The following is a 72089-nucleotide window of genomic DNA, read 5'->3' on the forward strand; positions in this document are numbered from 1 at the left end:
GGTGTTTTCTTTGTTTTTGGAAAGTTTTCTGTTGAGGGAAACTTATTATTTCCCGTTTTCTGTCCCTTTTCTTTCAGATTGCCATAAGCTTTCACATTATATTTTCATTATTTATCGAATTTTGAGGCACCTTTTACAGTTGTATGGTCGTGGCAAAGTGCTGATAATATTTGGAGGATTGATTCTGTTTAAGACGTGTACTGATTATAAGAAGCAAACGATGACATTTGTAACTCAGAACAAATGGGGTTTTTGTTCCAAATATCAAAGTAGGATTTTATCTTGATGGTTGTAACTCCAAATAAAGGATTTGGTACAAATTTGCAGCAATCATTACAATCTAAACATCGATTTGTCCTGTTGGTTTGTTACTCCACATTAATATAATCCAGACGTTAAATGAATACTTTTTTGTAGTCACATAATAACTACTTAATTTTAAAGGCAAAGTTATGTTTTGCTGTCACTTCTCTATGCTAATGTATGCTGTCACAATGATCTCACTGAAACGACAATTAAATATGTTTTTACCACACGGCAATAATGATAAAATTTAGATTTTATATTTGTAACATATCTGTAACAATGGCCATTGTTTTCTAAAAACTATTTAAATAGTTAAATGCTTCTGGGTTTTTTTCCGCGTTAGTGTTAAAGATTAACATCTTTTTTAACTTAATTGTCAATCAATTGAATGACTAACGACCCAACAAAAATAGCAATATGATTGAATCATGTTATTAATTTGGGAATATGAAATAATTACTACTATTGTTATGTCAACACACAATACCCACCGGTCAGATCCAAATATTCGATGGACGGATTCTCAATATATGTGCTGAAATATTGCAGGAACACACACGTTAGCCTATAGAAAAAATTGGATGTATAACTTGACTGTCCATAACTTGCAAATCATCCCTCATTGGGTGCATTGTTTGACGTCATATTGCGATATCGTTGGCTTTGAAGAGCAATACAAATTATATTTCTTTGTTTTTACATTTCAATGACCCTAGTAAAAGATCTTTCATCATTGGTTTTGAAGCAATAACATGCCATTAAACGCAGTTAAAAAACAAAATAGAAAAACCAAAAGTGCTTCAGTATTCTATCAGGTACAATCGTACGGTGATGGGCAGCTTTGGGTATCGGATTGAAATTAAGAAAATGGTAGTTGTTTTTATCTGGCGTGTTAAAGTGCCGTATGTCCTCAGTCGTGTAAATTGTTTCCGTTGTTACGGAGAACGTCCTTAAACCCCTACAGGAATGACGTTGAGACAGGATTCGCATTAACGTCGTAATTCCAAGTGTCGCTGTCAATTTCAATGACAGATATTGTTCTAATCACGTGCGTCTATTTAAGCCATTTCTCTCACGGTTATCAGAACAATAACAAGAATTGTACTTGTTCATCTCAGAAATTTAAAACAGCAACATTAAGTTGTGATTGTTTTACGTAATTTTGAAGATTTACTCGATCTCGTTTTGATGGTGTGCTATGAAAATGTTAGTGACTTCATATTTCGTTGCCTATTTACGTCTATTTTTTGTATGTGTGTTTTCATTTTTCGTTCTTTTCTCTTCTTTTTGTTGCTTTTTGTGTGTGTTTTTAAGGCTTCCACAACAACTGTGGCTTATTCATACAAAAACTAATGACAAAAGACACTGAAATGTCATACCATACCGTCGTCTAAAGCGAACCATTGATGAGTGTATCCAGTAGACCTGCCTGGGGCAAGAGATTACATTTAAAACAATATCGATGTAAACCATTTCAATATAATATAAACAATTTATTAAATTTTTTATTGAGTTTGATGAAATCTCAAACCTGTAATAGGTCAGTTTTGTTATCGACCTTTATTGTCTCGGGAGATATATTGAATTAAATTTTCAGCAAAGATATTCCACACAAGTTGTCTCACTTAGGGAGATCTACAAATGTGTAATTAAAAGTAGTCCGTATACATTTTGTTCAAATTTGCTTTTTATGACAAGCATTTTTAAATCACTTAGTGTTTTTTCTAGTTAGTTTGCTTAAATCCTAACTAAAAAATTACTCAAATCCGTCTTGCAAACAATTTTTTTCTTAAATGAAGTTACTATTTTTTATGAATATGATTTTTAAACATTTGTCTGGGCTTGGTTTTTCTTCGCGGTTTCTGTGATTCGATCGACTGTCAAAATTATTATAATCTACACAAGACCAAGTCCTCACTTTTATCTTGCTGTTTTTTTTATTCAATCAAATATAATGAGATCAAGCCGGTAGAGTCGGGCTGGCAAGAAACGCTGCTTTAATCTGATCTAGAATACAGGAAGGCGAAATTATAAAGAAACTGTTGAACCAACCCTTCGCTCTCCGGTCAAGTACATGTAAGCATTCTTGCCTACCGGGTGGGCTTATATGCGGTAAACATGACATATAAATATAGGGAGAGTGATAGGATCAATTAAAATAAAATTGTCTAAAATAAATTATTTCATATTTAATCTTGTCCCTTTTTAAAAACTGTAAACGCATGTCTCTCTCTTTAAAAAGTCAATGTCTTTAAACCTTGACAAGAGGTGGTATTGTAATACCATATAATTTATAAACAGTCTTCAGTCAATCATATATTGTGGTTTCCTAATGATCAATTCAGAAGTTTGACAGGTAAAACCTGGTGCATATAAGTAAACTTATTACAGATATATCACAAATGTACCTGGATCTGTTCGAATTGATACGTTGAATGGTTAGCTTTGCACAGAAACAGACCTGCTGTTGCTGATTCTTGAACTGTTTAAAATTTAATTGTGAGAAAATCTCCCGAACGGAATATGCATCATGTGATGAAGAAATCAGATGCTCTGTGTTCGTTCATACTTTATCCATAAATCACATCACTTTACCGCGGGAGGTTTGATAGGTCCTACTGCAATACACATTACAAGCTAACAGGGCTTTCCCGTGCACTATGAATACTACGATACGGCGGGACCGCACACGGAGACTCCATATTGTCTGCCGAGTATTATCAAATTAATGCACACTGAAAGCTATATTTTTCATATTCGGAGGGAAATACATGTAGCACTTAGATAAAATGCAACATCAAATTAATATAAATGTTTGTTATCGGCTTTTTAGGAAAGAACGAAATAGGGTAGCAATTAATATATTTTTCTGCTTAAAGATTAGTGTGATAGTGAATTAAAACTTTTTACTTCATAAAACTGTAAGACTTTCTTGGTGGGACAATGGCATCAGCTTGTGACATCTCGAATAGCTAGACCGGGCCACAATTATGTACACGACGACATATACAAAGAATGTTGTTTATTTGCCGTGGTGGAGGTTCCAACTTCTTGGGTGGTCCTCTCTCTGTGGCAAACCAGTTGCTAAGCAACAAATGTCGGGCTGCTGTTATTTGAGCAGTCCCATTTAAATTCAGCCAATCGGCGTGAAGATATGGGTGATCTTATCGTGTCAATCATGACCTGGAGGCGGAGCCGCAATGCAAATACTGAACTGTTACAGCCAGAACATTAGGAAAAGACGAGAGATCGGATGAGTGGTTCATGTGTTGGGATACGATTTATACTTGAATCTATGTCGAATTCAGAATGGAGATGTGGACTAATTAAGCATTTTGAATGTAACATGTTAAACATGTATAATGGTGTTACGGATCCTGTTGGAAATTGTTATATTTGTACGTTTAACCACGTGGGATAGAGCGTTAGACCTCGACTGTACTCCAATGTGATCTATTTTGCCCCATCGTTACAGGGAGCCACGATGACGGTTCGGAGAAAGGGAAACAACAAAGAACTTGAGGATGAATTGTTTACAAGGACTAGTTGGGTAAATGCTGAAGAGGCTTATAGACAAGTTAAAAAGGTAAGATTTGATGAAGAATTGTTGTAAACATTGAATCGCTCCGCGCTCCCCATGCAAATTTCGGGGCCTCTCTATATATATACATCAACTACGAGGTAAATATTCAGGGGTCACCCTTCTAGAGCCCAATACTGCCTCTGTACCCCCAACGGAGGCAAATCTGGTCTAAGATGTTTACAAAGTGTTTTGATATTTTTGAAAGAAACCTCCCAAGTCCCAAAAAGATCAACAATACATTGAATATTTAACCTGGCCCCAATCCCGTGTGTCGGCTGACACGCCAAATCTGAGCATTGTGTCGAACCATTCACCCGAGGGATGATTGATGATATTTCACTGAATATCAACAAGTGCACGTTTGCAAAGACATTTCATTGATAAAACTTGCCCAGTTTTGTCCCTAAGAATTACAGACACGTTCCTCATCTGTCGCCCCGGGAAAAACAATCCATTTACATACAACCGGTACGCCAGTACATGTATATATATATATAATAAACTTAGTGTTCTTTATACATATTCTTGTTGTTTTGATCACGAAGTAAATATTAAGTCGTTTTTTGTTTTATTTAACAGGGAAAAGCAGACGGCAACAAAAGTGCTTTGTGGCTACGATGTCACTTACAGAATTACTTGTTTGCCATCGGCAGTTTCATTGACTTACATTGTGGAAAAGTTCTTTTCGTGGGATTATTGCTACTCTCATTGTGTTGTGTTGGCTTGAAAACGGCTAAAGTAGAAACTAACATCGAGGAGTTATGGGTCGAAGGTAAGCCTTTAAATATACATTTCTGAATTTTCTTATTTATCGGGTAACAAAACCCTCCCTATGTTTTGAAGTGCCATTTGATCATCAGGCGTCCGCCATCTTGTGACCCAGAAACGAAATATTGGCGGTGTGTGGTCCCGGGTTTATTTTTGGAAGCAATGTTCAGTGGCTCATTATTTCACCAAATACTGCTTCCCCGATGGTATGTTTCGTTGAAACTTCGTTTAAATAAAATATTGTCGACAAATGAAAGTCGAATTTAGCGCCCTTTGTACTCTGAGGTTTAGTCAGCCTTAATCTGATCGATAAACTAAATATTTAGATGGTAGGCGAGTCTATATATTATAGCGTCGACTACCGGTCGAGTTCTAGTTTGAGGTAGAAACTGGCGGTTTGGTTTTAACAGACTTTTATGACATGTATACGGTGTTCTGAAGTGGAAGGTTTGACTGCAAAACAACAAAATTCTCCCTCGAGCCGAGAAACCAGTATATATGTATAACTGTTCTTCGCTACGGTTAACGAGATTACGTGTTCCGATATGCAAGCGAATTCAGGTCGAGGGGAGAAAGGCTATGTAGTGTGTCGAATGAATGGGATTGCTAGGTTTGAAATGTTAGATAATTAAATTTTACAACGTTTATTTCTAAAGGAACTGTATGAAACACGAGTATATAGCTAAAAAGGAAAGTATTAATGTAAAGAATTGAGGATCAAATATGGCTGCCCCATTACCTGACCGTCGGCTTCTTGAAAGCATTTGTACCAGTCACAATTGAATTTATAACAGACCACTGAGTGGGGAAGTTGGAGATATGGGAAGAAAACCAGTATTTGGTGGGGAAAAAGAGTTAAGTACAATTCATTGTAGATGAAAATATGTACATGGACGTACATATTTAAATACATTGTTATTTAATTTATTTAGGAATTGCAATTACAAAGTTTATAAACAATGTAATACATTATAACAGTATGTATATGATGATTTAATAGTTTCACAAATATATATAAGAAACATGTATGTTAAGTAGATACATGCACAATAATTTATAAGATCTGACACTTTTAAAAATTGTTTTAATTAAATTCAAATTCTTAAAACATCTGTCTATTTTTACATATTTTTTTCTTCTTCTACCTTGCCAGAAGAAGATTTTTTCACATAAACACATGGCCAGCACAATTGTGAATAAATTTAGAATTACATGCAAAATTAATTCAACTTTGCACCAAACCCTCAGGTGAAACCAACATTTGATAAATATTTAATTGCACAGCTGACTATGTTAAAAGGCTGTACAGTGTTATGCATTAGATAGTCTCTAGATTACTAATATTGATTTGGTAAAGATAGCATAGATTATAAAAAATATAATTGGCATGTTGAATTTCACCTTGGTAAATGAAAGAGAATTTTGCTCATATACTGTGAAAAAAAATCCAGTTCCTTTATAATGTGTTTTGTGTGTTTTAATTTTAAGGAAGGAATAATTACTGATATAGAGCTGTAAGAATTTGAAATGAGATCTTATGCAGACTGGTTGCACTGAATGTACTAGCATTTGACATATCATTTTAAGCTTCTGGTGTTATGTTCGCCGTTGGATGTTTTTTTCTCAATCCACCTTCATGAAAGGTTGAGTTGTGTGAACCCCTTTGTGTGAAAATCATTCTTTTTACTCAAGAAAACTCAGGTACTAAAAGGTGTATGATACAGCAGATGCTGAGGACTGTTTTAACTACTGGATAGTGAACTCACCTTATTCGCACACCTTTATATGCAGAACTGATTCATAGGATTCCTAGGATGGTCGTAAAAACGGGAAAAGGCTGGGGAAATGTTTTGTGTAGAACTTGGAGATAGGTTATCCAAGATAAAATACCCATATGCTCCCAGTTTCTTGAATGTAAAGTTTATAACATATACACCATCTGGTATTTTTGTTAAAATATTTATTTTGTTTTTATTATGCCTGGAGATGCAGTAACCCTATAAAATAGGAGTTAGATGTTGTGGAACCTGTAAGGTAACCAAAGTGCAAGAGTAAATACATCGTTTTACTCAAGCCGTGTGTATCGGGTTGTAAATTTATTCAAAGTGTTTTAGATTCAAATTCAAACATTTACTGACACAAATATGTATTTTAAAACTAGGTTATTGCACATATAAATTGAGAATAAGTCGAGAATGAAGTAAACAAAACTTTTGATTGTATATTTAAGTGCTGAACAGTTGAAAAAATATTCAGATTAGAGGTTTAGAATAGAATGAAATAGCTAAAGGAAAAGATGAACCTTTAATGTGCAAATTTTATTTTTGAAATTTTGACATTTGATTGACCTGAAATAGTTTTTACCTGATTTTTTTTTTTTTTTTCAATTTTAATGAATCTTGAGACTCATGAATAGATAGTTTAACTTAATACTTTGTGATCTTGAAAACAGCATAGACTTGAAAAATTTTGACCACTGCGGGCAGGTTCTTGATGATATTAAAACAATAATATTAAAACAATTCTCCATCAATATAGTAATGAAACAGACAACCAGCCTCAGAAATTCTGGTCAACGTCTATATATCTCTGATTATGATTGTAAATGAGAGGCACAGTTGACAGGGTCACTATCAGTTGAAGGACCGAGATAAAATGTGGTTATATGCAAACTGTCATTAAAGAAAAGTTCAACATGCCAGTGATCAGAATAATGATCTAAACAAGTTGTATTTATAATCAAGTGTATTTATACAGGTACAATGGCAATTTGATATAGTGTGGTCTTTTTAAGCAGGGAGGGTAAAATCTGTTAGTAAGTCTAAGGAGGTCTTTTTGTACAGGTAGGAAAAGAATTTAACAGCAAGGGTGGTCTTTTTATGCAGGTTTCACAACTACAATAAAAAAAGTAATAGCATTTTGTCATGAACAACTTGTCAACCAAAGTACAATCTCTGTATGTACCTACAAACTTTTTTTGAAAAGGTTATTATGCATAATTGAACAGAACTGACTGTGGACATGTGTGTGATAGACGCTGATCAGTGTATTGTCAAAGTCAGAGCTATGACTGAACACTGGCTCCAGCTATATCGCTGTATTGATAAAGCAATCGCTACAGGTCATGGTATTCAACAATGACAGCTTTTGTAAAGGGACCACACATGCTGGGAACTTCTAGACGGGCTTGGAGTTTTACATATTTTTAATGGCTAGAGTTACTAATGAATGAAGGAGTTTGAAACTTAATCAGATTGACAATTATCACTTTAAAAAAACCCTTAGGACAGTCTTTTTCAGCTTTTTATGACTATACTTTTTCAAATTTCAAAAGAAGTTATAACAAAGATGTTTAGAATATAAATGTTACATATTTATTTAGCTCTGTTAATTCCTCTTTTATTTTCTGTTAAAGTAAACATGTAGATTTTAATCTAGCCGATTCTTTATCTTTTATACCTGATCTTCAGCATGATTTGCTTCTAATCGTTTAAAGAAGAATATGCAGAAGACAAGGATTGTCTTGTTTTGCCTATCTTATCCGTATTAAACATTTCAACTGAAGTTAAATTGGAAAAAAAAACGTCATTGTTTTACAAAATCCAGTCTACAGTGTTGATTTTTGGGCTATGCAATATTAGTACAAGGAGCACATCCTCCCAAAATTTTCTTTCCTAAATTTCGCATTTAAAACTGTTCTCTTTGAAAACAGATGCATCCAGGTTCAATTTTGTTGAGGCAGTAAAATAACTGTGATTTTCACAGCATATAAATTTCTTGTGTAGAAGTTGTGTGGAAGGATTGCAGTGGGTTTTATTGTCAGTATAATGGAGCTGGTCTCGGCTGTAGTGTTAATGTACACAGGGGAGAGAGAAGAAGTGGCTCGGGCCTTTTTTATGTCAAGCCTTCTTATGTTGGAATGTGGAGAATGAATAGAGTCGGTCTTCTACCTTCGATATGAGGTGTCCTAGGGTTTTTGTATAAGTTTATATCCTTACACTACCAAGGATGGGATCTGTATGGTTCACTGGTCATGTATTGAAATCAGGGGGGGTTCGGTCATTATGTACCCAGGTCAGCAGCTGACCACTATCCAGCTATCAGGTAGATCCAGATGGAGGTTTTAAGTTCAGAAACTATGAATAAGACTATACTTATAAGGAAAAGTATAAAAAATTGCTTTAGTGATATATGTACTCGTCCTTCCTCCTATATCTTCACCCTACCCTTGTTGATAATGTGTGGTACTAGTTTTTATGATCATGTTTTCTTCAGAAGGAATTTTTCGTTATTGTAGAGCACATAGGGGGTAAACAAGTCACTGAAAGTTGATTACTTACTCGGTTTTCTAGTTCAGTTATAAAATGGAGTGTTTTGTGACATGGGTAAAACACATTAGAGTATGCTATGAATGAGTTTCCATTGTATAAGTTTTATCCAAATATACAAAATATCTAATAATCAAGACACATTGTGTATTTATCCCATGAAAAAAGACAAAGGGCCGACAAACAATTTCTGAAGCTGTGAGGGGATGGGTTTATTGCCAGACAATAGAAAAGTATTTGTTATTCTACAAAAAAGTGAAAGATATACAAATATGGGTGGGGTTATTGACAGACGTTGACATATATTGCCAGAAAAAATATGGTATGTATCTAAAGAAGTACATAAAGATGACGTCAAATTGCTTTTTATGCAAAATATTTCATGATTGATACCAATGAATTAAATACTTTGTGAATGTTGTTTAGAATATCTTAGTTATCTTGATAGATTTCAAATTTTTAGAAAAAGTAGCATACTTTTAGCTACTTAGAAATTCATACCATTTTTGGCTGAAAAAATAGGTTATGGTTTGTACTGTATTGAAAATTCATTGGATGAGACTTAACCTAACAAGTTACATCTAAAGATAAGTATATTACAGTAAAATCTGTATTCATTCTGGAATAAAATCTGGTGGAAAGCTTACCTGAACAGTACAGGTAAAATACAAAACAATTATTATTTACCTGGATTAAGCCCACCTCTTTACTCTGAGGCTGGTCAGTATGTCGGATGGTGTTGTTGTTGTTTACCTTGTTCTTATTTGGGAATGTGACATTATTCACTTAGATTGACCAAGATTTACATGGCGGGTGGTGTCGATGAAGCAGAAATCTCTCACTCTTCTGGAACACCTGGTCTGATTTTAATGTACTTTTTCCAGAGTTTTCATATAAATTTTTTTGTTCAGATTTTATCCTTGTTTTAGTGAATTTGAGTTTGAATGAAGATTCTGTTGACATGTCAGTATTTTCTTTATTGTATTTGAGTAAGAAGTAATTTGTTGGTTCTAAATCATTTTAACATAGTTTAACACATTAAACAATTTAGAGTTCATATTGTTTTTATTATTTTAATGAAAATGAGCCATATATCAAAATTTCTCCAGTTATTCTTTACATTGTTAAACAAATCTACAGTATTTAAGTCTAAATTTTTATAAAATTTCATGGTTTCAGTGGTATGTGTGCCTTTTATTCCAAGACAGTTTCTACTGTAATAAGACATAATTATATGCCATATTACGGCCTCAAATATGAATTCATTGTATAATTTATGTAACCTAAACATAAGTAAAGAAATATGATTTACGGATTTCTTTTATGCATCTCATAGTTTTTGTGTCATCATCCATTTTATTTTTAAAAGAAACACACAAACATGTATAAATTAGGATACACCAGGCAATAACAATTAATGAATATTCTATATTTACCTACAAAAGCATTTAGCATGTTTATCTTATTGACTCTACCTCACTGATATGTACCTACAATATATATTAGCATTATGAGAGAGACTTGCTATTTAGTGATAATTTACTGCCGTAACACTTGCTGAGACTGGCTGTGGTTATGTACACACAGTGATGTATTCCTCATCTCTATGTAAAATGCAGTCTTCACCGTAAACATATGCACCTCGTTAGTGCTTTTATTTCCATTTTAATAAATACCTAGGATTTAAAGCTCAAAGCTATGTAGCTAGTTTTTAACTGCTAACTTTTTGCATAAACCATCAAGATATAAGGCTTCTGTACTTAAAAAATAGGTTTCTATGCTGAGGAAATGAGTTTTTAGTTTGTTTGGAGTGTGTTTAGACGATGGGGCCTGTTTCTCCTGCTTAATGAATTCAAATGCATAACATCATGCACCTTGAGTTAAAACTTGGGATATGAAACCACACACAAACAGGCACATATGGCTAGACCTCTGAGACAGAGAGCACATTTCATGGATAAGGTTACCATCATCATTCAAGTAAACACGCCTCTGAACTTTTGGTACAAGATACGTTACCATCATCACATCAAAGTATATGATAAGTTTACCGTTGTCATGCCAATAAGCAAACCTCGGAGGTACAAGATAATGTCTCCATGTTCTGAAGATCATAGCATCTGAAGTCTTAGATATGTATACCATTGTCTTACTTAAAAATACCCTAAAAATGCATACCATAAATTGTTACCAAATGCACATCTAGGAACAGAATATACCATGCAAATATTAATGTCTTAATTCTTAACACACATGGCACATCTGAGAGGAAAGGTTATCATCATTCTTACAACTCGCCTCAAAAGAGATGGCTATTTTGTGTACCCTAATTTAGTATTGATAAACATACAAAGTTGTAATGCATGTACAAGGATAAATGGATGATTCAATATATTTGTATAATTACTTCTGAACCATGGGGACAGATACATTGTCATGGGTCTAGTAGATGACTTTCCACCCTTTCCAACATTTTGACAATGTTACAAACACAGAAACAGTAAAAAGCCATTTTTCTAAGGGAAAATAATTCCAAGTAAAAAAACTGGCATTGCTTCAGACAAGAAGTGGAATGCTATGTTTTTGAAACTACCTAGATATAGCAATTTGCAAGAAAATCTTCCACTTTGAGTCCAGAATTAATTAGCAACTTGTTGTGTTACTACTTGTTGTCTATTCAAGCTGATGAACTAAACATTGTGAGCACTTCAGTTTCCCCTCAGGTATATATATTGATAAGTAAATATGGTGTTAATGCTTATAAGTATGAAATACAAAAAGATCATAATGGAATCTGAAATAAATGATCAGTGTGTTGATTAAAAATCCTAAGTAGTCATAAAACCTACACAAAATGATACACAATACAGTATAGAATGACAGGAGATGAATTACTTGTCTCAGGTGAGTAGGACAATAGCTTATTTACATTAATGTGCTGTAGGTTGGGTGTCCTTACTCTACACACGTATGATGAATGGACATGGCCTTCTCAGTAAGCTTCATGTAGGTCCAATCTACTTGAGGTAAAACAGCTGCATGGTCAGGAAAATTCACCTACGTCAACCAACTGGAGATGTCCATTGTCTTTGACATTCACTGTAGTCTAATGGGTTGACCTGGTGACAGTGTTGGTCAAGCATGGTGGAGCTGGCCTATAATCCAGCACTGGATATAAGTCAGGCCTAGACACATTCCTGTCTGGTCAGTTATGCACACTAGTCAAAAGATTTAGTGATTAATTAGAGTTGTCTCCCTTGCGAGTCAGCAAACTGCAACTATTTTGATTCTCTTTGAATATTGATTTGAACTAGGATAATAAATATGGGTATCAGGCATTCTAACTCACCTCTAAGCTTAGACAATATCAAGCTACTATCATCCTGTGTCACATTTAAATGATATATATAAGTCAATATATATTAACTCTTCTTTGATGTAACATTATCAAAGAATCTTTATAATTGCTTTGATTTTTAAAGACTCAAATACATTGTATTCTGATATAAATTCACATAAAAAGTCACATAATTTACTAGATAATGCTGTTAAAATCCTACCTTATGGTCATGTCTCTCTCAATTTGTCTTTAGTTTGCCTTCCCTGTCTCAATTAATTTAAGTAGTAGGGGTTGAAACATCAGGAGGAGACAAGGTGCTTTAGTCAATGGATAAATGATTCAGACAAGTATTTCAGAGGGCTGGGTTATTAATAATATTGTCCAAATTATAATATTGCTATAGAACATCAGCACCACACACACATCTCTCGATATTTATAATGAGATGTTTACATAGCGCCAGGATTATTGGGTCGTTTAAATGCCACTTCCCCTCTTGTATAGGTCTATCTTGGTTATGTTTTAGTGTTTCGGAAGGTCCCACAGTGTTATGTAGGGAGGATAGATTTAATGTTGAAACCTTTCAGTATAAAGTTGATGTGTATCTGTATGGGGGTTGACATCCACACACCTCAGACCACCTAGATTGCAGCCCTAACATTAAGGCTGGCTTAGGTAAAATGCTTTGTACCATGTTATAGAGTTTTTGATGAGAAAGATTATGACTCGAATGTCAGAAATTTGTTTTAGTTGATGTATGGCTGTACTTGCTCACTGTCAAGCCACAAGTTTCATGAAAGATAGTGCCCTAGTATATTTATTTCATTTGCCTGTGTGTTTTATAGTGGTGAATGGGAGATTCTCCCTCCAACATCAACAATGAAAAGGTTGGAAGTTTTAAACTCATTATACAGCAAACTTTCACACAAGGTTAAAAATAGGATGACTTTGCCATTTCTTTCTCAGATAAGTGTTTTACAAGGTAATGGAAATAGAAGATAGAAAAATATATGTTGTTTACAAACAATGTTTCAAGAAATGTAATGCATATGCTGTGATTTATCTTCCTTCTCAACTAAGGCACAAATCGGGCTGGATGAATTGAACACAACCTGTTAGTGAGAAAAATTAATGTATTTTATTATTAGGAAAAATAATCTGTACAATTTTGGATTTGACGGAATTTAGAAAATCTGTGGTTAAAGATATTACCATATTTTGTGTACTTCCGAATTGATACATTCAGTGTGCTGAATTAATGTACTTTATTAATACAATAATTACAACAAAGATTTTTATATTAATGTTTTCAGGTATTTGTGAAACTGTCTTTATTGATAAATATTAAATTCATGGCTTCAATTTGAAATCCATCCATTTTTTCTTTGATGAGAAATTCACACTGTGACTATACTCTGCTGTCTAATTAAGAAGTTAGAATTGAAATGGTAAAAAACACCAAAATGTCGTTAATGCTAGTTCAAATTAAATATTGTTTGAAATATTATTTCATTGTGTGAAACAGGTATGATATTTAATGTTTTTAAAAGGTGAAACAAGTGTAATTTTGCATAAATATATGTTCAGGAAGATAACAAAACTCATTACAGCTGGAATTTTGATGATAAAAATCATTGCATTAAGAAAGGATGATGTTAAATAACAAGAGATCTACATCAGAAAATAAATTAAACGTCAAACGATGAAGGGCACACTGAATTTGTATAGATAGACATAAAAATCCACCCATTATAAGACTTTTCGAAAAGAGAATAAATACAACCATACAGTTATTGCTTCTAAGTATTACAGTAGACTTAATTGAAGAGAAACTTGGATTTAATGATAGAAGATGGTATTTGATGGTATCCTATAGGGTGAACATACCAATATTACTTATCAAGGTGGGTGTGCAAAACTTGGTGGCTTTTGGCAAAGTGCCACTCTGTGCCACCTGTCACCTAAACACCTATTCAAGATTCTTCAAGTATCAGAATGCATTGCATGATATTAGGAGTGAGCAAATCTTTCCCTAATTTAAGTTTTTCTTATCAGGTCTTGTCAATCAAATGTATTACAAATGTTTTATGTGGTCTGGTATTGCTACAAGAGCGGTTAAACCTCATCTTAATTTCTATAATTTCTTTATCATTTTTCGATCAGACATTTCAGTCAAATGTCTTTTTTCTGATTTTTCACTGCCTCTGTCAGTTAGTAGATTGATTATGGACACTGTTGGCTTGGTAATGTATAAAAACTAAAAACAGTGATTATGGAATCAGGCTTCGCCAACACTACTTCTGATTTTATCAAATTTAGTGGAAATACTGCAGGTAGTAGTATACTATCGATGTAGTGAGAACGATTTCATACAGTAGAGAATTCCAAGCCCACTGGATTCTGGACTTCGGAATTTTGAAAGCACAGTAGCTTTTAATATTGGGAAAACTTGGAAAAACTGAGGTAGTCAGGCAGGGAACCAAAACAGATTTACAGGTTTCAAGTCAGTCAGATAAATTTAGGGTTTTTAAGGTTCTCTGGAATGTACAACTATGTAAAACTGATTTTGATTTTGGTTTTTAGAAAACAATGACCTTGGTGAAGGTGACTTAATATGTCAATAAAATGTGATGTTTATTAAGGACTTTGTGTCAGTACTAAGCCGATGTTACATTACAGAACAATCACACTTCTGTTATCTGTATCAAGAGCTTTGTTTTTCTGCAAAAATATTTTGCTACAGAATCACATTGTTGCCTCTTAGGTTTTGCTTGGTTTTGACTGGCTGTATGGATCTGCTGATCAAGGTTTTGGCAAGCTCCATCAGATCACTAAGAGGTTGAAGGACGTTGAGGAATGTTTATTCAAGCGTTCACCCAGTTTTATGTTAGAGGAAATGACCAGACTATGACAAACTACCATTTGTGAAATGTATAATTGCAAATTTTTGTACCATTAATGTCTTTTCATTGCATGTCACTACGATTATGATGACAACCTTAAAACTTTCTCATTGTCTTCATAAACGTCAATTTTAGAGTCCATCAAAATTTTAATATATATAATTTCCAAAGTTTGACCATTCTTGAAGAATAGATATCCAAGAATAGTATGAAATGAAGATAATTGATGAAACACATTTTGGTGTAATTGATTTGAAAATAATTCTTTTATGTCAGAAATACTATTAAAAACCATAGTACTTAATACTTTTACATGGTTAGGCATAAATTGTAGCATATTACATGTCAGGATGCTTTGATATAACCTGAATTCCACAGGAAGGGTTTCATTGTTTGGCAAAGCATATTCCACATGTATCATAAAATGGTATCAGGTAATGAGTTTTGTAAATGGAATCACCTTTTCCTAGTTGTGAGTGGTTTATAGCCTCCGAATCAGCATGTGGAAGATAAGGACTTGGTAGAGGATAGATCCCTTCAGTCCTATCAAGTACGACCCAGGAACTAAACTTGGGCCAAGGCTTGGGGTTGTTCATATCTCTCAGCTTTCAAACTGACTTTTTTATGACTTTTGCATTGAAGCAGGTAACAGAAATCTCAACCAGTACAAGATATTTCAGGGTTTGACTGTTAAATTTTACACATTAGGAGTTACTCTTTACATGTTTTCAAAACTTTTTTTAGAGGATGGAGATAATTAGATTTTACACATTAGGAGTTACTCTTTACATGTTTTCAAAACTTTTTTTAGAGGATGGAGATAATTCAATTTTACACATTAGTACGTAGTTAGTCTTTACAACTTTTCAAAACTGTTTTTTGAGGATGGAGATAATTAGATTTTACACATTAGGAGTTAGTCTTTACATGTTTTCAAAACTGTTTTTAGAGGATGAAGATCACTATATTTTACAAATTAGGAGTTACTATTTATATGTTTCCAAAACTAATTTTAGAGGATGAAAATTATCAAAAGAGAGGTTTTGTGATCAGTTGAGTTGATTTGCATGTATATCTTTTCCATAACAGAAGTTTTTATGCCGAGTAAGGCAGCTTATTTCTGTAGCAGAAGTTTCATACCAAATGTGATAGACCAGTTCATTTATTATACTGATACTGAAACTTCATTAGAAACCTTCTTTTTGAAGTACATGTAAAAGAAATGTCTTGTTACTTTTTTCCTGTAATAAGCCCAGGGGCCCTACACATTGCATGGTAGACTTATTACGGGGCATTGAAACAGTTTGTCATTAAATCTGCAGAGTATGTGAATAAAGAAAAATGAATAGAAATAAAACACCTCTGTTTTACATGGATGAGATTATTATCAGGCACAGACTTATTGTAGGTATTCGCTCGGTGGAGTCAATCCAGTCAATTCTGTAAACTTTATTCTCCAACTATGTCCATCATTATTTGTTTCTATGGTGTGTTTGTATCTGTGAAGTTATTGTGTGTGGTTTTTTTTTATTTGTATTCTAAACATATGCTGGAATTATAAAACTTTTTGAAATTCTTCTTAATGACTAAAAAATGACACTTGAACTACTTCCTTTTGTCCTTTCCTTGGTTATGGATATTCTGCGGCTAAAGTCTCTTTATGAATCAATTTAAACTAAGGTGTTGTGTTGGACCCTGTTGTGAGGTCAAGTGGCGGGTGGTCAGGTGGATTAGCTAGAAGACAACCATTACTGGGTGTGGTGGTGAATGTGCTCTGTACCATTATGTGGTTTGGCCACAATTAAACTTGGTCCTGTATATGCCACCCTCCACATCTCTTACTACTGGACAGGTGACATAAAAGTGCTCTCTCATTCATCCGTTGTAGGACTTTACAATAGCTGTTGAGCCAAACTCTGTTCATTTCACAGAGGTGTTAGCAGGGGTCTCTGTAATTCATGTTCATTGATGCACAGGCTGACTGAGAAGTTAGGTCAACGAATACTAAGAAAACTATAATTTTTACCTTTTTCACCTTCATGGAAAAGAAATTGTCATATTTTTGTAGTTTCTGATACTGAAACTTTGTTGATAGTCATCATGTATGAGTTTTGTTGTCCAATGCCATAGGTAATGGGTACTTGACATTTTAAGTTAATGAATTGTTTCATGAATGAAAGTTTAACCACACAACAAGCAATCTCTCCGTTTAAAAAAATTGCATGTCTACAGAACATTTATTTGAAAATTTGTGACAGAACTTTTAAACTTGTCGAAACATTTACATTGATGGAGGCTGCCACTTCTCCGGAAAATGGTTCCTCTTGTCACTGAGATCTCATGTGAAGAAGGAATGAAATTAGTCCCTGTGCTAAACTTGTTTTTAAACCGTTTAAAAGAATCAGTCTGAATGGTGTTGTAGAGTTTGTACTGGAGGAAACGGGAAGTTGTAGGTGGTGATTCCACTAACGACTTTCACCCTTGACCCTGTATTGTTATCTAAAAACTACATTGGGTGTAGGTGCGGGTTGCGATGCCAGTCATTGACATAGGCCATAGGTGTATGGATATTGGACTCTGAAGTTGTGTTGTTACTACTTTAGCACTCTGTACATTTTTTATGGATTCAGTAGAAAGTAAACTGATACAAATTTCTGAGAACAAAGTTATGTTAATATCTGTAAGTTATAAAGATATCCTTCATTTCTGTCAGAGATTATTAGCTGTAACTATAATTAAAAAAAAAACAATATGGAAAAATTCAAAAATTGTTGAATTGGAAAACTGAGAAGAATCATCCAAAAATGTTCATTAGGCATTGTGATAATTAACAGATATTACATATATGACCTCATTATTTGTACAGAAAAAATTCTCCAAATATCACTTTGTTTTGGAGAGAAGAAATACACTGACAGGAAAAGTAAGACAGTCAAGTAAACAAGGTTGATCGGTTTTGGGTTTGATGGACAGGCCTAGGACATGGCTTTGCCTTAGTACACAAAAAGCATGGCCAGTGGTGTTCCCCACACAAGGTACTATGATAGTGTAGAGAAACAGGTCGACCAACTCACTGTACCTAGCATGTGGATTGTATAGTGTGCCTGGAAGCTAGGCAAAGAGAGAGGGCCACACACAGAGATGTGGTTTATTTGCTATTCCGATCATGTGGACCAATGAGAAAGGACTCCCCCACCTGTGACGTGCTAGTTTGAGGTCTTGCTAGAGGCAGCGGAGGTTTATATACACTACACAAACTAAAGTATAACATCCAGTAGCTAAATCTTGTTGCCTCTTTCAGTATGGTGTTACAAAATGTAACTAGGACAAAAGTAAACAATTTGATTTGTAGGTCTAACTTACTTTACTCTCACTGGTCTTGTAGTTGTCTGCCATTAGGTTTTGACAAAAAACTGTGGAGTTTAATGTGTGACGGAGCAGAATTGATTCATTCAAGCTCCAGATGTTTTATTAGCTTAATGTATTAGAAGAAATGGTGTGGTACAAAGTACAGTAGCCACCATATCCCACACTACACTAGTGTTACAACATTTAATACGCCTTGGTGGTGTTCTACCTCCAAGAGGGCAGCGAAGGTCCCACTCCACAAAGCTTCATTACCCTTGTGATACAAACATTACCATTCCCAACATCAGCTGCATTACTGAAAAATTTACATCCATGATACACTGTTTGGTAGTGATATTGATATCTACAAGTATGTGAGTTTTCAACATAGTTTATGGGTATGAAAAAAATCATTTAGTTTTTGAGTTAGTTGAGATAAGCTGATGGAATATCAACAAAGACTGGTTTATATACATATATATGTAATAGAGATTTGAAGTTTTAAAAAAAGATTTTATTAAGCTGTTTATTTTTATCATTTATTTAACGGAAAAAAATATTAAAGAACTAGGAATTTAAACAGCTTCAATTTGTATTAAATCCAAGGAGGTCTATGTGCTTTAATTGAAATTTCCTTACGATGGAGGTGACGTTTTTAGGGTGAATCACCGGCTCAATAAGCATTATGTTTGAGATGTCAGTGTTATTTAGTATCAAGGTGTATGAAAGGATGGCGATGCCACCTAGAATGTCTGGTGTTATTTATGAAATGGGAATTGCTTTCGGTCATGACCAAGCTTCATAGTAGCTCAGCAATGACATGCTGTTTTCTTTGAGACGGTTTTGTACACCTTGTATAAATAGAGACATACAGAAAATAGGTCTTCTGTGACAATTTCCTGTCAAGGCTGAACAATATCTTTATGGCTAATTGAAAAAAGAAGTTGATGTGCTTAAAGACACATTTTTGTAATCATTTTAATTTTCTGTCATAGATTGACAGAAAAAGAACTTTGGTTTTATAAGTATGGAGAAAAGTTGGTTTACATGTCCTGTGAATCATATATGTGAGGACTTTCTAGTCAGGCCCTTTATTACAGTCTATGATGTTTACAAATTATTTCTTATTTGACAAAAATAATAGTGATTCTATTGATGTGGAATTCAACGTGAAGACTGTCTTGATACAAAAATTAGTACATTAAATCATAAAATTCAAACACTTTTTATGTAATTGTTTTAATTGTTTGATGTGGCATTTTGTTAGATTTCACTAGAGTTTTGATATGTTGGTATAACGGGATTTTGTTATTTTTTCTTACAGAGGGAGGTCGTTTGGAGGAAGAGTTGGATTATACACGAAATACTGTAAATACAGGAAGTGGAATTACTAGTGAACTTATTATACAGACTCCTAAAGTAAAGGGTAGTAATTTATTAGACGTGCAATCGATGCAGCTTCATTTAGAAACATTACGAAAAGTTACACAGATTGAAGTGGATATGTTTGAACAGTAAGTATTAAAAGAGTGAGATGAAAAATTACTTGATTTCAGAAATAAAATATATTTTATAACAGTAAATATGGACTCAAATCTCAAATTTTGTTTTATACAAAAGTGTAAAGATAGGTTTCACATCAAACATAGATATATTTTTCTTCCAATAGGGTTTTTTATTTGTCACAAAACTTTCTTTGTTTTTCAGATCATGGAATTTTAAAGATTTGTGTTTTGTAGCTGATTTTCCAGAATTTGAGGACTTGTATTTAAATGGAGTAAGTATCTAAATTCTCAGTTTTTTTCTAGTCATTTTACTCAATTAAAATATGTAATACAACAAAGAGAAATTTAAGAAAATATCAAATTTCTTTTAAAGAAATGTTTTTATTGTTTTAAATGAGATTTTTTTTTTGTTAAATTTCAGATTTTAAGCAATATAGAACCATGTATTATTATGACCCCATTAGACTGTTTTTGGGATGGTTCCAAACTTTTGGGACCTGAACGAGATTTCCATCCAGAGTTGTGAGTATTAGTTTTATCTTGTATACATTTACAACAAATCAAGGAGATTAATTTGTGCAGTTTGTTAATTAGTCATGACAGATTCAACAACATCATTGCCATAACATAACGCTATGAAGGAAATTTCGATAATAGATTTCCAGGTCTGATTTAGATATTGCCTAATGATTTCATGGCATCAATCTAGGTATAATCAAGGTTTAGCAACTGTACTGTCATTCTCTTTAGGTAAAACTGGAATATGTTTCTTAATTTGAACCTCACTGTATTGTTTAAAATTTGGTTAAAAGCAGAGTTAATTTTCTTTCCAAAGAATAATTTTTTATGATATGATGATTTTCAGATAATTTTATATGAAATATATGAAGGCTATGAAAGTGCCATGTAGTTTTTCATTTGGAAAGTAGGTTAAAAAGAAAACAAAATGGGAAGAAAGCATCATTTCTCTTTTTATTTAAGAAAATATAAAAACTGAATTTTGTCTGGAGAGATAAGAGATGTAGTAACATAAGCTTATCTTGGCCTCCGTAATTGAGGTTATTTGACTGACAATAACTACCCCGGGGAATTTAAAGCTTATCAGTTAAACTAGAAAGTCAAAAACTGTACTTGCATGCTCCAAGGCCTGGAGGAGTAATCATCTGCTCTTGTCCAGTTAGTGCCTGGCGGACACCTGCTCACCATTCTAATGGTCAGTTTGTGGGTGGTCAGTATAGCTGGGTTGACAGATTTCTACCAGATTGTATATATAAATGATAACAGAAGTGGTGTAAAGTTCATTTAATGCTTGCCTTCCCTCCAAGTGCTCCATGCAAAATAGATAAAACCTGCCCTAGCTTGCCTGCAAATCTGAAGCGCTATACCAAGGACCACCATTCAAGATTTTTTTCTTTGGCGAGGCTTGAAGGATAAGAAGTTTTGATCCATATAATATCAGGCGGCCATTATAGTTAGGGAGTGTTACAGTTAGAATTTATAGGCAGCCAGGAGTCCTTGACAAAGAGGGTGTAAATGAATGAGTGACTGCAATTCAAAGCAGGTTCACAGTGTGCTAGGGAGTAGACGGCCATATCCTCTAACATACCAGACGTAGCATGGAGCTGTGTTTCTCATACCATTTCAATAGGGTTGGGGGCAAACTTCTAATGAAACTAGTGTGTAATTCCTCTTCATTAACTGAGCTCATTGTTTGGGCATAGCTTCACTAAAAACTGGTTTGAGGAGATGGAACGGTAGGAGATTATACCTCTGTCTTATAAATGACACTTCAATAGTGCAAAGTCAGAAACTATGTATATCTTCAAAGGCAGAAACATTGGTACTTGGTTATATGTGTTATGAGGTTGCATTTCTGTTTTTGTAAACTTTCATAACCAAAACCAAAAATATTTAATACAGATGTCTAAAACAATTAGGTTGATCTGCATTGTTATTGCTTCATATGAATTTGTTCATTAGTTCAGAAGATTGAATTAATATTACATTAGTCTGATTTTAAGTTGAAATGAAATACTGGTTAAGCAATTAATATCAAGCACCTGCAAGAAACTTTGGAATACAAAAAACAGAACTTGTTAGCTCTCAGACTATAGAAAAGTAAATGTAAGAAAAATAAAGATAAGCATACGGTAATGTTTAATTTCACTGATAAAAGAAGTTTGTTCTCTATAGCAGTAAGGTAGGTGTCTTCACAGGATAAAACCATTACACAGAGAGATACCAACTTAATGTTTACATAGCTGGGAGTTTCAACTGGAAATGTGAAGAATGAGAGCTCTAGGATAAGGGTAAATTGTGTAGATGTGGGTGGTCTAGCGGAGGTCAGGTCTTCTTATGTATGCTAATGGAAGGCAATTTTTTCTGTCTCCCCTTTCCTGAGCAGTGGGGGTTTGTTCTCTGTTAGTGTTGGAGATGGGTATCTGTATGTGGATTCCTCTCATTTCATTGGCTATTCCTGATCTACCAGATTCAAAACAGTTGTAACTGTTTAGATACCAAGATCTTCCACCTATCTGATACCAGTTGACAAATCATCTATTAATCTCAAAATTTATAGGTGAATTTTTTTATCATGGATGTGATATCTTTTACTTTATATATAGACTGATACTCAGAGGTAGGCAAAACCCCTTCAGATTTATCAGTATTTCAAGCCATGTGCAATGCTTTTCCCAAACTTGTGTTTATAGAATGTGAGTTTCCTGTTTACTTCACTAGTTTATAGTTATCCCTTTAAAATGTTCATTACTTCAGATCTGTTTGAAGTGTATTTTTTTGGCAGAAATCAATTAAATTTTTCAATTTCAATATAATTTCATTCAAATTGTTATAAACAAGAGGAACCTGTTGTAAGCCTTCTTTTACTAAATAACTTGTTCAACTCGTAATTAAAAAATCCCACAAAAGTCCATCATGATTTGTTATGAGAAGTAATTTTAGAAAAAATTGTATCGAAACTTAAGATAAAATGAAGGCAGAATCCTGTTATAAGTGTTTTTGTCTATGAACTTTTAGCCCAGTTTAAAATTTGTATCTTGGTTGCTAGCCTTTGTCATAGTAATCTCATCATTATCAAACATCAAAGTAGAAATACCAACCAGTGTTATTTCTGTGTCCTTCAATAAGCCCGCCCTGTGTATTTAGAAAGAGGAACTGCATTGATCCTCTGGGCTTATTGCAAGATATAGTACTTCTATAAACAGTCCTACGTTAAATGGTATTGAAATCCATAACTGCAACATATACACTGTAAAGTAATTAATTTTTGTGGGCTGTTTATTTTCATTCAGTTTGTGGGTACTCAAATTACACAACTCCATATGTCCATGATATACAGATAAAAGATACCATAGATAATGAAATCAAATACTAACTAAAATGTATATTTTTGGAAAACTACAAAATTGCAGTATGCATGTGTTTTAAATGATAATGAAGGATTAGATAATTGCTGTTTTGAAAGAGGACATAGCTTCCATATTACAGTAATTCTACCATACTAATTGCCAATTTACTTTTGCTTTTTTCCAGAGGTGTTCCATTGATGAAATGGACAAACTTGAACCCAGAACAGTTTATAAGTATGATTGGAAGTCCAATTCCAGATGTTTATATAAATGCTATTGAAGAAGTTATGAAAAGAGTAAGTATTTCTAAGTCTGTACTACAAAAACTTGATTAGAAAATACTTCTGTAGTTTTGATAGGTTATGTTCCATTTAACAATGATTATGAGGTGAATGAAAGTTATGAAGTGTTTCTACTTTTAAGAGTTAAATTTATGAAGAGTTAAATGATTTTGTACAAGGAAATATTGTAAATTATGTTTATTAGGCTGCAGGATAAACCCAGCAAACAGACTAAGGCTTATCAAGAAAAGTTTAGATCTTACATATTCAAATTATACATAACTAATTATACTCATTATGTTTTACAGGCTGGAGTGACTACAGCTTACCAAGAAAAGCCATGTTTAGATCCTACAGATCCAAATTGTCCTTCACTGGCACCAAACAAACATTCAAAGGAGGTAAGTACTCAAAACATTTATTTCTTTATATCTTCTTCTGGAGGAATTTTCATCTCTGTAAAAAAAATGTTTAGGTTAAGTTTGATATGATAGACTGTTGTTAAAGCTAGCTTAACCACACAGCCTAACACTTGTTAAGTTCATTCAGGATGCTTACCTGGAACTGTTTGTATCTGTATCAGTGGATGGGTCTCCTTTTAGTCCTCTGTGTAAGTAAGGGCAGATGAAAATCACAACAAAGGATCTTTATCTCCTGCCTGGAAGGACAAGTGGTCACAATGTATTAGCTTGGAATGATGGAAAGTGGCTATGGTATATAGAAACATCTACATCTTTTCAAATGGATATAAATCCCTAAACCATGAAATCTTTCTATATAAACAAAACATAGACCTCTATCTGCCAGCCATCTAAAGTAAATAAAAAACATGAAAAGATTGTAGTACTACAAATTTTTTATTTGTTTTTTTCTTAATCTAAAATTGTTTATGTAGATAAACATAACTTTTTTCACGGACACGAGGAGGACATTTTATTCGATAAGTAAATGACTTCGAATGAATGTTTAAGTAGTGCGTCACTAAGTTAAGGGAGATAATTTGATTCTGTGATGAAGTTTGAGAGGCTTGGTATTAACCTCATAAACCCAGTAGGCTTGAAGTCTGGTCCATGTTAAAAAACACACAAAACATCTTTAGATATATCAAGCTTAATGTCTTTCTTATGGGATAAAATTCATATTTCAGGAGCTTTACTTTTTTTAAGTTTTTAAACCCAAAATGGCATTTTAATAATCATTGAATCTTTTTTTTTCCTGCTGGTCCTTTTCACAATGTTGTTTAATTCAGGGCATGTTTTTTAAAAGTAAAACATACAGAGATTCTGTGCGAGTGTTTTTTAGTGTGTGGTTTTGATAGGTAGTTTGAATGAGTATGTATTACAACGTATCTAGGTCAGAGTGTTTTGTGAGAGAGTGGGGAAGGGGAGGAGGTATAACACTGCAGAGATCTAGAGGAATGGTGTAGTAGGAAAGGAATGCATGGGGAATCGCAGGGGCCATAAAATGTGTAAGGAAAAAACCTTCAAGCCAACAAACATAAATCTTGGATCTAAATAGGACAGGCACTGGTGGCCCATGTTAATTGGTCTGTACTGATGCTAGCACCTCCAAAGCTCTATCCCTCGCTTACTGATGAAGATAAGGACAACAGTTATAGGAAAGGGGTAACACAACATTCAGGGAAATCCTGAGGAGGAATCAGTCACTCTCTTAAAGAATGGAAAAGGGATGCATTTTAGAGGGTGTGGTCAACTTACCCAAAGAACTTAAATAATTTCTTTTTGATTTTCATAAAATATCCAAAGAAATGATCTAGAAAGTGGACTGATCTGTGCTGATGAGGTTGTGTCCATCCATGACACTTACTCCTAATTTCTCTGAATGAAATGTGAATGGCCTCCCTGATGTTGTTCAGTGAGATTGCTACCACTTACCACAAAATAACCCTGACTATTCATTGGGTGATAAACCCAGGAAAACAGACATTCTATCAAAGATTAAGTGTGAAAAATGCTGTGGTAAAAGTTTCTGGAGATGTAAAATGTATATTTTCAGATTGAAAATTATACATAATCTAAAATACAAATCAATTATTTAGGAAAAGAGGACTAAGAATTATTAGAAGAGAATGCGATTCTTATGCTCTAATCTGTGTATTTTTTTAGTTATGCACTAACTTCTGGAGATTATTGCAGAACAATTATATGATAAAATCAATTGAGTCCTTACGTATAGTTAAAAGTTTGATTTATATGTTAAGGATTTACATCACAGCACAATTTGAATAGAATCTCAACAGTTTTTAGAACTAGTTCTTTAACATCAGACTACCAGACCAGCTTTGTCTGAGTAAACCACACAAGACGCTACACTTAATATGATAATCATAATTTCTTCATGATTATAATCTTTAAATTTTTTTTTCTCAAGAGCATTTAAAGCTCCACCGAGCTTTATCACTGGTCAATCCCTTCACTGTATGGGAGGCCTTTCGTAGCTCACAGCTTTGGTGCATATCCCATTACCAAATTGTCCACTTAAATCTTGAGAATTTCAACGGTTTACATTGTCAGTCTAATTGTAGACTTTAAAAACTGAGCATTTTTTCCTTTAATAGATAGAGAGATTAAGATGTTTGAAAAAATCTTTGACCAATTATATTGTTGTTGGGTTAACAATAGACGGAGCTGGTATAGAGATTTACACACCAGTATTTCAGTATTTGGTTCATTCTGTGATCTTACTCTTTTTTGAAATTGGATCTTGTTCCTAAGATACAAAATTTTAAATATTCTTCAATCAAAGTTAGAGTGTTTTATGTCCTTTTTGTCGTTGAAATTCTAGCTTTTCTGTCATTGCGGGGAAAAAAAGACAAATTGTCAATGTCCTTCAAAAAAGATACTTCTGTATGTTCTTCAGGAATACATATACAATATCTTTAAATCAAACATGAATACATCTTGAAGGAAAGAAACTTAGTTGATTTTTTTTTGTAAAACGGTATAGTGTTTCACAGTAGAATAGAGACTGGATGGTATTTGACTTTAAGTGTAATATTATCTTATATCAAACACACTAAGGTTAAAACATGCCCTTAAGATGACAAAACAAAAATTTACTGTAATTTATACATCTACAGTAAATTGTAGGAGATTTAATTATGTTGAAATAATTAGCAAGTCGGTGGTTTGATGTGGATTTTTCTCTGCAAAATATTACCGATGAATATGATTACAAATGTCATGGTCTCAGTATAAATAAGGTATGTGTCTGACATACCAGGAAAGAATGTCAGAACCAAATAAAAGATGAATTAATAAAAATATCCATATTATCATTCAATTTCATTGGCAATGAAAACAATAATTTAACCTATTCTTACTTGCAGTTGCCTGACATTGGTGGTACACTTACGGGTGGTTGCTATGGTTTTGCCACTAAATACATGCATTGGCAAGAAGATTTGATTGTGGGCGGCATTACCAGAAACAAAACTGGCCATATTGTCAGGTGAATAAAGCCAGAATCTGTTACTGTCTATATGTAATTTTCAAATTCTTTATAAAAAGCTTTGGAAATGTAGTCTGGTTAGAAGCATATGCATTCAAAAGTATTTTCAGACATTATATCGTAATTCTGTATGTGTATATCTTATGGGTTTTAAATTACAGAGATTATTTCTGTCTGGTATTAATTTAAAAACGTTTTTAAAGAAATAAATACATTAAAAAAAAAACGTTTTGATATTTTCTAAATATCATGCATTAGATATTTATAATGGTTTATATGTTGAATGTGATGATTGTTGATAAAGCATTCTTTGTTTATTTCATTTTAGCTTTAAAGCCAATGAATTATACTTTATTCGTGAATGAGAAAATGGGCAAAATTGTAAACCCATTTAGTATGCTTTGCAAATTCCATTTATAAAAAGAAGAAAGAAAAGTTTATTCTGAAAAGCTCTTTTTTCATTTAACTCCCACTTGAATTTTTTTCTTCTCTCACAAATCGGGAAAAATATTAATAAAAAAACTTTTGATTAAGCTTGTTGGGTGGTGGTTTGGACCCTAAAACCCCAGAGAACAACTATGAAAGAAATTCTGTGTGCTTTGTGTTACTATATCAAACATTACCGCCCAGTCAAGGTAAGAAAACCTATACTGATGACTACCTTTTGTGTTTATTCTCAGAGCGGAGGCTTTGCAGTCTATTGTACAGCTTATGGACGACCAGCAACTCTTTGATTTCTTCAAGGTCACCAGTAAAACCATTAGCATTGACTGGACACCGGACAAGGCTAAGGCTATCCTGGAAGCATGGCAGAGGAAATTCGCACAGGTGTGATACCTACTGCTACTTAACAATATATCTACATAATTTTCAGTATTCTTTGGCAAGGTCCAATGCTAGAAAATAATTTCTTTCATCAAACAACAAAACTATTAATTTAGTCAAAAAGAACAATTTTACAACAGTGTTTTTTTCTGTCTGCAAAATTACATGGAAAAAGAGCATGTCCTTGGATGGAAAATCTTTATGGTAAAACAACAAAAGAAATAACAAATGTGTCTGGTTTTTAGCTTTTTATGTGGAAGATTGGTTACAAACCTTATGTTTGCTAAATAGAATTTAGGGATTTGAAAATCTCTTTCTATAGCGCGAGTGGATTACCGGTATATATATTTATCTCTATATTTAGTATCAGGATCATAACATTCTTTCATTCTCGAGATAGCTGTGTGGAGTGCAACAAATACGTACTGACAGTCATTATTAGAAAAAAGTGAACTGAAAAGTGGAATTTAAACTTGAGTTGATATTGGTTTTCAGTACTGTAGAATCTCTGTTATATCACGATTTCAGTTGAGTAGGCCTCCCACCCAGATTGCATTGTAATTGGGACTCTGTGTGGTAAATGTTTTCAAAATTTTACCTGAGATAATTCTTGGGTAGAATTGAAATTCTTTCCTAAAAGCAGATATATGATTAAAGATCATCACTTGAAAATTCTATCATGAAAGAAAAACTGAAAGAAATATCACTTTACAAAATTTAAAAGTCTACATGTTGCTAATGAGATAATTAGTCTGTTATGATTGAAGGGTGTCTACCGTAAATCCAAGTCATGAAGTACACTGGATATACACACGATCACACATTATCAGGTTGAGTCGTGGTGCCCTTCGTAAGCCTCTCTTTCAATCTTCTACGGCTTTGTGTCCGGTTCTGTGTCATTTATTATTCATTGAATAAAATTTCAATTTGAAAGAAATAATTAGATCGGGGTTGCTGATACTAGGTTTATGAGAAAGAGCTGTCTTGTTCCACCTCATCCAGACTTTAAAAGCCTGACCCATTTACAGAGTTGAGACTGTGTGTTGAGAACAGCAATATTGACATAAAAATTACATAATGAATAAATCTGAGGGGTACATAGACACGAGGGCGGCATTTCATAATGAAGTAACACTCATTATGGATACTTAACAGTGCACTGCTAACCTTGTAGGAAAAAATGTTATTGTAAGGATCTTATTTGTAGAATTTTATTCTATATGATAATATAAAATATATTCCAATGATTGTGTTGTAAGATAAAGTTAAATGCTTTCCTTGTTTTTTTCATGTATTTCATGTAATCTCTGCCATCAGGTTCACCTTTTTTTTCTTTTCAAGCTGTAGAAATGTGAACTACTAAAATGATAATCAGTTAATATCCTTTTGTTTTTTTCACCTGTGTTTAATAGGTTGTCAATGGAATGGGCAATTCCACTTCACCAGACCAGATGTTAGGATTTTCTACTACCTCACTGATGGATATTATGAAGGAGTTCTCCAACGTTAGCATTGTCCGAGTGGTATTCGGATACGTCCTCATGGTATGTTATTACCAAAACTGTTTAGAAATTCTTGATTAATTTTAAAATCAGTTACTGTATTTGCAAATCTGAAAATTCACATTGATATTTTAGGTTTTGTTTCAAATGGTTTTATGATTTTTTGAATTTAGATAAATATGGTCTCATTGTAAACACTTTGGTGAAGGTTATTGAAAAATCTAATCTGGTCCCATTCTTTCCTTTCCAGGTGTTTTATTCCTGTGTTTCCTTACTGCGATGGAATAATGGAGTTCAGTCTCAGAGTGGTATTGGAGTTGCTGGTGTCCTTCTTGTGGCATTATCTGTAGCTGCAGGTCTTGGGATTTGTTCTGTATTAGGGATACCCTTCAATGCTTCTACTACACAGGTAAGGATACCCTAGTTTTTACCTGTATTTACCTGTAGTGTACATATAATACCCTAGTCCTGTAACTGTTTTCAACATTCTTTAGTTTTTGGATTTGTTACTAACAATTCTTTTTTCAAGTTGATTGCATGTGTATGGCACACTTGTGATTTTCAGAATACCACACTTGTCAGATATCAATCTTATAGAAAGTTCCTTTCTGACATCTGATATGACCAACAGACTCCAATTCTTGATTCAAAAGTAATAAAAGTTTTGAAACTTAAGCAGTATTATCTACAATATTAAGAGAATTGAATTTATTTATAAAACATGCTAATGTGGCATTGGATCAAATGTATGCAATTTTTATACTTTGTTGCAAGGTCTTGTGTCTAAAAATGTCAGTATCTATGTTACATCTTTTAGTCTATTAAACTTCTGAGAACAAATGCTGTCAGTAACATGAATACCTGATTTGTTTATGTCATAAACAATGTACTTGTTTGGAGGATCAACAGCAAAGTTTTGATCGACAGCTAAAGTTTGAGTGCTTCATAAACTCGCACACAGACTATAGAGGAGATAAAATTAGCTGAAGTATCATCCTAATATCTTTAGACCCAAATTTCTTATACTGGAACCTATAAGCCATTATAGGAATTCCAAGGGCTGCACTTTGGTGGAATATGCCACCTACACAGTTGCCTGTAACAGAGGGGAATTTTGGCACTTGTTTGTTGTAGTTGTGTGTAGACGCTGTAGTTATCCCGATGTGGCTGTGATTTGGGATAATTTGGTAGATAGGGAAATGAGAACATTATCGGTAGAACTTGCTAACTTCATCAGCATCAGCTTCACTTCACCAACATTATCATTATAATCATCATTACAGTTAATAAACAGTGAAGGCAAAGTCACATGGTGATCGTATGGGGCCAACAGGGTGGCATATATACTAGCCCGCCAACACTTCCTGAACAATTGATAGTATTTTACAGGAATGTGCCCTTTTGTTTTAATACTATCAAAGCCATTGTAAAGCATCTTATGTTATTTACTAAATATAGAAAATGGTTGAAGTTTGTTGAGCAGAAAATTGGAAATTTAAACCATTTTCTGCTTTTCGATTTTTTTGGTAGAGTGCTTTTAGTAGTAATAATGCTGTTCTAGTTTTGCAATTTTCTGAAGAGTCACATAAAGTTGTTGTAACTTTTATGAAAGGGTACAGAAACATCTAGTTTGTAGAAGTATGCATATTTTCAAAATTTGATTATGTTTGGACATTGTGCCTTAACAATGTCATGTGCAAAAAAAAAAAAAACATACACATTGAAAAAATTTTTGGGTTATCAGCAGATTTAATTAATCCAGACGACAAACGACTTAAGTAAACAATATGTAATATAAGCCTTGTATGTACTTGGTGTTTCACCTGCAAAGCAGTGCAATCAGGCTGTAGTTGTGAATTTTTGCTAGCCATGCTTGAAGTTGTAGTCATGCAAAGGTATACAGAGGGGCACTTGTCTGGTATTCTACCTGGCCTAGGGTCGTCAGGTATGGGTGGGCGGGGTGATTTGGTGTGAAAAGAGCATGTTTGCAAAAGAAACATCACAGTACTTTGAATAAGAAAATTTGGAATTAATGTTGATATCTTATTCACTTTTTCTATATTTTTATTCAAAATAATGGTAACAGAATGTCATAAGTTGAGATATGATTGGAATTACAATGGGGTGTAATCGGAAAGTGTTACAGTATAGTGATATCTAGAGAGAAGTACCACCTAAAACAGTTCCTATATACTAGGTCTACAAACAGTAATGAACCTATCATCGTTAATTGACAGGACTCGTAAGATGTATACTTGTATCAGGTATTAGTTCATTTCTCGCCAACAACAAAAATGACAGTACTTTAGGGAGAATATGAGTAAGTAGATCACAAGCTCATCAACACACTCCTTGGTTCATCTCTTGTCCGTTAATCAACCCTAGTAAGCACCTTGGCCCGTAAAGAAATCTGGGATGTTTGTGTAACAATACTGTGTGCACTTTGTCAGCGACGGTAATCAAAGATGATTTATACATGACTCTGTTGACAAGTGGGAATCTCATACATACATATATATATATGGTGTACAGGTGTATAGGGGAGGGGGGAAAATGATAAATTTGTACATTCCTACAGGTATATAGAGATCTAGATTTGGTTGAAGGGAGATCTAGGGAGGATAAACTCGTACTTGATATATTCAGGTGTTTTGTAAGTGGTTGGGTAATTATAGGGCTTTGCTAATTGTAATAAGCTTTCTGATGATTTATGTCTTATATGGAATGTCTTAATTGAATCATCTTGGTGAAAAGGTATAAAACATTGTTGTTTATTAATCTGTAATAACGTCTGTCGGATTACTGTTGAGGTAATACATTATCTTTATAAGTGGATTTTCTCTTCAGGTTCCGTGTTTTTCATCAGATATTGTGTTAATCTATTTTTAATGAAAAGAGGAGGTTTTATTACATTACTTTTTCTTACTTGCATGGGTTTATCTGATAATGTTTTAATTTCCTCTAATTAACTACAGTTTTACCCTGTTAATTATTATTATATCAAGATTGTAATGTATTCTGTGGAAACACAGTAACTTCTGTTATAATTAATGATATTGTTATATGTGTAGTAAGCTGTCTGTTAAGTGATTCAATTTGTATGTCTTACCTTTATGTAAGAAATAGATAAAATCAACAAAGAAAAAGCATGACACGTCAAACACTAAAATACATCAAGACAGCTAATGCCTATGCCATATATTTCCTCTAATTAGATCTGATGAGCACAGACATGTGAAGACAAGGAGATGTTTTCGACTACCCATGTCTATATCCTGTTTAGAGTTTTAGAATCAAGGTTAGGCGTTTAGATCACTGATCCAGGGATGCCCTAACTGTGTACAGATTTATCCCACTTTGAAAATTTACTGTGTGGTGTGTACTAATGCATCCTCATCTTTGTGAGAGAATTACCATGCTAAGTGAGAGTTAGGTTGATGAAGAAATAAAGATATGTCCACAATTATGAGGCCAGCCACTGGACCTCCCTTGAAACAGTCCAGTGCAGAATACGTTTGATGGTAAATATTATGGGGAAGCATGGTGGTAGTTGTAGAAAACCAAGACCAGCTAGGTTTTTCATCTGTATTGTAGCAGATGTTCAACGGATTTGACCTACCGAGAAGATAAAGAGAGGCATGGACAGAATTCAAGCCCAGAGATGTAGTCCAAACGTGTTTTCCACATTATCTGTGGTAAAAAAAAGGCAAAAAAATACACAGATGTTTTTTGCATACAGAGCTCCAGCATTGGAAATATCATTTGAAGATTTGTTGTGTGTGTTGCCTTGGGGAAAGGTCATCCATTTGTAGTGATAATGGCTTGTGCAATAAGTATATAGATAGTTGAATAACAGAAAGTTCATTTTTTTCCCCTTTTAATTACAGATTATTCCATTCTTGGCACTTGGACTTGGTGTTGATGATATGTTTCTCATTGCACATACATATTATGAAAATGGCAACAAAAAAACCATACCCTTTTCAGTAAGTGTTTTACCATACTTGAAACAATTACAAACATTACAGAAGTTATTTAATTTTTTTTTCTGCAAAAAATATATCTTTAAAAATATGTAATGTGACTTGTGTACTGTGGAATATTTTTCAATGTAAATGAGACCTTGAATTGAAATTCATCATAAATAAAGATACCCATCAAAGTTTCTCTTTATATGATAACTTTAAATTTCTATCTTTCCAGTGAAGGTATTGATTTTATTATTTGTTTCAGGACCAGACAGCTGAATGTCTAAAGAGGACTGGTGTATCAGTACTTCTGACCTCTGTCAACAATATGCTGGCTTTCTTCTCTGCTGCCATCATCCCCATTCCTGCTTTAAGGGCATTCTCACTTCAGGTAAATACTTTCAAAAAGTTTTGTTTAATCTCCACATAAATTTCAGTAATAATGTTAAAAGTTTAGGATAACCAAATTGGGAAATAAAAATGATAAGTCTGATATGATTTTCTTCGAAAATGTGAAAATGAGTTAATATCGTTTGTTGGAAATCATTACATTGGAAATCCTCCCGTAATATGGAAAATGATGCCATCAATTTTCTGTGTAATTGGATGAAAGTGCATGAGTATTTTTAGGAAGCAATTCAGGTGAGCTAATTTCCTACAAAAAGGTTTGATCACTTTGGCTGTCAGTCTTGTTGAGTGGCCAGTAGAAAAGTGACAAGACAATTACCTGTGGAATCTTTACAATACAAGGAGTCATTGTTCTAGTGCCGAGCTAGGTGTGGGGTGTGATCGGATTAGCAAGGAATAATATCACATAACTGTTACAATAAAATGTGACCCTGTATAAAAAAATATGGTGAATGTTACGAGTAGCATTGTATTATGTTGCCACACACAGTGCTGATGGTGACATGGTTTATGAGGTACAATTCTGGTAGGCAGATCAACGGAGCAGTGGCATAAACCTGCACGATGTATGCTTATACAATCAGGTCAGGGCATGCAAAAGTATTTGGGGGAGAGGAGGAGAGGATTACTATCTCAAGGTTACATTTAACAATGACACTGATTTAAATTTCTGTACTGGAACACAGTTTGGAATAGATGTAAGACTAGAGAAAGTTTGTGTATCGGCCAGCTGGAGTAATAGTTTCTTCCCTGGTGCATACATTGATGCATGGCACACGCACCAAGGTACACATGCACATGCATTAGATGTACAACACAGACAGCTTTCGGTGGAAATGAATGGTAATGGCTGTGGATGTGCAATGTGTAGTATTTAGTGTAACAGGGTCATTGGTTCTATTAACACGCTGCAGACTGAAGGGAAAGAGGGATCCTCCCCCATATGCATTGGGAGAGGGTTAAGTACAGTGTACAGGGCCTCTCCCACATACCCTCCCACACGTTCTGTGTTAGCTATGTACTTGTGTGGTAACATTGACAAGAACAAGTAACGATTCCTTCAGGTCTGGATCTACAGGCAACAGTAGACAAAGAAATACATTTCTATCATTCTCACTTTCATAACCCCTTCTCATGACATCATATTTTAGGAAAGAGATGATCTTCGTTCTACCTGTTACCAAACTCTGTCAGATTACAGGATATATACAAACAAAACATTACATCAATTCTATTTGTGTAGTCAAAATATTTGTTGTGTTTATTAAGCAAAAATAGTCTTTTATGAACATCAAAATTTTCAAAAGATAGGGTTAACTTCAGCTGCAGAAACTAGGGATATGTATAGTTAAAAATAATAATTTTCCGTTTTATAATTAATGATAAAAAATAATTCTACAGAAGACATCAACTCGAGAGTATATTTATTTACCTTGTTTACAAATTTACTTAACTTGTGTAAGTGTTGAAGTATATCCATTACAACAGTTTATACAGTACAAATGTTTTAGGAGAAAGTTGTGTGTACATTAGATGAATAGAATGTTAATTACCAAAACTCCAGGTGGAAAATATTAAGATGTGACATATCAATTATTTTGTATGTAACATATGAATACAATGTAAATGGGTTTATACTGGGGTGATGGTTTGTTGTAAATTGAGATGTGGAAAATATGATGTAGAATAAGAGATTGTCTGGTTATATGTACTGATGGAGCAAAAGGGTTAATTTCACAAGGTAGTTGGCCATCAAATAAGTTTAAACCATATCTCTTCTGTAGGGATTATGGAAAGAAGAATTTTAAAAGTGTAGATTCACCTTGGTTAATGAGAAATGGTGATTTATACTTTCCCTACTAACATCAAACTCCTGGATTTAGGAAGGGGGACAGCTGTTAAAGTAATGTGTGATTGGACAGGGAGTTTAATTTGAATTTCATCAGGTTGGAGTACCACAGGGTTTTAATACATACCATATGGTTTGCGCTTCACTTAGATGACAGTCTCCTCATAAGACCACCAGCAGATAATAATGGACTGAAATTCTTTCAATTTTTTTTTTAACGGTATTCGGTGATTGAATGATCGGTGTTTCTTATGAATATAAAAGTATTCAGATAATACCTGTCAGTGAAAGGCCACCCTGATTTTGTTATTTTGCCAATGGTGACTGTTTTGTTCATGTGTATATTATCTCACCAATACATCTATGAAATTCACAAACCTTTGCCAAGCTCATTCACATAAGGTTTTGAAGTGAGGTGAGGGAAGTGGTAATACACAAGACAACAATCACTATTATTTTGTATATAAAATTGGTGATAAAATCACTTAATTACGGTGAACACTTTGCAAGTTATATACGATTGTACGGAGCATGTATAGGAAATAAAAAAAGGATCAAAGCCGTTAGGATAATAAATCGGTGTGTATCGCTGGCTGTGGTCTACTTCTAAAGGCAGACATGTAAACATTTTATTGCTTTTAAATTGTTTTCCACTTGCATGTTATTTGCGACATTTTTTGATGTTGAAGCCTCCAAGTGACTTTCATTGCTGCTGTGGCTGCATGAAGTTACTTACTGTGTGTATACCATATAATCTTTCATATTCCACAGTAAGAACAATACTACAAAAATTATCATTGATATAAGATATTGTATAAAATTAAAAGTACATGGTGGTTTCTGATTTCCTGTACATCTATATACCTTATATAGCAAGGTGGGGAGTAGGAGGGGTTGATCCAGAGTCCATCAAGAGTCTTTTACTGAGGGTATGATGTCAACGTTGCTGAATTATCTGAGAGTTAAGGTAGATGTGCGGAACTGATGTTCAAACTGATGTTGATGTTTTGTTTATTTACAGGCTGGTATTTTGATCCTCTTTAACCTGGGGTCAGTACTCTTGGTATACCCAGCCATCTGTAGCTGGGACCTGAAGCGCAAGGAAGACAAGCGAGTGGACATCTTTTGTTGTATTCAAAGGTCAGTATCACACAGGAAATGGTATTTTTGGGAGGTCAGAATTGCATACAGAATAGATCATATTTTGTCAGTAGAGATCAGTATTATACAGTAAATGATATGTATGGAAGTTAAGCTCAGAATTGTATACAGAATAGATCATATTTTGTTAGTAAAGATCAGTATTATACAGTAAATGTTATGTATGGAAATTAAGATCTGAATTGTATACAGAATAGTTCATATAGGTCAGTAGTATGTAAAGGGTAGACCATGTAAAGGGATCAGAGGTCTGGTACTATACAGAGGGTAGGCCATGTTTTGGGGTCAGATTTCATGCAAATTTGACAGTCTACATAGGTCATGTTGGGGTGTTGGGATTAGAGGTCAATGTTAGACGTGTATATATTATTAATTCAAGAATATTTGTTTTATTTATTGCTAACTTTTTCAACAGTTATGCTGAGAACAACAATAATACTGTGATCGACCTTGCTCCTAGCCGTAATGAATTTGAGATGCGTGATCAGAGCCCTCCACCCTGCTACAGCCCTCCACCCCCTAGTTACAGTCCCAGTCCTCCACCAAGTTACAACGCAGTGGTCAATGCAGGTCCAGATGGCGACCATATAGTCACTTCCCTTGCCCCAGAGGGTTTGTTTGTGGCAAGACCAACCCCACTCCCTACATGTGAGTAGCCATTTTGAACTTTAATGTCTTTGTTTTGTTGATTATCTAGCTTTTAGAAAAGTACCAGTTTCTATCGGCCAAAATTTGTTTACAAATACCCGGTGATAAATATCTCCATTATAGAATCTTAGCTGAAGTTTATCTTCACTAAAGCTGTATATATATATTAAATAACACATAGATGATGTCTTGGAAATAAATTCTTGTTTGATATTATCTTGTTTGAATACTTCGTAGCAAAATGACACAAACTCTTTATGATAATTAGTGGTATTCTGTTTGTCAGTGAAATGAAACATATTTTGTATGTATGGGTCTTAAATACAGACTTCTAAAAGGGACATGTTTCATCAGTTTTATAATGTATGAACTATAAATGTTGTGAATTTTCAACATGTAAATTAAAAAAAAAATCCAACTAATACATTAATATACATTTGATCATTGTAGAGCTAGACGTATTAGATGATAGGAGCCTTACTTGATGTCCTCTTTCCTTAAATACAGAATCATATTAAAGCACTCCGTGAAATTTTTATTTGAATCTCTCATCTCCTTACACACTTGTGTGACTTTCTGTGTAATATCCCTATGAAAATTTTATAGTCTGGATCAAAAGTGTGAATGTTATACCTGAAAACTTTAACGACTATACAAGGGGATGTAAACTGAGTTTTGTTAACATAGCGACCTCCTCTTAGGGCTACACAACACTTTTATGTAGGAATCAACATAACAGCTAAAAAAAAAGAGATGATCTTACTCCATAACCCTACAGCATAGCTCAGGGATCAGGTTTCAATTTGATTTGATTTACAAAGTATTATTTTCATGTATATGTAAAAAGAATTGATATTCTTCACCTGACAATCAACAGACAAGTAACCTATACCACTTAGTAATTTAGGAGAAAGAAAATCTAGAAACTGCTATTTCATTCCAGAGTATCCTGTGCACTTTTCATTCAAATGTCAAGTGGTGAATTATTTGCTATTTTGCATTTAAATATGCACTCCCAGAAAGTGGCTACTAAGTGAGAGTGTCTTAAGAAAACATATTGATGTCCATTTCATCTTCCTGTTGTTATTGAAACTGATGGATAACATATCTCTTTCCCCCTTTGATTAATCTGTTTTCATCATGTTTTGTTAGTGTGCCCATCCACAACTTCTTCCCGCCAGTGTTTAACCCCTGATGACAGGGTAAGCTGCAGGGAGCGCTTTGCTCAGGCTCAGAGGGAATGCCTCAGCTTGAGTCTCACAAGCTTTGCTACACGACGTGTGGGACCTTTTCTGAAGAAGCCTCCTGTCAAGGTATGGTAAAAAATTCATGATGCAGAGATATCAACCACCATCAAAATGAAGCATCCTATAAGAATGATGTGTAACTGTGAGTAAGGAGATGAATAAGAAAAGACATCCTAATAATACTGTTAAAAATGTACTTAAATTACATCTGCATACTGTAGAATCATAAATTATTGTGGAGGTTTTATTTTCCGTTGATTTCATGAAATGGTAAACACTTAAATATTGGCAATGATTTTAGTATCGGTGGATTTCATGATTGAAATCAAGCGGTGTTAAAAATATATATTTTTGTAAAACCATGAAATTTTAGCTCAACAAAAAAATATGATTTTACAGTAGACGAACGATGTGATAATGAATTTAGGAGTAATTGGGGTGATGTTTCTTTCCTTGCAGGTTTTCACAGTGTTATCATTTGTTATTGTGCTGATGGTCAGTATCTATGGCATTACCAAGGTAAAAGACGGCCTTGACCTTACAGACATTGTTCCCAAGGACACTAATGAATACAAGTTTCTGGATGCACAATCGGATTACTTTGGCTTCTATCATATAGATTTAGTCACAAAGGTATGTTGTACTTGGTACATGACTGTCTAAGTGTTCGCATACAGAAATTTTGGATTTGAAATATGAAAAATGAAATATTAAATATTGTGATATCTATCAAATCTATCCATCAAATGTGTATCATTCTGCCTTTGTATATTTCAGGGTGATTTTGATTACCCTAACAACCAACCCTTACTGCTAGAGTACCACAAGTCATTTCAAAGTGTAGGCAAAATTATCAAGCGTGAAGATGGCTCATTGCCAAACTTTTGGCTGATCATGTTCCGCCAGTGGCTGGAAGGTGAGTGAAGCTGCTTGGTCAGAAACTTCTTTATTGTATAATGCCTTTGACTTACATGTTGAAAATATGTACTATTGTTGTCATGTAATACGATATGCCTGTTAGTAAGTGGCCTGGGCTTGAGAAGCCACCAGGGTATTCCTCAATTTGAGTTAATCACTACTTCCTAATGCTTGTACCTTACCATATTTGTTCTGTAAATCTTTACAGATAGAGGCATTCATATTACACTAAATAGCTTTGCAATGTGTTTTTGTTAGGAGGACTTTGCTAGCTTGTTAAAAGTAGAAACTAAAACTGTAACATTTGTTTTGTCTGTATCCAATTTATTGCCTTGAGATTGCACAGCAAACATTCATCGAGTTCAGTGGTGAAAATATGACATGAGATAATCCGGTGTTCACACCAAATAGCGAAATTTGTGTGTGGCAAAATAAACCTATCATACAATATTTATATTGAAAACTTCATTTCTGTAAATATTTGGTTGTAAAAGTTAAACTTTCTTGACGATAACACGAAACATTCTGTTCATTACTTTATTTTCATGCATCTTACAGAATTGCAGACAGTCTTTGATCGTGAGTATTCAGAGGGTAGATTGTACCGGGATGGATGGTACAACAATGCTTCAGATAGTGGGGTACTGGCATACAAGCTGTTGATACAGACCGGAGATGTGGACACACCTTATGACAAGAATCTGGTACATATCATCATGCAATTTTTGTAATAAATTAATCCTCCATATGATATAGTGTTAGGCAACATGTGTGATATTACTATGGATTTAGAATTGAAGTTGGTGTTAAAGTTTCAGATTATTAGGTATTTGAAGAACTGGTGCACTGTCAAATAAGAGTTAATGATGGACAGTATTTATGTATAAAAAAACTGATTCAAAATTATAGTTTTGGTTTTATGTTGAATTTTATTGTCATTGTAGAATCTTATAGATGCTTGACAACAAATGGATGACTTATCAAGTATTTGATATTTCTTTTTCAGTTCCCTCACAATCGTATGGTAGAAAATGGGATCATTGATCCTAAGGCTTTTTATAGTTACCTCACTGCGTGGACATCCAATGACCCCATGGCATATACTGCATCTATGGCCGACTTTCACCCCCCTACCAAAGATGAGCCTCATGACTCCTATGACTATGAACTCAAAAGTAAGCAGTAATTTTGGATAAAAATTAATGTCAGGTGATTTAATAAACACCAAGTTGAAATATGTGCTGCTTTGTGAAAGATGAATGCATAATTTATTTAATTGAAAAAATTTGTTTTTTTCATTTCAGTATCCAAAGCACAACCTTTGATTTATGCCCAGATACCATTTTATCTAACCAACCTGTCCGACACCGAGGACATCCTGCATACAATCAAGGTAATTAAGCAGAAGCTGATTGGTGCACTTCAACAGGTGCTTGCCCATTATAGCCAGGTGCCTCCTCTTCTTAACTCATTACCCTCAGAAACTACACAGAAATGTGTACTTTCCATTCCATCAACAACCCAGTGCTTGGTACATCAAGTCGAATATTCATTCCTATAATGTAGATAGTGAACATGCTTTTCCTATTCCTTAGTTATGTTGGTGAATACATCTAAAAGTCGGACTCCTTTATGATTCAATATTACTGGTAAATTTGATGTAATAATAACCAACATTACAGATATATAATGAAGGATAAAACAAAATGTACATGTCTGTTATGGATGCTGGGTTTGTTAGATGAGAGTTGCATGACTGTAGAGACAGCTGTGAAATCTAAATGGAAAGTTGGGGCACAGGTTTAGTTTATACTCCTCCAGGGCATTACAAATGAGGTTTTATGTCTGTATCAGATGATAGGGCACCTGTATGTGTGTGTGTGTGGTACAGAGACTGGGCCTGGTCCGGCATCTGTGTACTGGGTAACCATTGCCTATCTCCGACTTCACAGAACCTGCACAGATAATGTTAGATAACATAGTAGTGATAGGGATAAACAGTGCCACTAAAACATTAACTTTTAACTCTCTGTTGCTACAGGTTAGTTAGAATTTACTCAAAAAGTTAGTTTTTTGTAAGGTGTGTGTTCCTTTTCTGTTTTATTTTTAGACATCCTTAAATTGATTTTTTTTGTATTCAGATCTGCAACAGAAGTAATGGTGACAGACACAAATTGCAGACCCAACCACTGCATTTTTTTCTCCATATCTTTGAAAAATAAAATAAATTTATTTATCAAATTTATGTGATGTTTGAAGGAATATCCTGAAATAAATTCTCATTGTTCTTTGCAGGCTATCCGTGCCATTTGTGATTCGTTCACAGAACGAGGCTTACCAAACTATCCAAGTGGGGTGCCATTCACTTTCTGGGAGCAGTACATCAACCTGCGATTCTACCTGATGTTATCCATCCTCTGTATCTTAGTTGTTACCTTTATTGTAATGACTATTGTCCTCATGAATCCCTGGCTGGCCAGTATTGTGGTGAGTAGGCCACACTTTCAAACACCTCAAAACTTGTGTGGAAAAAAATCATGGAATGCTTTCAAATTAGATTAAACATTGAGGTTTAGATACAAATTTTAGTGTAATCAAATTTTAACACATTCACTGTTAGGCAGATTTTTGTTATGATCATTTTGTTACATCCAGATTTAAGCTATATGAATAGCTTTAAACAGTTATTGCCATTATCACAATCGTATTTTAGCACAATCTTTTCAGCAGGAAAAGTGCTGCAACAAGATTCCCACTGTATATTTACAGTAATTGTTTGGGAAGTGTAAGACAATTCCATGTGGGGTTTTGTAAGTGTATATATGAAGGAGAAATTCATCAAAATGGGATGTGATATGTTTTGTATTAGATGTGTATGGAAGATAAACACAAGGACTGTCCTGTTGATGTAGTACCATCATAGTCATTAGTCTTTCATGCTGTCAACATAGGCAGAATGTGGTGTAGATATATCTCTGCACGTGTCGGAAAATAGTTACTCCCAAGTAGACTAGAGCCTATTTACACTGACATCATACAACACAGATAAAATACCCATGAAATCAACTGAATCACATGTAAGACTGGGTGATGAAATTCCCCGTCAATGCATTTTTGCCAGATTTAATTGAAAGAGAAAAAAAGCAAGCATCATTGACACAGGATAGCTAGTGTACCAATTGTCATAAAATGTGATTGTAACCATTAGTGCGCTGCTATATTGCCGTCATCGTTTGGGGAAAAAAGAACAGATTTACATTTTTTTTACCGCGAAATTTTTATAGAAACCATGTGTGACCCACCCTAATCATCTCTCTTCACAGGCCACAAAAACACGGTACAAACTATCAAGATATGTTTCGTGTGCTACATTTTACAGTTGTTAAAATACTGTCAAAAAGTTCTTGCTGTTTCTGAATAGATGTATCAAGATTTTCATTGGTGTTGGCATAGAAGCTGGCTATTTTTAGAGAGAGCATAGCCTATGATTTCCTTTAGTTTATTTTAGGTAGAGTATGGTACTACTTCTATCATGGGTTGTATTTTTACTTGATTACAGTTGAAGAGTTATCAAATCTTGCCTGGGAAACTAGAATTTTATAACTTGACGACAGTGATAAAGTCTATTTGGCAGAGTGTAGATTCTTTAATATAGTGAATTCTGGAACTTATTTAACAGTTGTGTTGCTGGGTCTAGAAGTTCGCGAGTTTATGGGTTTTTATCATGGGGAATAATTTTGAGGAAATATACTACTTGTATTAATGGAAAAACAAATGTAGCACACAGATATGATGACAAGCTAATATTTTTTGGAGTGAAGAGTTGTTAGTCATGATTTCAAAAATAGACATATTTGAACTGGAATTAAATAGATTTAATTTGTGATTTTCATCAAATGTCTGATTTGTTCTTGCAGGTTGTTGTTTTGACCATGATTGTGGTAGAGCTGTTTGGAATGATGGGGCTGACTGGCATTAAGCTGAGTGCTGTACCTGCGGTCATCCTCATCGTCAGTGTTGGCATTGGAGTGGAATTTACTGTTCACGTGGCAGTGGTCAGTATCCTCATCTCTTAATCAAAATAAAACTTAAACATGAATCATCGAAAAATGCCTTTTAAAATATCTACCACACTACAATGAATGTCAAATCACATTAAAGGTCATAATGAAAAGTAGCTGGAGTTTTTTTCAATTTGTGATTTTTGGAAGATTCTCAAGAAAATTAAAAAAAAGATATGGGAAGCATTTTGAGATCATAATCGTCTGGTGGTGAAAAACTTTGATTTATGTTGTATTGTGTTTGTTGCAGGGCTTCCTTACAGCTATTGGATCACGTAACAGACGTACAGTAATATCCCTTCAGCACACCTTCGCTCCAGTCATCCATGGTGCCATCTCGACATTGCTGGGAATTGTTATGCTGTTAAGCGCAGAATTTGAATTCATTGTGAAGTGAGTATTGAATTGATTTCTAGATAATAGACATTTTCCACCGGTAGAGAAGTAAGTGATGATATCGTATGTAAATCTGTTACCTTCTGATGTTTATTCCAGTCATGTATATTTAAATTAGGGTAATTACTGAGTAAACAGTTTCTTAAAGGAAGCTAGCAAAATGGTTGTTAATTGCTAATATCATAGAATAAATTGCAAAAAATGACATTACGATGGAAAATTACATGTATTTTAGCACCACTTTATTGACAGATGTCTACTGTTTACACGTGTTATGTCACTCTGAACAAAATTTTATATTGTTCTGTTGTTATCACAAAAATCTCTCTGATCATGGTGTAGAATTAAGTGGTTATAGTTTATAAAGCTGTTGATTCCTTACTTAATCCTTACACGTAGGCTTATTTAATGTTATGTTACAAAGTTTAAGAGGAATGACTGCTGAGAATGGGTGTTGGTAGGATAATAGCAAGTTAGTAGAAACAACAAAGATATCAGAACAGTAGATTTCTATTTGAATCTCTTTCCAGCTGCTGTGATATCATAACCATACTTATCTCTAATTTATCTTCATAAATAACATCATAGCTTGAATGATATAAAAGTGGACTAGGTACTTTTTTTGTTCTTTATTTGGAGGAATATTTGTGCAAAGAATTCATAATGATTGTCTTCCACAGGATTATGGATAAATTCTGTGTTGACAAGTTGTAACTGATTTTCTATATAGGAAACAACTTTCAAACTTTCATCAGTGTTAAATACTTCTAGCATTTTCCCACTGTAAAAGCCAGGAAAGATGTTTGTGGAAAAGTTTGTTAATAATGGTTTTTCATTAGTGTTGAATACCTAGCATTTTCCCATTGAAAAGCAAGGAAAGAAGTTTCTTGAACTGATTGGCTGTTTATAATTGCTTTCTTTTTTTAAAAACTTATTGCAGGAAGCATAAGTGATTTGAAAGAGGAAACAAAATAAGTCATTTTGAAATCTAGTGTTGTACTTTGGAATTCAAAAAGCGAAGAGATTTGTCATATGGATAAGGCTACAAAAGAGGATTAGGTATAGCAGTGAGACTTTCTATATTTTTTGTGTGTGATAACATTTTTTTTGTCTATTACATTGTTATACTTCATGGTCTTTTCATTCAGTTTTGTATGCATGTCGTTATGTTTTTAATGATATAAAAATTGTAATGTTATAACTGCAGAGGAGTTATACTCAATCTCATTATGGTACACCGATACACATGGCCTATAAAGCTCTGCCCCACTCAATGTAACAAAACTTCTAGCGGGGGATTCAATGTGATGGCAGGGAGGATGGTGTTTCCCAAAAAATGGGGTACATATGGGGGTCACATTTGTTTTTTGCCTCTCTTTGCCTTCCATACCATTACTAGAGAAATGTGTGTATAACCGATGTTGATTTATTTTGATAGTTACTGACATCACAAACTTTTTAGGGCCCGCCTAACTCTAGATATCAGTACAGGAATTTTAAAGTATTCTTAACCTACATGGACAATAGTTGTCAAATACAGATTTATCTCATATCTTGAATTTTTCTCAAATTTGCATTAACTGTAAACATAGATATAAAGTTTTGAAAAAAAAATGTTTTTGAAAGCTACCTCAATGTTTAAATCATAAAATGTTTTGGCAAATCCATCCAGGGCCCATTTTAATGATGATCTTGCTCAGGTGCAAGCAATGCAATATTTAAGTGATCTTTTTCTTTGTAAAGTTATGCAAAAATATATATATATATTTCTCATTACTAAGTATTAAAGATGTTTGAAATATCCAGAGCCAAAGAATGAACTTTGCGATGTTTAAACATGCACTAATGAGGAAGAGTATCTAACAGAAGGTATTCAGCTTCGGTATGGGAATGACTATTTAAACAAGAAATATACGCCAAGCCCTTTTTTTTTGTATTTCATGAAACTTTGCAAACATCAGAGGAAGTTTTCTTTGGCCCATTCACCTCTACTACATGGAATTTTATGTGATCAGTCAGTAGTATTGTTACCATCATCCGCCAATTCTTGGTAAATTGAGATCCGATTCATCTGAGCTTGTGGTTTTGTGTTATTTCTTGCAGTTCTTTATATAAATAAGCTGACTTTATGAGCTACTAAGGTCTGTGCTAGGAGTATTGGTGATTAATGAAATCCGTTTGAATGGGATTGTAGAAAAAGTCTATTTATCTACCCCGACCAATAGTTTGTAAGGTGGTAGATTTTCATGCTGTTTCTATTGAAAAGCTATAACCTGTGTGAATGGCCTGGTTAACTTTTTGTGTCATGTTAAGACCTACATTTATTGATGAAATGGTACACATATCAAAATGATTATTAAAACCTGCACATATTGCTTTAAAGGATAATTAAGTAAACTAATATAAAATGAAAATGTCAATATTTTTTAGTGTAGATTTAAGAAAAAACTGATTTAAAAACTTCTCTGTGTAAGCTTATCCTACTTTAAAGTCTATAGTATACAATGGAAGGCCGCCACTCAGTTGGCTGTGTAATGTGGGGTGCTGTCCTTCAGGGCTTTTTTCACTCTGATTAATCAGTGGGCTATTTTCATAAAAGCCATACCACTACATACAGGGTCGGAGAGAGATAGATGGACCACCCAGCTAGTGGGTATGAAATTTCTATACTGTTGCCCATGCTTCAGTGGGAAAGGCAGAGACTACCAGAGTTGTCTATACAATACAACAAGTGGAAAGAGAAGGGGGTGGGGAAAACCAACCTTTTATCCAAGAATGTTATTCATTAATTTGGTAGAAGTGAGTTGCTGAAGACCTGTTCTATCAGTTATACATGATAATCATGTTGTATATGTGTTATGGGTGTAACCCAGATATTTTGAAGATTGTTGGAAGGTCTTCATTTCATATTAAATATATGCTAAATGGCTCTTCTTGAAAAAAAACCCACCAAAAAACGGAAGATAGATTGAAATTTATAAATTAATTTTTAGATGGGTGTATTCCTTAAGAGTGTTCTGTATTTCATTAAAATGATTTTAATCTTACTGGATATGTTTTGAAATACTGTTAAATTAAAATCTTCAACATGTTAAAATTTTACAAACTTTAATAATTAGAGAACCCATTTCTTTATAATTGTTCATGATAGATGAGTTCAAAGGAAATTTAAGATACATATTTGAAAAGATATTTGTTGTGTCTTCAACAGCTTTAGCTGTGTAGCTACTTCACTCAATATAATGAGCTTCTTTGTATAGGAAAAACAAGTATTTGTGGATTTCTGTGTGGGATATGTAATACCTATGTAATCACAATTAAACTGATCAAGTTACACTGTTAATGGAGGAAAAATCTTGTCTAGCATGTAGAAGGTTTCTTATGTAAATCAAACTTGTATCCTTGTGATATCTAGGTCAGACCTGAAAACATTTGGTAATTGTCTTCTATAAGGTAATGATAATTCTATTAATTTTTCACCTAATTGTGAAAATATATGATAAACTTTATTATGAAACTTGATTTTTCATGTAATTGTGAAAGTCTTCAAGAATAACATTGATAAGAGTCTTATATACATTGATTTTTGAAGAGACCACCATGATGAAATTTGCATATTTAGAATAAACAGTAAAAATCTGACAAGAGCCCGTCATGGACTTCCTTTGTGTTAGCAGAATTAGTGTGTAGGCTGTGCTGTAGTGTAAGGCGCAGCACAGACCTGACTGATGATTAGGTTGTGCCCAGATCCGAGACCACCCACTGAGTCTTACCACCTCTATCACACATTGTGATTAAGAAGGAAATGAAATAAACACAATACTTTACTGCTATATATTTGTCTAAGGGCTTCATACTCTTAAAACCAGAATTTAATGCCGTTTACAGATTTTGTGTTTTTATCTCTGTGTGCTGCTTCTTTGGCGTTGTGTTGATAACAGGCTTTATAAACAATACTTAAAGTGAAATACCAATATATTGTAGAGCTACAGCCTTACTGTTAAATGTATATGTGTTGGATTTAAAACATTTCTCATATTTAAAGTAACTCTTTGTGTGAAAGAAATCGGTTACATAAAATCATGATATTACCATAGAGAAATAATTTCTTGTAAGTTATGTTTTTCGGTAAAAAGAACACCTTGATTATGAATATACCTTTAACATGATCCCAAATTCTTGTCTGTAGCAAAAAACACTTTAATCTCACAATAAAAAGTCCTCTCAAGCCTAGGATGAATAATTGATTTTTGAAAAATGAAAAAAAAGCAAAATGAATTAAAGAAAAAGAACATATGGCTGCAAATTTGAATATTAAGCCCTTGATGAAAACAAAAACCAACTCATCAATTCCAGTAGTTTCTACAGGCAAATGGATTTTTTTTGTTTGGGGAAAAATGTAAGATGAATTTGAGATAAATGAGTGTTGTCAGTGCTTGGAGTCATGACTATGTACATCACAACACTTGTAGAAAACAATTAATTCTTTCTACCTGAACCCATTTAGTAATGTAGTCTGTGTTTATTGTGATGTCTGTTAGCCAATTAGTGTGAAGGGAGGACCTTTACAGTACACATTAAATCATAGACTAAGCTTTTTCTTTAGTCCAGTATTTCTGTATTTGACATAAAGACAATTTTTTGCTCAGCCTTCCAGTAATGATAAACTAGTGAGAGTATCGTTTTTGACTGACAAGGTTTATTTTTTATTCATGAATTAAAAGAAAAATGGAAGTTAGGGAGGAAAGACGATTCATATTCACAGTTCTTATAAGTTTTTTCTGTCAAAGAAATAAACAAAAAAGAATGAGAAAAATTTGGAAATGCAGTTAGTTGTGATAGAGGTGTGGAACTAACTGAACTCACCATTAGGTGATGTAGAATAGAAAGGGCACTGGTTGTCTTCATTCATCGCCCTTCATCACCCTAGTCATTAGGGAAACCCAAATGCATCGCATCCTGATGAAAGGAGAGCTATTTGCCTCCCTAAACAGTTAAAGATCGGCAACCAGGTGTGATATTTCATGTTTTTTTTACCACCTAAAAAAATTAAAGGTAAGGACTTACTTTAAGGTATTTTAAAACTTAATCTGATATAGATATAATATCTAAAACCTTTTATTTTGGAGGCTCTTACCTTGAAATATAACATTAATAAGCAAATGGTATTTAGATGAAGAAGATAATAAAGCAATTCAAATTTTAAAGCACATTGTCTATGGAGGAAGATAAATACAAGCATAGCATGCAGCTATGAAAGAATTCTGAAAGTAGCTATAGCCTGTTGCAGTTGATTATAGTGAACAATAGAAGGATAGCAATGTTCAGGTGTGGTCCAGGGCTATGGTATGCGGGTAGTATCATTTGGGCCTGCCAGGGAGATTTTGGCCGTGGATAAAGTCACTGATTACAGATAGACATCAGACAATACTGCAAAACCTATCTTTGGTCTTGTTTGCTGTAATATGACTTCATATAAACAATTTCCTGGTGGTCTATAGTTTGTTTGAAGTGCTATGTACAGCATACACATAGCTATTTGTTGTGGTAGTCCTACATGTGCTCAGTGAGATTCAATTTTGATCTGACTGATACAAAGTATATGTATGGCTTGTTACAATGCATTTCTTGTTTGAACACAGTGAATGAAATATCAGATAAAATACCACAAATGATAAAATGAATTTTTCTTTGTAACAACCATTTGTAAAATATGTAATGTAATTTTTTAAAGTGCTTTTTCTCACGAATTGCTTTGCTATCATTAAATAACCCATACATTTATAGATTTAAATTGGATTTTTTTTTATTATTATTATTGAATACTGTTATGACAGCAATCAGCTACAAATAAATTCTGATAGCCATCAGCTAGCTAAATATGAAAGCAATTGCAAAATCAATTCCCATAATTAAACCAGTTCAATTTATTAATATTTATTACACAGTAAATATATTCAAGAATAGCATTAAATAGAGTTAAATTTGGATCTGTAAATTTAAGACAAAGGAAGTGGATTAGAAAACATCTATATCTTATTTCTAAAGATTGTGAAATACCAAGATGGCATAGGAAGATGTTTGAAAGAACAAATTCTGCAGAGGTTTTAAAAAAATCTGGAAGGAAGTGTGCTCTTGTTCAAGAATAAATAGAATCTGAAAAAAAAACAGATAGAGGAAAAGCTGTAATCAGCTCCTTGTAAATATTTATGCTACAGTTAGGCAGGAAGGTTTGGTTTTGTGTAGGATCTTTAGTCAGTGGCAAGAGCGGCTGCAATCTAAGTGAAGGACTGACATAGTTCATCTGGCTAGTGGAGGCAGGTTTTGCAGCTATAAGAGCTAATACCAACTGTGTGTGGCCGTATACTCTTGTAAAATCTGATTTGGTGGCTCCGTCTCATATATTTGATGTATGTGTTTATATACAAGGTAGATGTCATGTTTACAGCAAGTCTGATTTACTCTGCATTCTACCTTTGATCCACACTGTCTAGCAAAGAATGCTTTTCAAAAAGTTATATAATTAAAATTGGTGTAGTATTGTTAGATATAATCTAACCCGACAGGTGTTAAAAATATAGCAAACTCTTTTCTACATAATCTACCCATTTGATTTAATATTTCACATCTTCTCTGGATTACATTGTTTGGTGAATTGTTAAATAATAGAATATGAAATTCTTCTTGGGTGGTCCAGACTATAAATTAGAAAGGGGATTTTGTAAGCTTGCATCAGTTGAACTGGGTATTATATGAATGGTATTATGCTTGAACACACGCCATCTGAAGAAAACATGAAATCACGCAGCACACTTTGTGAGACATTGGACGATAACATAAACACCGTATCTAAAGTTCAAATGTACTTTTTTAAATGCCATGAGAAATGGGTGAGCAAGTTTGAGCAAGTTCAAGACGAATATTATAAAAAATCTCTCATTGTCAGCATAAAAGTGAAGATGTAGTTCAAACATTTAGATTGGGCATGTTAGTGTCTATTCCTCTCTATCACAAAAGTATCTTCACAAGCGGAAATGTTGGTAGATTTAAGAAAAATCACCTGATGGAAAGTCTGCCATAAAAAATCAAATTACTTTCCATCAGATCTACAAGAGGAAGTGGCTGCTTTCTGACCTGCCACAACCACATGTAGAGGTCAGGAGGTTAACATTGGAGGTCACAGGGTTAAACATGTCATAATTCACTAAACATGATTATTTTTTCTCTGACAACTTCGTATCATTTTACTTACTGACAAGTTGTTGTGATTTTCATTCAATTTTAAGTTTTCATTGTAATAACTTTTAAACAAACAAAAATGTCAGAAAAGATCCTGTTTTTCTTATGTGTTTTTAAAAAAATATTAAAACAGAGAGATGAGATAATTGTGGTGTTCTTGGAAGGAAATGAAGGAAAGGGCAGAGTGCCAATCTATGTGGAGATATTTATAGATACAGGCCAGAAATGCCTTCTACAAAGGCAGCACAGCATTTCCCTGATTCAAACTATGTTATTGGTCAATTCAACATGGGTCTGTGTGGTCTTGAAGAGGTATGGCTCCATGGGTGTAGATAAAGTCAAAGCGGTCTTGAAAATAAATAAAATAGGTTTTGTTTATGGTGGGCTTTGGGTATGGTCTGTATATCTGTCAGGTTTTGTTGCTTTAGGCTCTTCCACCTACTCCTAGTGTTTGCTTGTTTTAGATCTGGGCTGCTCAGGTGCTCAGCATGTGTTCTCTGATTAATCGGCTTTTATATATATCAAAATAAATGAAAATCCCTGGCATATAAATTGTTTGTTAAGATATTTCTATTATTTTAATGTAGAAATGTTAAAACAACTATAAAAATGAAAAGCAGTCATTATATTAAATATTTGATTGGTTATGTTTTTCAGATATTTCTTCAATGTACTGGCAGCCTTGGTTGTGATTGGTCTTTTGAATGGCTTGGTGTTATTGCCTGTGCTTCTGTCCCTTTTTGGACCAAAAGGAGAGGTCAGACCAAAGGGAGAACACCCTGATAGACTTGAAACACCATCACCAGAACCATCACCAAAACTTAAGAAAAAGGTGCCTGTGCGTGCAACAAGAAGCAGCCGGAGGTTATATCCTAGAGTTGCATCTGACAACTCCTTGACGACAATCACAGAAGAACCATCACAATATTCCTCTCATGAAATCATTGTTGAACCAGAGGTTGTCGTGGAAACCACCCAAGTTCCTGTGGGTGTGAACTGTGACAGCAGCAACAACAGTAGTAGAAATGTAAGTATTTCTCATACTCCAGGGTAGATGTAATACCTGTCCAATGAAATCTGTAGTAGTGTTACATTGTAGAAAGTATCAAATTAATTTAAGGCCAATGATCTGATTCGCTTTAAACTTAAATTTTTTTTTCGATAATATAGGCCATTAATATTTTTTTTACATAAACCATGTGAAGGTTAATGAATGACTGTTGTTCTCTGTATATTTCAGAGTACACCACCAGGGTCAACTGCCTCCACACCACTGGCATCCCACGTTACAAGGGTAAAAGCTACAGCTACTGTCAAGGTGGAGGTCCATACGCCTGTTATACCTGGTAAGTGTGTTATGTAAGGGAAATAACTCTTGCATGTAAACATATCAATTTCTCTACACGAGTGTTATACTCTCATCAAATTTCTGTCCCATGAACTATTTGTGTATTTCATATCTGATGTTTCTTATTGTTTTTCAGGAGGTACGGTTGAAATGTCAGTGTCTAATCAAAACCGAAAAAGCAAAAGACGGAAATTAAAAGAACTAGAAAATTCAGATTCAGATTCCAGTAGTAGATCCTAGCAGGTATGTTGAACATGGATTTTTATTTAGGTATGAAAAAAAGATGTAATCATTCAGCAGAGAAGTACAGCATATGACCTTTATTGACAGACTACAGGAATCTCTTAGAAATATTTCCTTTAATGACTTAATAATGAGAGGGAAAGCATCACATCTTCATATAGTAAAACTATTAGAAAATGTTATTGAAAATTTGTTTTACTTTGATAATAAGATTTGTTCTCTGTTGATTTCAGAAGATGTAATTCTGTTTGGAGGATTGGAAGGTGCTAAGGTCCTGAGTTATATAGACAGTTACCAGGCATCGTATGGGGATGTGATGTAAATGTCCTTTCTTCAATGCTGTGCCACATTTCTCAGTATTCTCTCAAACATGGTTGTGTGTTTTCCATTACCTGGAAGACTGTACCACTAAGTGCTAAACTGTGATGTTGGAGGTTACTTGATGGGTGGATGTGCCGTCTAGGATCCCTATAGCTGTGTCCCCGGCGTGGCACATCCATCCTTCAGGGAAATCGCAGAGTGACTGGACACTCCTATTTCTGTTCATACTTATTTACTTATTAATATAAAGGCAGCTGAACTTCAATGCTAGAGGACAGCTGTGTATGCTAATGGCCAGTGTTATCCTTCAGATTAATGCTAAATAAATCTCAGGTGTGTGAAACAAAACTTTGTTAGCAGGTGTGCAGCATGCAAGCTCAACTCATCAACTTTTATGTTGTTACGTGTTCAAAAAACGACATCTTGGAGATAACTAGGCAAGTTGTGTTGCTTACGACAAAAACATTTACGACTTGGATTCAATTAGTTATTTCTAAAACATATGGATGGAAACAGAGCCTGTTGTGTCAAGCACAGACTTCACCTAACCCCAAGAGTGGACTGTATATGTATTAAACGGGTGTCAATTGCCAAGCTTAATAGGCTTGTGGTTGCTTTTTCAAGGAAGGATGAATTATAGTGAAAACAACTCCCATATTGCAAAGGAAAAAAGAGTCATGCTCTTTTTTTATTTAATGTGTGAAGTAAGATAAAGACTTGAAGCTTTTTATTCAGACATGAGATGACATATGACATCAGATGATTTCTGCACTTGTCATGTGGTCTGTCTTGTTTCTGCTTACTACGGGTACTGTATGATAAAATTTATTATGTGTTGATTTGTCCTTAAGCAAATTTCATTTATAATGTTATGAATCCTGTTGATGTCAGGGGAGCTACTATATAATATTAAGATATAAAATGGGCCAGATTGTTGAAAGATTTTTGACGAGTTTTTTCTTTGTTGTTGATCTTGATGTTGTCATTTTTGGTCTTTTGAAATTTGAAAAGAAATATTTTGGATTTATTTGAAAGATTTCATGTTGATATATTTCCTTTTGGAAAGATTTATCAAAACCTTTTTTAAATTTCCATTCATATGTATTTATTCATCAAATTACTTAACCGTCAAAAATTGTTAAAAATTTCATTTTTTTTTATTTTGATAGATGTCACAATTCAGTCTTTGATCAATCTGGCTCCAGGTGTGAAATATTGACACCAATGTTTTAATAAGATAATTGATGTATTTTATTTATTTATGAATTCAAAAACAAATGTTATCACTCAGCAGAGAAGCGTAGCACATAATCCTATAATCTTTAAAGTATTACTAAATGGTGCTGTGCTTCTGTGCAGAGGTCAAGTTACAAGAGTTGTATAAATACTTATGTTACCATGTAAGATATTCTGTATGTAGGACTAAGTTTATTATCAGAGGTGAGATGTATAAAATGTATGATGATGTAAAAAATTATTTGACATTTATTGTGCTGTTATCACAATAAGATGAATAGGGATGCCAACAAGAAGATACAAAGTATTATACACTGGGATGTGGACGGCACAGATTTGGGGCTCAAACTCATTGTTTATAAATTATGTTGGAGCTGTAGCAAGGTTATTGTGAAGGGCATTGATAGTGATTTCAGCTGTTTGAAAAATGGGCATTACATTTATTTATATACCCAAAATTTTATTTATTATCCCTAAACTCTGTTGTATTTGAAATGTGGAAACAATTGACACAGTAATAAATTGATAGTGTAACTTTTATGGTATTAACCTTAATCAACATGATGAAAGATATAAAAAAGGAAAATATTAATACACTGACATCTTATAGGGAAAACGAAAGTGGAAATAAAATGCAGTAGGTTTATATTTCAATTTGTGCTCTGGGGTAGGGGAGGAAATCATAGAGAGAATCAAAGTGAGAGAGTTGGGGAGAGAAAGAGACATGAGGAAGGATGGAGTATGACTGGTGTGTTAGGGGAGGGGTGGAAAAGTACAATATTTCCCAGGTCTGTGCTGAACCAATACTCAATGTTGTAAGTCTTTTGTACAGCATTCCTTAGTACAACTTATCTTAATGGATGCTTTGGACAGATTTTTTTTTAAGTTAAAGATTAATTTTCGTCAACAGTTGATGTATTTTAACCCCCAGTTCCATTACATTATATGTTCTACTGTTATGTAAAAACTACCCTATTTATTTTAATGTTGCGATGTATTAACCCCTGATGTCCAAGCATTCATAAAGATAATCATTGTACACATATTGTAACATTCTTTTTAATTATTGAATGATTTTAAACCAAAGATGTTTTCATAAAAGTATTGTTTGTAGAACCTCAGGCATGTATAAAGACAATGGTGTCTTTAGTAATTTGCATTGTTAGTCCCCGCCTTGATTAAAAGAAAGTTTTTCATTCTGCTCACATCTCTTTAGCTCAGATAAGCAACATTTAAAAAAAATATCAAATGACTTAGAATGGCAAAATCTTCTTATTTCTATATTTTAATCTATGCAAAAATTAGAAAAATATGAATGCCATTTACTCTTCCTTTGTTTCATCAATATTTTTTTTTTCTCTCACATACGCCAAATAAAAATTAAAAGATTTTTTTTATTTATCAGGGTACAAACTATTAGAAATCCTTTCTGTGGCACAGGCTCATGATCTATATGAAAGCCTGAAGCCAGTATTGCTGAACTACAAACTTCTTTTTATCAAAGTGTTTTTTGTGTCCATCAATGCATTATATGCAAACACAAGAATCATACAATTCAGATAACATTGATATGTAAAATTTGGCCATTTTTTATAGAGTCTTTGAAAAAAACAAAATCAATGATCCATATTTAACTTAATGTTTAGAATTTTTTCCTGAACAACACAAATTCCCGATATTAATTTCTTTATTAAACACACAATATTTTCTGAACTTGTACTCGTGTTAAGGCCAGTTTTGAATGATTGTGAAAAATGGCAGGTTTGCGATGACAACTTACTGTGATAGCACAGTGAACTTACACTGCCGTATCTTTAAACCATAACTTTGTCAGTTTTTTTGTTATATTTACATTGATTCTTTAACATGTGCCCTTCATTGAGCCCCAGCCTGCCATGCCATACTATGGCAGAATGTCCCTGCTTTACCAAATAATACACACTTCAGTGACTTTCATTACCTCAGTATATAGGGCACACCATGTGGCAGGCCTGGGGCCCAAGATGGGGTGATTTGCCTGTGATAGGCCTTTGAAAGGTGTAAAATACTCAACTAAGATGTAAATGGTAGATTAATATTGCCCTTCTTACTGTGTTCAGGCCCCACAGAGAGGGGGTAATGTATGTGTAAACTACCACATACAAAAATAATGAATAAAATGAAAGAAATCAACTTACAATGGCTTGGTGTTTTGTATGTTAGTATGTTTTTTTTAAATATGTTAGAAAGGCAAATATGAAATAAGGTAGTCTTTGTTGGAGGGAATATTCTTACCTCAGAAAATCTTACATGTATATATCACTTGATGTGATGCCATGAGTTAAGAGCTTTGTATTGACAATATTTTATAAAATACAATGACTTACCTGTGTAAAGAGAGATTTACGTACATAATTACAGCTTTATCAGTAAAGAAATATGATCGAAGTTAATCATTGATATAAAAATATATGTCCAGTTTAGAATCGCAGCAGAAGTCTGTGATCAGAGTTCAGAATCTGTGTAGAAGTCTGTGATCAGAGTTCAGAATCTGTGTAGAAGTCTGTGATCAGAGTCCAGAATCTCTGTAGAAGTCTGTGATCAGAGTCCAGAATCAGTAGGAGTCTGTGATCAGTGTCCAGAATCTGTGTAGAAGTCTGTGATCAGAGTCCAGAATCTGTGTAGAAGTCTGTGATCAGAGTCCAGAATCAGTGTAGAAGTCTGTCATCAGAGTCCAGAATCTCTGTAGAAGTCTGTGATCAGAGTCCAGAATCAGTGTAGAAGTCTGTGTTCAGAGTCCAGAATCAGTAGAAGTCTGTGATCAGAGTTCAGAATCTGTGTAGAAGTCTGTGATCAGAGTTCAGAATCTGTGTAGAAGTCTGTCATCAGAGTCCAGAATCTCTGTAGAAGTCTGTGATCAGAGTCCAGAATCAGTAGGAGTCTGTGATCAGTGTCCAGAATCTGTGTAGAAGTCTGTGATCAGAGTCCAGAATCTGTGTAGAAGTCTGTCATCAGAGTCCAGAATCAGTGTAGAAGTCTGTCATCAGAGTCCAGAATCTCTGTAGAAGTCTGTGATCAGAGTCCAGAATCAGTGTAGAAGTCTGTGTTCAGAGTCCAGAATCAGTAGAAGTCTGTGATCAGAGTTCAGAATCTGTGTAGAAGTCTGTGATCAGAGTTCAGAATCTGTGTAGAAGTCTGTCATCAGAGTCCAGAATCTCTGTAGAAGTCTGTGATCAGAGTCCAGAATCAGTAGGAGTCTGTGATCAGTGTCCAGAATCTGTGTAGAAGTCTGTGATCAGAGTCCAGAATCTGTGTAGAAGTCTGTCATCAGAGTCCAGAATCAGTGTAGAAGTCTGTCATCAGAGTCCAGAATCTCTGTAGAAGTCTGTGATCAGAGTCCAGAATCAGTGTAGAAGTCTGTGTTCAGAGTCCAGAATCAGTAGAAGTCTGTGATCAGAGTTCAGAATCTGTGTAGAAGTCTGTGATCAGAGTTCAGAATCTGTGTAGAAGTCTGTGATCAGAGTCCAGAATCAGTAGGAGTCTGTGATCAGTGTCCAGAATCTCTGTAGAAGTCTGTGATCAGAGTTCAGAATCTCTGTAGAAGTCTGTGATCAGAGTTCAGAATCAGTAGGAGTCTGTGATCAGTGTCCAGAATCTCTGTAGAAGTCTGTGATCAGAGTTCAGAATCAGTAGGAGTCTGTGATCAGTGTCCAGAATCTCTGTAGAAGTCTGTGATCAGAGTCCAGAATCTGTGTAGAAGTCTGTGATCAGAGTCCAGAATCTGTGTAGAAGTCTGTGATCAGAGTTCAGAATCTGTGTAGAAGTCTGTGATCAGTGTCCAGAATCTGTGAAGAAATCTATCTTAATTTAGAATATGCGAGTTCAGAGTTTAGATTTGGTGAAAAAAAAAAGGTATAGAATCTGTAAGAAGGAATCATAGAAGCGAAGAGTTGCTTTTAGGTATCGGTGAAGAAGTATGGGATAGAGTTAAGCATTGATTTAGAAATATCACAGTCAGTGTAAATGTATCATCAGGATTTGAGATCTGTAAAACCTCTTACCAGAGTTTAGAATTAGAGTATTTAGCCATTGTAGCGTTTCAACAGGTCGCCATTATGTTGAGAATTTCTAGAATAAATTCTTGTTTAAGAATATAATCTCATAAAGTTGGACGGACACATAAAGTTTTAAACCAAGACTACAGTGCCCTACTAATGAATGGCAGACGTTATAATTGAAGTTGATGTTGCACCAAGGTACCGTTCGTCAAAACGTGCGCCAGATTAGAGTTGGACTTTTATAGCAGACGTATCTGAAGACCTTATTGTCCAAGTTTAGCATGGATATTGTGCATATATAAAAATAAATCTCACAGAGGTGATAGGCGTCTGTATGTACAACTTTTACATTTCCCTTTTAGTATAAGTCCTCTTTTACCATGAAGCAAGAATGGAAAGGAATGACAAGAATGTCGGTGTAGCGCATCATGTTGTGTTTCGCCTCTTTTATGGGTTTCGCTTTTTGTACATTCGATTAAAAAGAGGAAGTATCTCCTAGGCTTAAAATCAACGGATTGACAGTAATCGCTGAAAAGAAGCGTAGCCATTAGCCAAGGTTTAACGATCGGGGCTGTTAGACTTTCTATCTCAAAGTTAAAATCATACACATAGTTATACTAAACGTTTTCAAAATCTTCTCAAACGGTTTCAAGTAAAGTGTCGAAAGTGCAGAAAATATTTGTGCATGGAGAGCCAACACAGAAAGCGAAGTTAATCAAGAAACGAAAGGACACGGACTTGCGAAGTGACGAAGAACACGGGAATATAGGAGACAAAAAAAGAAAATATATAGAAATAAATACCGTATGAAATCAAAGGTGCTTTTGATATCCCACTGTATACCTGAAATATACTGATCATACAAATTGATATGATTCTTTCTTCAACAAACTTCATTCGCAATCTTTCATGGAAGTTTTAAGTAGGACGGAAACAAATAAAATGAAAGAGTCTTGACGTTTTGTAAAGCATATACCTGCGGTAGAGAAAAAAAGACTTTTAAAGGGCGATATTTTTTAAACAAGATCTTATCACCTTCTGGAAATCCCACAGTGAACAGAAACAGTATTAAGATAATGCTGCTTTCTGAACATATCTGCTTGAGAAGAGATAAAAACAGTTTTTTAACACATATCTTTTGGAAGCATGTCACCAGACTTTTGAAGGGAAAGTACATTAATGTACTTCGCAACCAATACCAAAGACATGTACGTTCCTTTGAATATGTAACAGATGAACAAGGAGTAGTTATTCCAATGTTTACCCAGCTAGTTTCATTGGCTGCAGTTAAGGTGATAAATCTGAACGGTTACATCAACTCAATAACGATATTAAGAAATCTAGATCATCTTCACAAGCAATATAACTGTTGCTTAGATACAAATTTACATGACATTCTTTTAAATGGAAGCTTACCAACTCCCTCCTGATCCTAAGGATTATAAAGAAATTAAAGATTTCCTATAGAACAAGTCTGCTGAAAATAATCATCATATTTTGAAGGTACTTCATTTTTACAATACTCGAGACAAAGACGTGCTTTTGAATATGGAACAATAAAATTAACAATGGAAACAGCGTCACCAGTCTATCATAGTTAAAACTTGCCCACGATCCTTTTTGGAGAAGATGTAGTAATTCGCATTAATAGATGGCAGATTTTAACATTAAATGAAATATTCAACGTAACGGACACTGTTACACTGGACTTTGAAATACAGTACGTTAACAACGACCCAGCAACGAAAACTTTGCGAAACTTCTCTTTGAATCATAGAATATTAGATCTTAGAAAGTACAGTCTAGAAAAATCACAGGTCACAATGATTCTTTGAGCTTTTGAAACATATACCAGTAAGATATATAAAAACAAGAAAATATCCTCCTGGTTTATAAATCGATATAACGGGGATTAAATATAGAGAAATGAAATATTACACCGAGATCCTTTATAAATACGACCATGTGTTCCGTAAGGTAAGCGTCTTCTGCTTCATCGACATTCGTCATATATTATTTGGTCAATTGAAGTAAGTAGTGTCTTGTTCTGAAACGAGAACAATGTCTTCATCAGATAGTGTAATCTTATACCAAACTTTCTAAAGCTGAAAACACAGAAGAGGTGGTGTAAACTCACATTGTTTGTATGATAGTAAATGTTCCGCATAGTTTTCTTATGTAGATGTAATCTTGAAAGCTAGTGACGAGAACGTACAACCGTTATAGTTTTTATGGCCTGTACGTTAAACACAAGAATATGTAATTGACGGTAAGTCTTACCTTAACGACCTAACGTGGTGTTGTTACACAATTCAGAGGTATAAATTATCGTTTCGTGTGTGTTAAATCAAAGTGATCTATAGACATGTACGTCAACATACATTAATCACAGATCGTGATGGAACAAGAAAGTTCTGTAAACAGCCAGAGATCATTGCTTCACTAAATGAGATTATATAGGAGACTCCATGGGCGTTTTGTTTAAAACATTCATGGAGTATTTTTTTGACAGAGCGGTCAGCAAAGAGCTAGGAAAAAAGGAAATCAGTAGATTATTGATTTTATCTACGAGACGGATTTTTAAAATTGGTTTAATAGAAATTTCATGCAATGTCGGCAAAGTATTCTCTTACCGCCATGCCGGTCCATTTCTGTTAATAAATGTTGAGTGCCTTTTTGTCAGTCACCTCCGTTTTCAAGCGTCTGAGTGCCTTTTTGCCAATGTCACCCCACATTATGTTTATGACCGTTAGGGTTATTTTTGCCAATGTCTTTAAAATTTCTGAAGGAGTTATCTACGGTAAATCCTGGTCCCGTTTCTGTTACGGTTCCAGGTTTTTGTCAATGTTGACCCCCCATATCTGTTTATTAGTGTTGGAAATTCTTTTTGTCAATGTCTTTACCATTTTTGTTTATTAGCATTGAGATTCCTTTTTGTCAATGCCCGGCCAATTTCTGATTGCTAGCGTTGGGTTTCATTTTGGTAAATGTCGGTCTACTTTTTGTGTATTAGGTTGTCTTTACCTTTCCGGTTTATAAGCGCTTGGGTTCCTTTTTGTCAATGTCGTACCTAGTTTTGTTATCGTGTCTAGATTAGAAATATTTTCTTTCGGTCATATCTAATATTTTACTTGACGTCATGGTATAATTAGTATTTTCGTCAGACAGAATACCTTATTTTTGTGTCTCTGTCCTCTTCATTGTCCTAAGATTTTTAGTACCCACCTTTTTGATGTATTGGTTTGTGGTTGATACTGTATGGTATACATTAACTTAAGATTTGAGAGTATTAATCTATTATTATTAGTATAAACTGGACAAAACATTTAAATTGTGGTGTGTGAGATCCGACGGACTGATTCTACAACCTACTGAATGTATAACATCACAAAACACGTGTCGCGTTTGACTTTCATCGTATCTTCCAAAGGTCACATTTATAGATCAAAGTATAGACGTCATTATTCGTGGCCGGGTCATCACTTAGTATAAGATTAAGAAAACTTTAACATATTTTGTGACGGGACGTTGTTGTTTATCACTAACATGACAATAATGTATTTGTCGGACAAAGGTTAAATAGCTGGTGAGTGGCCTTACTCAACCGTTTTCTTCATTATCTAAGTTGTTTAAACGATCTTGGAGACAATTTCTATACGACTTTATTTGTTTAAATGATATGTCTAGGTGATTACAGTTGTAATGACAAACCTTGGTGATTACAGTTGTAATGACAAACCCTGGTGATTACAGTTGTAATGACAAACCTTGGTGATTACAGTTGTAATGACAAACCCTGGTGATTACAGTTGTAATGACAAACCTTGGTGATTACATCTGTTGTAATGACAAACCCTGGTGATTACAGTTGTAATGACAAACCCTGGTGATTACAGTTGTAATGACAAACCTTGGTGATTACAGTTGTAATGACAAACCCTGGTGATTACAGTTGTAATGACAAACCCTGGTGATTTCATCTGTTGTAATGACAAACCCTGGTGATTACAGTTGTAATGACAAACCCTGGTGATTACAGTTGTAATGACAAACCTTGGTGATTACAGTTGTAATGACAAACCTTGGTGATTACAGTTGTAATGACAAACCCTGGTGATTACAGTTGTAATGACAAACCCTGGTGATTACAGTTGTAATGACAAACCCTGGTGATTACAGTTGTAATGACAAACCCTGGTGATTACAGTTGTAATGACAAACCTTGGTGATTACAGTTGTAATGACAAACCCTGGTGATTACAGTTGTAATGACAAACCCTGGTGATTACAGTTGTAATGACAAACCCTGGTGATTACAGTTGTAATGACAAACCCTGGTGATTACAGTTGTAATGACAAACCTTGGTGACTACATCTGTTGTAATGACAAACCCTGGTGATTACAGTTGTAATGACAAACCCTGGTGATTACAGTTGTAATGACAAACCTTGGTGATTACAGTTGTAATGACAAACCCTGGTGATTACAGTTGTAATGACAAACCCTGGTGATTACAGTTGTAATGACAAACCCTGGTGATTACAGTTGTAATGACAAACCCTGGTGATTACAGTTGTAATGACAAACCCTGGTGATTACAGTTGTAATGACAAACCCTTGGTGATTGGTGATTACAGTTGTAATGACAAACCCTGGTGATTACAGTTGTAATGACAAACCCTGGTGATTACAGTTGTAATGACAAACCCTGGTGATTACAGTTGTAATGACAAACCCTGGTGATTACAGTTGTTGTAATGACAAACCCTGGTGGTGTAATGACAAACCCTGGTGATTACAGTTGTAATGACAAACCCTGGTGATTACAGTTGTAATGACAAACCCTGGTGATTACAGTTGTAATGACAAACCCTGGTGATTACAGTTGTAATGACAAACCTTGGTGATTACAGTTGTAATGACAAACCCTGGTGATTACAGTTGTAATGACAAACCCTGGTGATTACAGGTGTAATGACAAACCTTGGTGATTACAGTTGTAATGACAAACCCTGGTGATTACATGACAAACCCTGGTGATTACAGTTGTAATGACAAACCCTGGTGATTACAGTTGTAATGACAAACCTTGGTGATTACATCTGTTGTAATGACAAACCCTGGTGATTACAGTTGTAATGACAAACCCTGGTGATTACATCTGTTGTAATGACAAACCCTGGTGATTACAGTTGTAATGACAAACCCTGGTGATTACATCTGTTGTAATGGTGATTACAGGTGTAATGACAAACCCTGGTGATTACTGTTGTAATGACAAACCTTGGTGATTACAGTTGTAATGACAAACCCTGGTGATTACAGTTGTAATGACAAACCCTGGTGATTACAGTTGTAATGACAAACCCTGGTGATTACAAACCCTGGTGATTACAGTTAATGACAAACCCTGGTGATTACAGTTGTAATGACAAACCCTGGTGATTACAGGTGTAATGACAAACCCTGGTGATTACAGTTGTAATGACAAACCCTGGTGATTACAGTTGTAATGACAAACCCTGGTGATTACAGTTGTAATGACAAACCCTGGTGATTACATCTGTTGTAATGACAAACCCTGGTGATTACACCCTGTTGTAATGACAAACCCTGGTGATTGTTGTGACAAACCTTGGTGATTACAAACCCTGGTGATTACATCTGTTGTAATGACAAACCTTGGTGATTACAGTTGTAATGACAAACCCTGGTGATTACATCTGTTGTAATGACAAACCCTGGTGATTACAGTTGTAATGACAAACCCTGGTGATTACAGTTGTAATGACAAACCCTGGTGATTACAGGTGTAATGACAAACCCTGGTGATTACAGTTGTAATGACAAACCCTGGTGATTACAGTTGTAATGACAAACCCTGGTGATTACAGTTGTAATGACAAACCCTGGTGATTACAGTTGTAATGACAAACCCTGGTGATTACAGTTGTAATGACAAACCCTGGTGATTACAGTTGTAATGACAAACCCTGGTGATTACATCTGTTGTAATGACAAACCCTGGTGATTACAGTTGTAATGACAAACCCTGGTGATTACAGTTGTAATGACAAACCCTGGTGATTACAGTTGTAATGACAAACCTTGGTGATTACAGTTGTAATGACAAACCCTGGTGATTACAGTTGTAATGACAAACCCTGGTGATTACAGTTGTAATGTCAAACCTTGGTGATTACAGTTGTAATGACAAACCCTGGTGATTACTGTTGTAATGACAAACCTTGGTGATTACAGTTGTAATGACAAACCCTGGTGATTACAGTTGTAATGACAAACCCTGGTGATTACAGTTGTAATGACAAACCCTGGTGATTACTGTTGTAATGACAAACCCTGGTGATTACATCTGTTGTAATGACAAACCCTGGTGATTACAGTTGTAATGACAAACCCTGGTGATTACAGTTGTAATGACAAACCCTGGTGATTACAGTTGTAATGACAAACCCTGGTGATTACAGTTGTAATGACAAACCCTGGTGATTACAGTTGTAATGACAAACCCTGGTGATTACAGTTGTAATGACAAACCCTGGTGATTACAGGTGTAATGACAAACCCTGGTGATTACAGTTGTAATGACAAACCCTGGTGATTACATCTGTTGTAATGACAAACCCTGGTGATTACAGTTGTAATGACAAACCCTGGTGATTACAGTTGTAATGACAAACCCTGGTGATTGGTGATTACAGTTGTAATGACAAACCCTGGTGATTACAGTTGTAATGACAAACCCTGGTGATTACATCTGTTGTAATGACAAACCCTGGTGATTACAGTTGTAATGACAAACCTTGGTGATTACATCTGTTGTAATGACAAACCCTGGTGATTACATCTGTTGTAATGACAAACCCTGGTGATTACAGTTGTAATGACAAACCCTGGTGATTACAGTTGTAATGACAAACCCTGGTGATTACAGTTGTAATGACAAACCTTGGTGATTACAGTTGTAATGACAAACCCTGGTGATTACATCTGTTGTAATGACAAACCCTGGTGATTACAGTTGTAATGACAAACCCTGGTGATTACAGTTGTAATGACAAACCCTGGTGATTACAGTTGTAATGACAAACCTTGGTGATTACATTTGTAATGACAAACCCTGGTGATTTCACCTTTTGTAATGACAAACCTTGGTGACTACATCTGTTGTAATGACAAACCTTGGTGATTACATCTGTTGTAATGACAAACCTTGGTGAATACATCTGTTGTAATGACAAACCCTGGTGACTACATCTGTTGTAATGACAAACCTTGGTGACTACATCTGTTGTAATGACAAACCTTGGTGACTACATCTGTTGTAATGACAAACCTTGGTGACTACATCTGTTGTAATGACAAACCTTGGTGACTACATCTGTTGTAATGAAAAATCTTGGTGACTACATCTGTTTTAATGACAAACCTTGGTGACTACATCCGTTTTAATGACATACCTTGGTGCTTGGTGACTGAAACTTTTACCTTTCTAAATAGTGTAATAGTGTATACTTTATATTGCCAGTGGAACAATGACGCCAACCATCAGACTTATTAATAATCTTCATCAACCTACATCCTTAACAATCTGTGTTGTAAACAGGATACACTAATCATTACATCTTTTGTAAACACGGTAAGTGTGAGAAACATGTATGTTACTATAAAGCAACGGAAAGTTCGCAGTAAGGTTCAAAAGTATAAGATCGTTACGGTCATACTTAACTAACCACTACTATTGGTCAGTAAAAACTTTTTAATGTCTTACTAACTTTCTTCAAAGACAACAAAAACAATGAAGCCGATAGAGCGCAATAGTTGTCAATCTGTTTTGATATTAAGATTTTGTCTCCGAATCAACGAAGATATAAAAAATAAGGAATTGAGTCATGTTTACAGTTTAATCCTCTGTATATTACATATCGGATTTTGATATGACTATTGCATTAGATACTAAACCGTCATATGAGATTGCCGTCATTTCTGGAAACGGAAAACGTCTTCTTCAGAGACAGGCTGTGTTTCTCTAGTTTCGTATAAGGTTTGTTACAACACTCGCCTGTTCTTACATAAGAAATATTCCAGAGATTTGGATGTTCAGTATAAAATCAATCTCATCAATCTTCCTCAGGTTTGTTTATACCACACCATAACTACATTCCTGATTGATAAGTACAACGAAGAAAACATCGACTGGTTAGCAGAATCCTTATCCAAACATAAATTAATTAAAATCATGGCAAGATATATACAAATAAAAGATTTCAAAAGGAGACTCCTGAAAATATATATTGAGAATAAGACCAGGTGTTCTGGAAGAGTCAGCGTCTTCTGCTTCATCGACAACACCGAGCGTTAATCTTGGCCAATTCAGGTAGATAATGTCACGTTCCGAAATGAAAACAATGTATACAATAACGGATCAGCGAGCATCAAACACGCCTTACCGCACAACGAAATTTTAATGACATCACTGTTGATACCGTTAAACATAATTTTCATCAACCCGCATCTCTCGAAACCCTATGATTTGATTTTGTCTGTCAGTTGTCGACATGTGAACAGAACCTTGCATTTCAGCTCAACTGTTCGGTCGAAGAAATAACCAGGCCAGTAATCTCGGTATTCATACGACTGGTATTTTGAAAAGACTGTGATTAAGAGACAATGTACGCCGGTTTTTTTTTCAATTTCTGGATGGCAACATACCTGTTTCTTTAACAATTAGTGTTAATATCGGGAGCAGACAGACTATTACTGAGTAATTAATTCTGGTGGTCGCGATTACAATCTCATTTTAAAAAGGATATGAGGTTATATGTGTGTTCACTAGTCTATTTAGCTCTATTGTGACGGTACTTTGGTTGACTCTACGTTTACAAAGCGGGTACCATCGGAGCGGAGAACGCTCATGCTTCTCCATCTAAATAGTTCCTTCGTTCATATTTTACCTGGGGATTATTGATTATTGATTTATCAATTAATGCATGTTTATTTCAGTTCTTTTTATACATCTGCGAAAAGGGAAAGGAAACCATTGCGAAAATCAGCACATGATATATAGATGTTTTTATTTCCCCCTATATTATAGGATATAAGTAAGGGTTTTACAGCGTTTTGTGTTCATTTTGATAAATCTGACCAGCGTGATCTGTGATTACCTCATAAATAACAGGTTTAATAGATTATCCTCATATCAACCCCGCGCCTTTTTTTATCAGAATAGTATTATTGCTATATACATTATGCCCAAGTCCCTTATTCGTTATGCTATTTAAAAATGACAAGAACTTACTTAATAGGTGTCATAACGCGCGGAGAATTTAAACGTGGATGGTTATCAATGCTTCCCGTCGTAGATAACTACTTAAAATGTTTACACGTCACAAATTTCATTAAAAAAAACTCTGGGGTTTAATTCGTCATTTGATTGATGCCTTTTTTCATTCATACTTACATAGTACTATACCGTCACACTGTGTGACCCCTGAGACGTGATGTTAGGTCGCCATTATGTTTGTTTGATGGGCAATACTAATTAACGTGACGACCCGTCCGTTTGATACGAACTGTTGACTCGTATGTATAAAGTTGTTGGAACGTCTTTGTCTGAGAACAACAATATCATTCCGGACGGAGAACAATCCGGCCAGGTTATTACGTATGCCACACACCACGATACTTGCAAGCATTATACCACACGTACGTAACGGGCAAGGCTCGGCTTACATGTTCCCCATATCTTGTAATTAAACGATAAGACTTTTCAGAATTTACAAAACATAGTTGTATTAATGTTCGACAGATTTACAATGATTTACATCATAATTGAAGTAATATGTGTTGTTTTACCCTTGGAGTCTGGGAAATCTTGTCTCGTTTTGAGACACCATTGTTTCAAGTGTCATTGATCTTACGGAATAAGTATGACATATATTGTAACCGACTTTAATATACAGTGACACTCCCCAAGTTCTGCCCCATCCTTTTTTTTGATAAATAAACACTTTATCATTAAACCGTTTCATCAATATAACTCCTAATCTAGTAATTGAAAACAACGTTATTAAGGATAGATTTGGTAATTTTTTCTGAGATTAATATTAAATGCGTGCAATCATTCTTGTGTAAATTCCGAATATTGACAAGTCAAATGAAACTTATTATAAGATAAAAATGACTCGTTGAAATTAGACAATTTCTAAGTATATGTGTGGTATCAGTCTGACTGAAAATGTAGTGTTGCTCAATTAAACATGTAAAATGCCAGTATCTTATCTCACACCGTGTCATACTAAGATGACGTAGAATTGTACTTATCTTTAGCTCTGTATCTTAATGGACTCCGCCTCCTAGGAAAACCGGTACCAAACTGTATATAGCCGATAAACAACATAATACATTGAAGGTATTTTATACAAAATGACATATAGTATAGAATATCAGAGTGTATCACACGTGGAAGTAAGAATTCATGTGACCAAAAATTTGACTATCTGACGGTATAGAGACATGAATAATTGCTTATACTCTTGGTTAGTCCGAATTATTCTGTTTTAGCGACTTTTTTTTCATATGGATTTGAAGTCAAAGTTGATATATATCTCTTGACGGACATATCCTTGTCTGTTTAGAACCATCCACACATAGACTGGAATATCAAAATTATAAATAAAATGAAGCTTTATAATGTTTGTCTCTCGGATATGTCTAATCTGAAGTGTCAAGCTAGGGAAAAATCAGCTATAGATGTAAGAGTTTACAAAAACTTAGCGACCAGTAACCTCATACACATTCCACGTTAGGTCTGTAATCATTTCATTTAACAACTGTGACATACACATCAAGCAATACTTGTCTACAGAGAACATATACTACGAGGATTAAACAAATACATTATTATGTTGAAAGTTTAACCCCGCCTTCTTTTTTAATTTTACGAACCTTATTTTTGTACGAGAAAATATGCGTAGAATGTCATATGCAAGGCGTTCACTTTTAAACAGAAGATACTAAAACTGTAAAACATTACTTTTTCCTTTTAACAGCGAAATCGTGCTCTCCTCATTTCAAAACACTGTAAGTGGCAAAAAATACTGTATATTTTGTGCATTTATAATTTTGAAAACAAACAGCAGTCGTAATGTCTTAAAAGTACCCATAATGATGTATATAACACAAACGTTATTAAATGATATGAAAATTAAGTAGCACGATAATTTCAGGTTCGTGAATAACAATGTTGTCACTTGTTGATAACTAAACAGGTTTAATTCTCTACTTGTTAATGATGTTTTAACCTGTCAGGGTAGTTGAGTTCCAGATGTTAGTTGTAATCCTGATGAAGGGAGCTAATGAATACTTCTCACATCGTAAATACTGGCACACACTAGTGTACCTTTCCTAGTTATACTCCTATTAGCTTTAATTATAAAAATATAAATGTGAATAAAGGTTTCCATTTGCCTTGCCTCCTAGTTATAACCACATTGACATCAAAAGTTTTATAAGTGATTCGACAAGTGCCAGTGTACTTTTACAGTATCATCAAAAGTGAGCGACAAAAGTTGGAGACCGGACCGACCCATGGACAAAAATCACGGTCAGTACGTGTGGGGTGGGGCGAGAAGAGGATAAGTACCGATGGTGAGGAAGGTATACGTTTAGTGAGACAAGTATTATGAGCAATGGCGAGGACAGTACAAGAATGTGGGGTGCGGGCGAGGTTAAGGACCGGTAATGGGACGGTAAACCTTCGGTGGGACGAGGAAAGGGTAAAAACCGCTGGGGCGTAATGTATATGTAGGGTAGGGTGTGTAAAGACTAGTGGTCAGGACGGTACACGAGAGGTAGGGCGAAGAGTGTGTACATGTAAGGACCGGTGGTGAGGTCGATATTGGGAGGGTTGAGGTGGAGGAGATGAGCAGGATCGAGAGAATCCAGGCTCTAAGATTCTGGAGGTTGAGATTTGTTTAAGCTGTTGGGTAGATGAGGAACACATAAACATATGGGGTGAACACCACTTATTTTGGGAGTGATGACCGACATTGTGCGACGTAAAAGTCTATTACATAATCGATTATATCGCCGCGATTGTCAATGTTCTGTGATAATGATATAGACCGACTGTGTAGGGTCTGTCGCGGTCGGACGACCTTCGTCCCGTCATTATCAAATAATTCTGTCATAGTTATTGGTAACCGATTTGTAGAGTGGAAATGTACGACGATACGACGTACAACGAGACCCTTTTACACGGATCAAAATGTGCAGCAAATACATTCGACAATTTCTATTTATAGTTTTCGAACATATTTTGTTCAGATAATGATTTTTTTCATAAGTGGTATCAATTTTTCACATGCAAGGAATTACTTAATTCTATTTTGACAAATGGTAATGGTGACGGTGGTAACGTAGCGACGGTGGCACCGGGCGGTTAGACGACGACGACGAGGAAGGGGAGGGGGAGAACAAACTTTTCCACTTTAATGATATTATCACAAAAGTTTAGGGTAGGGCGATACGGTATGAACACATTCACCGTGTGTGGGCTTTAGCACATAAGCGATAAATTATACCTAACAGGACGCTGACATCACCACTGTACTCTCTTATACGTGTATATAAAGTCAGAAATTCTAAAAATTAAAATAAATCACATATCGTAAAACATTCCTAACTAAACAATGATATTGATCACGTTCACTGTGGGTGGGGAGATCTACTTTGTAATTCATAAAGAGAATAATGCACCATTAGTGTATTGTATAAAGAACAAGTGAATTGCTGAGTTACGTTGTATATAAGACGTTAGATGAAGGTACTATAAGTATCTACCTACCTCAACAGACCTAATGCTACAGGGTCAGTAAAGAACCACTGCCAGTTCATGTTTTAACATTTGGCAAAATTCACTTTGGTGTTTTTCCTATAAAATCTTCAAAAGGTTGCAATGTGCCTAGATAGATGCATGATGCTATAATGAGCTATTTGATATACATGTATACATTCTTTCGGACTGGGAACAGTGCATACTTTCACTCAACTTTCTAACATTTAGTGTAACTATTTTCTCTCATTAGTCTTTTGTCTTGTTAGGGGCTAACTAAGGGCCAAAACCATTACAGAAGTAAAACCCCCAATGGGTTTATTAATAAGAGAATAATGTAAGTCTATTATCCCACACTAGCGAATTTATCAAGTGTATCTGACATTTTTTTCGTTTATATAGCATTCCGTATTCATGCTCACATGCGAGACGTGTTGGGTGGTCCAAGTCCTTAGCCTTAAGGCAAGCCCACTCGCTCTCCGGTTGTGAGCTTCCAATTCGATCATCGCCCATGTATGTATATATACAAATACTAAAGATAGGTGAAATTAAACTCGTACATACGTCATTCCTGGGTCGATCTCGTTAGAGAGCTATAGAGCTGTATCCGTAGATTTATCAGGG

The 72089-nt window shown here is 34.5% G+C and overlaps 1 protein-coding gene across 1 annotated transcript; it reads left to right on the forward strand.

The window, feature by feature from the left end:
* Positions 1-3585: 3585 nt before the first annotated feature.
* Positions 3586-54282, forward strand: LOC132552453 (protein patched homolog 1-like). Its single transcript, XM_060216620.1, has 28 exons — positions 3586-3892; positions 4469-4661; positions 19901-20090; positions 20284-20353; positions 20503-20603; positions 23634-23745; positions 24039-24131; positions 27080-27201; positions 27882-28029; positions 29439-29570; positions 29779-29937; positions 33416-33514; positions 33762-33887; positions 36775-36893; positions 37330-37562; positions 38715-38875; positions 39269-39442; positions 39587-39725; positions 40286-40431; positions 40734-40902; positions 41032-41120; positions 42023-42214; positions 43645-43782; positions 44039-44181; positions 52081-52450; positions 52664-52769; positions 52908-53014; positions 53248-54282. Exons 1-27 carry the CDS (start codon positions 3791-3793, stop codon positions 53009-53011), a joined length of 3930 nt encoding a protein of 1309 aa, XP_060072603.1. The 5' UTR covers positions 3586-3790; the 3' UTR covers positions 53012-53014; positions 53248-54282.
* The last annotated feature ends 17807 nt before the right edge of the window (positions 54283-72089 follow it).

Source organism: Ylistrum balloti, unplaced genomic scaffold (genome assembly GCF_031769215.1).
Source record: "Ylistrum balloti isolate Yb309-2 unplaced genomic scaffold, AGI_CSIRO_Ybal_v1 Utg370248, whole genome shotgun sequence".
NCBI classification, from domain to species: Eukaryota; Metazoa; Mollusca; class Bivalvia; order Pectinida; family Pectinidae; genus Ylistrum; species Ylistrum balloti.

Bases quoted from the DNA above. Each gene is read 5' to 3' on its own strand.
- LOC132552453 (XM_060216620.1), top strand. From the start codon at position 3,791: ATGACGGTTCGGAGAAAGGGAAACAACAAAGAACTTGAGGATGAATTG. The intron at 28,030-29,438 runs GTGTGATACCTA...TGTGTTTAATAG, and splicing joins GGCAGAGGAAATTCGCACAG to GTTGTCAATGGAATGGGCAA. The intron at 44,182-52,080 runs GTGAGTATTGAA...TATGTTTTTCAG, and splicing joins GAATTTGAATTCATTGTGAA to ATATTTCTTCAATGTACTGG.